The 72,089-nt window shown below is 31.1% G+C and overlaps 2 protein-coding genes across 2 annotated transcripts; both read left to right on the forward strand.

Annotated features, from left to right (window-relative positions):
- Positions 1-1,264: 1,264 nt before the first annotated feature.
- On the forward strand, positions 1,265-58,218 carry LOC111695354 (uncharacterized). Its single transcript, XM_023464658.1, has 13 exons — positions 1,265-1,336; positions 15,711-15,769; positions 16,926-17,001; positions 23,191-23,294; positions 30,158-30,300; positions 43,402-43,456; positions 44,455-44,513; positions 46,329-46,380; positions 50,563-50,660; positions 51,237-51,287; positions 54,674-54,802; positions 56,688-56,789; positions 57,751-58,218. Exons 3-13 carry the CDS (start codon positions 16,950-16,952, stop codon positions 57,944-57,946), a joined length of 1,041 nt encoding a protein of 346 aa, XP_023320426.1. The 5' UTR covers positions 1,265-1,336; positions 15,711-15,769; positions 16,926-16,949; the 3' UTR covers positions 57,947-58,218.
- Positions 58,219-62,379: 4,161 nt separating this feature from the next.
- On the forward strand, positions 62,380-70,894 carry LOC111695348 (uncharacterized). The gene is made up of 7 exons (XM_023464653.1): positions 62,380-63,489; positions 66,369-66,429; positions 67,081-67,180; positions 67,722-67,770; positions 68,115-68,173; positions 69,319-69,403; positions 70,605-70,894. Exons 1-7 carry the CDS (start codon positions 63,454-63,456, stop codon positions 70,671-70,673), a joined length of 459 nt encoding a protein of 152 aa, XP_023320421.1. The 5' UTR covers positions 62,380-63,453; the 3' UTR covers positions 70,674-70,894.
- Positions 70,895-72,089: the final 1,195 nt, after the last annotated feature.

A 72,089-nucleotide genomic window follows, 5' to 3' on the forward strand; every position in this document is an offset into this window, starting at 1 on the left:
AGAATGTATGTTAATCGTTTTTATATTCCTAAACACATATTTCACATATTTATTCCGCACTTAGCTCGCTTTGAACAATGATAATGCTTTAACTGCAAACTAATTTCCAGACTTTTAACCAAAATTGTATTCAAAAAAGATTGGTGAAATCTTTAGTTGACGAAATTACAGTTAAAAATAAGCGAAAACTTATTACAATAGAAAATTTCCAAATGAAAAATGTATCTCTATCAAGTTTACAATACATATTATTTGTTTCTTTTTAATTTTGATTAATCTGTTGATTTAATATTTGATTAAACCGATTCAAAATATTATTAAACTCACCAAATATTGTTCATAATTCTAGCTTTAAATGGTACTAGGTTAGGTTAGATAGATAGATAGAATATTATAATTACAAAGACTTGAACATCCTATAGAGGATAAGAGGGGGCATTGAAAATACTTATTTGGAAAACATCCTTTAAAATGAAAAAAATTGGACTTGGCATCTTGAACTGTGTATTTTGTCAAGTTAAAGGAATTGAGTCTTTGCCAAAAACTCAGGTTTTCTAATCCCTTTCAAATCATTTCAACCCAATGTCGAATACATTTGATATTTCAAACGTAGATTCTTTGATCTAACATAATTCATAGTTTAAAATATCAAAGGTTTACAACATTAGGTTGCAAAGATACAGTCAATAGCAAATTTGAGGTTGTGGCAAAGCCTCAATTCCTTTGGGTTTCTTTAGTCTTCAAGTATTCTAGACACGTATTAAGAATACTGGGGGTTGTTAGTTCAGTACAGAACACTGAGTTAGAATACTGTAATTTAAAATAACCCTTCTACTTTGAGAGGAGCACACCCGATGCACTACGGTGTTTTACTGTTTTATCCTTGTTTCCGTAGCAGAAATCTGCAAGTCACTTTTATAGAAAAACAAGGAGACCCTCCTCATTACTGAATTTTGGAAGGGGAGGGTTATCCCTGAAATGACTGATGATATAAAAAAAAGTTTGTTGAAACTCTGTTTGCAAAAATGAAAGTTTGTCAATTTAAGTGAATTTGCGAAGGTTTTTTTTAAAGAAACAATAAATAATGAAACTATGGTGGCAAGATCAAGAACAAATATCTTTTTCGTAAATTGTTTTGGTCCAACTCTCGTTTCGTTAATGTGTGTTGTCTTAACATTGTGGTTTTGGAAAAAGAGCAGAAAATGAGGTTTTGTATTATCATCATTTTCTCCTTTCCAGGGTTGCAAGTTCATACCAGGAACAAGGAATACAAGCTGACCAAATGCATAAAGGAATATCCACAAATACATAGAGGGATATCCACAAATACATACAGGTATATCCGCAAATTTATACAGGGATATCCATAAATAAATATAGGGACATCCACAAATACATTCAAGGATATCCACAAATATATACAGGGATATCCACAAATATATACAGGGATATCCACAAATGCATACACAAATATCCACAAATATATACAGGGATATCCACAAATACATACAGGGATATTCACGAATAAATACAGGGATATCCGCAAATACATACAGGATATCCACAAATACATACAAGGATATTCACAAAGAATTATACTTAAAGGGACTGTAAGTGTAAATTCAAGCGACCGTACACTCAGTATGAACATTTTTAAACATTTGCGGTTTCTCTGGGAAAGTGACGAGAGCATTGCATATATGTGAAGCCAGGGGCGTACGAGGGCTTTTGCTTAGGGGGGGGGCACAATGTGACCCAATTTTTTTGGGTCCCCCCTTGGCAACATTGTGCCCCCCCTTAAAAACACCTTCTTTGAAAAAATATTGATACCTTTTTTAAATTTTTTTTGCCCCCCCTCCCACCTGGACTTGTTCTGTTCACCATAAAAATACACCAAAAAGAATACATTTTTGGGTGGTTACTAACCATATAGAGTCTAAAAATTATTCCTTTGCTTGAAAAACTAACTTTTTAAAATTATAAATTTATCACTTAACTCCATCACAGCTAACTAAATCAATAATCACAGCATCATTAAAAATTATATTTTTACTAATTAACGAAATTTTTTTCTGAAATTTTTACATATTCCCCAACTCTTTTAAGCTACAATTTTCTGGGATTTGCTTGCACAAACATTTCAATAATTTTTTCAGTAAAGAGCTCAGACAGCCTTATAGGGTGTAAAGCTATAAGTGCAAGATCGTTAAGTCTGCTCTCCGTCTTAGTACATCTTGTGTAATGAAGAATTCTTTTTAGAAGGCTAAAACTTTTCTCTCCTTGTATTAACAGTGAATTTAGACAAATCCTTAGTCTTTGTCATTGTCAGGTGTTACTTTTTAAACGTAGTTTCCTTTTAATTTTGTATTTTTCAGGGGGGCAGTGCCCCGCCTGGAACTCCCAGGGGGGAAAGAGGACTACTGCCCCCCCTAGGTACGCCACTGTGCCTATCCTGAGGAAGGGAAATGCTAGCAGATGTAATATTAAAAGAGCCTCCCCCATGGGTGCCCCCCTTCAGCCTCTCAGGGGGGCACGCGAAGGGGGGGGGGCGGGGGGCGCGCCTCCCCCTCGTACGCCCCTGTGTGAAGCACTGGAGAAAATATCAGTATTAAACACTTTTTGAGTCAAAAACGACGGTATCTTCTACTTTTTTGTTAAGATTAGGGTTTTAAAGGTATCGTTGAAAATCAGGCAGAGCCATCTATGCATGCAGGGTCACTTGAAATTACACTTACAGTCCAGCTTTTTAAGATATTTTCCTATAGAATACACTATAGAATAAAAACCCTGTGTTTTGGTTTATAACAATTTGTATAGAATTCCTTCGAGGATTTAAACTTTCATTTGTTTCATTTGTTCCAATTTTTCTGAGAGTAAATGTCATTCCTTTTTTAAAGAACTGGTTTACCATGAATAAGTTTTTAGATTACCATGGCTTAATAAAAATGGTTTCATAATACAAAGTCAGGATTTCATAAAGTAATATTTTCTGCCATTCGCTTTTATTTGAAACTATGTCCATAGTTTCGTCTTTTTCCTCTGGACACTTTGCTTTGATCTCACTTTTCCATGTACATGTAGAGTGGTTCGTTTGCTTGAAGGGGTATGATGGTTTAATTTGCTTGAAGGGGAATGATGGTTTAATTTGCTTGAAGGGGAAGGATGCTTTAATTTGCTTAAAGGGGTAGGATGGTTTAATTTGCTTGAAGGGGAAGGATGCTTTAATTGCTTAAAGGGGTAGGATGGTTTAATTTGCTTGAAGGTGTAGGATGGTTTAATTTGCTTGAAGGGGAAGGATGGTTTAATTTGTTTGAAGGGGAAGGATGCTTTAATTTGCTTGAAGGGGAAGGATGGTTTATCCGGAGTGAATACAAAACGCCCAAATACAAAATGTTCAATAACAAAACACCCAAAACATAATACCCAAGAAAAGACACCCAAGATTTCAAAATGTCCATTGTTACAAAATGTCCAAAGCTACAAAATGTCCAAACTTACAAAATATCCAAAGTTACAAAATGTCCAAAGACGTTTTGTGATTTTGGACATTTCGTAATTTCCGACATTTGTAGCTTTAGACATTTTGTAACTTTGGACATTTTGTAAATTTGGGCTTTTTGTTATCATGGACGTTTTGTTCTTGGGTGATGCAAAATTTTGGGTGTTTTGTAATTGGACTTTTTTTATTGGACATTTGGTTTTTGGGCGTTTTATATCCACTCTGTTTATTTTGCTTGAAGGGGAAGGATTGTTTATTTTGTTGGAAGGGGAAGGATGGTTTATTTTGCTGGAAGGGAAAGGATGGTTTATTTTTCTGGAAGGAGAAGGATGGTTTATTTTGCTGGAAGGGGAAGGATTGTTTATTTTGCTGGAAGGGGATGGATGGTTTATTTTGCTTGAAGGGGAAGGATGGTTTATTTTGCTGGAAGGGGAATGATGGTTTATTTTGCTGGAAGGGGAAGGATGGTTTATTTAGCTTGAAGTGGAAGGAAAGTTTATTTTGCTGGAAGGAAAAGGTTGGGTTTTTTTACTGAAAGTAGAAGGATGGTTAATTTAGCAGGAAGGGGAATGAGGGCTTATTTTGCTGAAAGGAAAAGGATGGTTATTTTGTTGTTAGAGGAAAAGGGTTATTTAGCTGGAAGGAAAAGGATAGCTTACTTTGCTGGAAGGGAAAGGGTGGTTTATTTTGCTAGAAGGAGAAGGATAGTTTATTTTGCTGCCAGGGAAAGAATTTTTTTTAGATAGGGTGAGCTAGCTGGGGGAGAGATTTGGTTATTTACAGAACCCGTATTTTGGTTTATCATACGCTGCTGAAACTTGTATAGATTATGACACTAAGCTAAATCTACAGTCTACACAGTTATCAAAACCAGTCACAAACTTCGGAGAACTTGGCAAACTTTGACAGGTTGTCTAGACCAGGGTCAATTGGTCAAGTAAAAAGACTTTTGTTCATGCATTGTCATCAGCATTTTTTATTGTCTCCAGAATTTATAAATTAGAAATCCCCTAATCGATATAAACTCTTAGAGGGGATATTAATATTGATAATCAGCTAATTTAAGAATTACTGAGTTATCAATGGTCAAAGTTAAGGATTTTCTATCTTTCATTGGTAGAATTTTCTTTCTTTATCTCTAAAAAAAATCTGTACCCTAAAAAATCAATTTACAAAAAATCCTAAAAATTACTATTCCTTGAAAGTGTCAGAAATGCCAGGGCAAAAAAAAGTAAGGGGGGCTTATACGCCCTCCTCCCTTCCCAGCCTGTTTAGGGTAAAGAAAATCTTGTAAAAGAAAGTAAACTAAATGAACCAAAGATGTTTAAACGACAATTTTTTTATTTTAGGAGCTATAGAGGTCGAAAAGCCGTACAACGTATTCTGTATTTAAAATTGACATTTTTAATTTACTTTAAATTAATAATTATTTTTTACAATTAATTTTATCCTAAAAATAGTAGTATTCTATCGACCTAGGGCCGCTTCATAAATTATTTAAGATTCAAAATGTCAAATATCAAATTTATGTCAGAAAACCATGATGTAAAAATAATGTCATTAATAAACTAGCTTGGGAATCCAGCGCTGCCAAGGTTACTAAAAGTTACTCGTGCAGTTTAACCACACTTAACGATTTTACCGGGAAACTGAATTTTTGCAATCAAAGTCGACCAACTAGGTTATAGTATATAGAGTGAGGATGTACGCTAATCCTTTACTAATTGTACAGACCGTTTACTCAATTTTCAAGGTCAATCCGCATTTATGCATTTAAAGCAAGGGAGGAAACGGTCAGAATAAAACACCTTTTGATCTACACAAAAGACTTTATCTTCCACATTATTGATCATTACTGGTTTATAGAGTATCGTTGTTAATTCGTAAAGCACCTTTTTAAATCTGTAGGCATAGTATTGTTTTATATCTATTTCCCATGGGGATTTCTGTAGCACTTTTTTTTTCAAAATGCCGATTGTATATGAGGTTTGGAGAATTTTTTTTTCACTTCACTAGGGTTGACCACTGCTCTTTTACAAAATGCAATATAACATATTCACAAAGAAACATGCTAAAACAATCTTTAACAGAGCAATACTCAGGGGCGGAAACGTCATGGGTGTGTGTCTGTACCAAAAGAGTGTGCGTGTGTGATAAGGAACCGAATAAGTGTACTGTCGGTGTATACAGTGTATAGAACCCAAAACTTCAGACAGGGTTTCGTTATCAAAACACGTTTTAAAACCCGGGTTTTACGAATTGGGTTAGGCAGTTTTGTGGATATCATATTATTGTTATGAAATATTTTTTATTTAGTTTCTTCATATTCTCCATTTTTTGTCGAATCTCTTAAATCAAAATCTCAATTGTTAATTGTTTACTTAAAAATAAATTTTACATGTAATTTACTATTTATATATTTAAGTCAACACTATAAGCGACATTTGCATGCAAAGAATATAATTTGATTAAAGTTTTTTGTAAACTTCTCGTTATTCAAGTTTAATTATAATTGACGACATTGTTCTGCACTTTCCTTGACTGTAGTCATGTGCGTGTGTCTGTACCAAGCGTGTGTGATAAGGAACCCGTCTGCAAAGCAGAGCGACTGGCTTTCTTATGCCTGACCAGCGCCGTAAAGTCCTTGTATCCTTTATTAGTAAACCTGAAGCTAAATAGTGGCTCAGGTAATCAAATATTATCCCCCCCTGTCGACCCACTCCACTTAGAATCTTAAAACCAAGAAAGAAAATTCGGCCTCCCTAGTTCCCCAATCAAAATTTGAGGCAAATCAGTGCAGGGGTTCCTGAGTTGTGATCGGACAAACAAACAGACAGTCTGACAAACAGAGATTATAAATGTATGATAAATGACAAAAATGTTCTTATTTAAAATTAAAGGGGATCATGGAAAACGTCAAAATTTCTTTTTTGACAAATCTTTGTTTATGATCTGCTGAAAAATATTGCAGAAATAAAATTTTGAAATGGATTATCACACAATTGCCTCATTCTTTAATATTATTATTCTGATATAAAAGCTATCTATGTTGATGTTTTAGACTCCTGATATGTCAAATTTTGAATTCGGATAAAAAAGTTTGAAACGTTTGAAATATCAAAGGTTTGCACAATCAGGTTGCAAATATCAGAAAAGTGATCAAAGTGAGTGTTCAGTTCCTTTATTGAGAAATCCCAACTACTCAAAAACTATTGTACAACTTTATGCTAGATTGGTTTTCTCCTAATCCTGGATGAAATATGTACACACAAAAATACAAATAACGGAAACCAAATAGATTTTAGTACATTAAATGGCAACCTAGAATTCGTACACTCTCAGTACAGCTGTATTCTGAGTTCTGACGTCACAAGTGTCAACTCAATTTTTCTTTCTGTCAAAACTTTTAATAATAGTGATAATTTTAGATTTTCCTTGTTATATTTGACACTTGTGACGTCATGTTTAATTGGTCCAGTTCTCTGGTGCCCCCTATTGTACTTGTTAATTTATTTGAAGGAAACATGATAATTTATGGGATTCTACATTTAATATCTTCTATGATATATGAATTGGTTTAACTCTATAAGTTATATAAATAAATACAAGGTTTTAAAATTGGAGTTTAGATAAAATATGAATGAAAAACAAAGATCAGCTGCTGGATATATAACCACATCAAATTAATGTAAACCCGCTGATTTAAATTTTACATGCTTTTAATCTTAACTCCTCTTCTTGAAAACCTATCTTTTTCTTGCAGCATAAGTCATACTTGTAGAGAACCCACAGTTTGAAATAAACAGTTTTCTAAATTATAAACAAAGATATCTAATTTATAATCTAATTTGGCGAATGTCCCTCTTTAACAGGAGGGTCACTTGAAATTAAAACCATTGTCCTTTAGATTTATCTGATAAAGGGTTTAAATGAACTGTTGTGAATCGGGCAAGGGGGATCACTTGAAATTATGCGAACAGTCCCTTAACCCCAGAGGGGAGGTGGCGTCAAATTCCCCCCTCTTGTTTATTTTGTCCTAGCACTCTCATTTTTTAAATTTTGTAACTTTTAAAGAATAGAAGTTTAAGGATTTTTTTGCAATAAATTTTTTTTTAATGCATAGTGTAGAATACAGGGCTGTTTTTGGCATTTTTTTCAACCTCCCAAGCACCCAAACTATTAAAGTGATCGGTCTTATGTGCATAGATTCAGACCATCCAGCCTTTATAGGGTTAAAGAATAAAAAAGACGTTTTCACACTTTTAGTCATGATTTGAAAATAGTTCGATGAACATGAAACATAGCACACATGTGCACAAAATTCCTAAAATTTCATTATTCATTGATCTCACTGTATGCTACATATACATTATAATTTCTTAAGTTGTTCCGCATGTTTGGGAGATTATTCAGTATTGGGTATTGGAGTCTAGTGAATATGTATATTAATATTTATGACTTGAAGAAAATGAATTAGGACTGAAAGTGGGAATAGTATAGCAGCAGCTCTACATTTTTCTTATTTCGTGCCATATTATTATTTATTACATCTTACATTACTTTTATTTGTGCGAAAGTTCAATTTAACCTTTCTACATTGTTTTTCTATCAAAGTTTAGCTTAAACTATAAATTAATGCAAGGCGTCAAACCTTATAGAAATCCAACGTATGGACCCGCTACATGTAGCAACATGGCGTATTTTCCGGGAGAACATTTTTTATATTTTTGAAAAATTAAATTATCAGTGTAAAGTAAATATAATTTTCATAAAATCCTTTTATTTAAATGGTAAAACGGAATTTTATGAAATCATATTAGCATTACTGGAGAACTTTTTTTATACTTTTAAGAATTTTTTCCAAACCTCAAATGTACGTATTAAACTATTTTGCTCCTTTAATGTCTAGGGTATGTTAAAAAAATAGAAATTATGATAATGATAATGATAAGCTACAATGTTTTACAAAAACGTTTAATTTCTCAAAAATATAAAAAAATGTTCTCCCGGAAAATATGCCATGTTGCTATACGTAGCGGGTCCATACGTTGGATTTCTATAAGGTTTGACGCCTTAATGCAAGACACAGAATAATCATGTTCCAATATAGGAAACAAAAAATATTTTCCCCCTCAATGTTTATAAGTTAAAATCTTAAAGAATAACATTGTGACTCGTGCATGTAATTGTAACTCCTTAAATTTTCAAATGATGGATTTTTTGCAATTTGGATGAATCAAAGCTTTGAAGAATACCATTATGCACTACTGTTACAGTCACTTTAATATTTTATTTAATACTTTTAAAGTTTTGAATCAAACCCTCCCTTGCAGCTTCTAGTTTAATATGAACATTATCTTAATTAATGAATGTTGGGAACCTTAGTCTTAGAGAATATTAATTAATCTAAAATAATAGAAAGCAATTCTTTGCTTAGGACAATTATATTATACAAGGCTTTTAGGACACTTCATGCACGCCCATATTCTATTTCAACTTTTAATTGTGGCTATATATGTGAGCATCTTCTCTTTGTACAGTATAAAACAAAAAACAAAAAAGTTTGCAGATTTCATAATATTTATTCGCGTATTTTTAAATTTTACAAAAATAAAAAACTCTTAAACACAAATTTTTGAAATTTTGATCATTCACAAACCTTCCCTGGGGTCATGTGAGGTTAAATGGAGAGGGAGGGGGGACGTCTCCAAGTACTACATGCTGGTAGAGTTAAAAAACGGTATAATAGTGCATGGTTACCAACCTCTTAGGATTATTCTTTCTATGTTTCTATTTTTCTTGTATTAAGCGAGCTGTACTGTTTATTTTTAAGGTGTGGTACCGCCATGTTTTAATTTTGCACTCCCCGGCTGAATAGATGCTCTGGCTACATAGAGTGGAGCATTGAATTTCTATGTCCTAACCATGCCAATTCCAGCTGGCAACTGTGTATTTAATAATATTTTTTTATTATTATTCAAAATTCAAATAAATTTTAATAAAATTTAGACAACCTATTGAAATTGGTAGAAAAAAAGAAAATAAATGTCACAGGCAAGTGCTGCTCAATTCCTTTCATAGATGGATATTCCAAAGATTGTTTGAGATTTTATTGAGGCTATTTCTTAGACAAAGATTAGTTTTTTTTACCTATCTAATCATCCAATTCAGAAAGGTCTAAAACAATTTTTTAAACTTTCGAAAGGTCAGGGGCATAGGAAGTTTTTGGTGCTCTATAATAATGGGAGAGCTTAGTCTGGTTTTTAATTTGTCTTTTTCATGTAATTGTTAGCTGAAAGATTTCAATCTAAATAAGTTTTTTCAGTAAAAAACTCAAAGACCTTAGGCTGTGCATTTATAGAGGATTTTATTACTTTACTTTATTAAAAAAGTTTTTTATTTATTTATGGTTATTTTAACTATCAAAATATGTTGATTTCTTCAACTCATTATAATTTCTAGTTTTTTAAACTATCAATGTAGTTTCTACTAACTTTGACTATAAATATAGTTTCTTAGTATACATACAGCAAACTATCACTTTAGTTTCCAGTTTCTCTAACCCTTAACAGGCTGTGGAGGGGAGTGTTTGGCATCCCCCCTGTAGTTTTTTTTTGTCCTAGCACTTTCATTTTTTGACACTATTACCGTGAAATTTTTCAACTTTTAATGAATAGTAATTTAAATGATTCTTTGTTAAAATTTTTAATTTTTAATTTTATAGGGTAGGGTACAGGGCGGAAAATAATCCAGTCTGTGAAAAAATATCTTAAATAGCCCATAGTTATTTTTGTGAATAAAGCTACAGATCTAAAGACTATATTTTTGAAAAGTCCTTAAAAAATGCATGTGGAAACATGTGTCACACTTTGAGAAAAATTTTCCTATTTTTAGCCCTTTTTTAAGCATTTTTTTCAACCCTCCCTAGCGCCCAAACTATTAAAGTTATCAGTCTAATACCAGGCTATACATAGATTCAGATCGCCCAGCCTTTATAGGGTTAAACTATCATTAGGTTTTGTTATTTTCCAATATCTATTTGTATTAACCCTCCTCTTCCATATAAAGTATACAGTAGTAGTAATGTATAGCTAGAAGAGGTCTGCAGATAAAATGCTAGAAATTGAATTAAAATACAATATTTCAAGCTAATTGGAAGACAACTGTAAGACTTAATTTGAAGTATATGACTCTAAAATAAATAAAGATAAAAATTTAACACTTGTCTTCAAGGAATTATTTTTCAATTAATTCGGTTTCTTATGTACCAAATGTTAAAATATTTGTAAAATTTGAAAGTTAAATCATGAAATATTGAAAGCAGAACCAATGTTTTTGGGTTTGCAAAAATACAGATCTAAATTTGATTTTAGTATTTTCTTTATATTTTTTTCTTGTTTTTCATATATTTTTTCCCCTTTGAATACTTAAAGCCTGAAGGTTATGTTATGCTCTTGTTGATTTGGTCTATTTTTATAGTATCCATATCAAAAATCAACTCAATAATTTCATGATCATATTCATGATTCAGCTGCATGATCCGGACCTTGAACTGTCAGTCTTTTTACAAAAGCTTCTCATATAGGTAACATAAAAAGGAAGTTTTATTTAGAGTTGAGTACCTTGGTCAAAGAAATTTTTTGTTTTTCACAAAATTTGTTTGGGATTATTCCTGAGTTTTGAATTTAACCTGGGGTCATAACCCATATTCCAATTAGGCAATTTTTGTAGTATATAGATTTGTTTGTTTTCTTCCTCACTTTTAGAGTTGAGATAGGGAAGAGTGATAAATGTCCTGTAGTCTGTAGTCCAACTTTCCACGCTCATTAAAAAAAGTTATACCTCTAACTTTGAAGGAAATAGGATGCTAGGAAGGGTGTTAAAAAAATTTTAATTTTGAGTAGTAAAAATATATAATTCACTTTGAAAAAATGTTTACATGTAATGCATGTTATTGCATCTAATTTGTAAGAACTTTTAAAAAAGAATTAAAACTATGGCCTATTTTTGATTTGAAGCGTTTTAGTGTGAGCCATTCCTAAGTTGTGGAGAAAAAACCCTTAAATTCTGGGGGAGCCCCCCCCCCCATCATGATAGGGTCTTAAGGGCTCAAAGCCTTGTATCAAATAAACTTTATTTTGTGTTCGGTATGCTAAAATATAGCTTGGTAAGCTCAGAGTTACATAGCTCTCACTAAATTACAGTTTAAGTCCCATGCCAGGGTTTACTGAAATATACAGAATTCAGAATATGGGATAAAGGATACAGAACACAGAATATAGAATACATGAAAAGAATGCTGAACATTGAATAAAACTTGTTGGATTCTAGTTTGAAATATACTAAAACTTTTAAATTTCTTTTAAATCTTTTTCCTAAATTCAATTTAAATTTAATAACTTAAGACTACACATAAGTAAATTAAGTATTAAATGGAGTGAAAAAAAAAGAATATTAAAATAAGATGAATACATGATTAAACTATAAAGATCGATTAAAATAGAGAACTTGATGCAAAATCTGTAGAGAATGGAGATAAATTTTTATTAAGTATACCTTTTTATCAAATAGAAAACATAATCATACCAATCAATTAACAACAATTTTTTTTTATTTTGGAAACTCTCAAAAAAAAAGTAATAATTTTGCTTTACTAGAAAATTTTGAAAACTGGGTTTGATCTGAAAAACAAAATAATTTTCTGTCCAAACAATTTCTTTTTGATCTTGCACTCTGTATTAATTTATAACTGAAACAAAGGTTTTCTAAATAGTAAAGATTCGGCATCAGTAATTTGCAGAAATATTGCAGTGTGTACGATCATTGGAGACAAATTAATTTTGGTTTATATATACATATATTCAATCCATAATTCCTTTAATAGAAGCATTGACATTTCTTCATAAAATTAAAACTAGAAAACTTATGAGGTTATAGAGTCTTACCAGAGATGTACCACAAATTATACATTCTTCTCCTATTGTCTATTTTTCAGTCAATCTTTTTCTGATTTTGTTACACATTTAATCTGATACAATATTTATAAAATATTTGTTCTAAAAATTTAGTTGAAAGTTTAATCCGGAAAGGTTCCCATGTTTCAGAGAAATCCGATGCAAGAATTTAAGAATATAAAAATGCAAAACTAACGTTTTAATTTTAGAGTAACGTTTAGGTTATGAATCTATCCAAACAATATATTTCTCAATTAAAAAAAGGGTATGCGCCAAATACTTTAAAAATCCAAAAGTTAGATTTTGTTTTCAGTCTCTGGTACATTTTCCAATTTATTTTACGACATTTTGCAAAATCTTATTATTGCAATGTTTGCCACTTTCCCTGTCACTACAGCCTTACAGGTCAATCAGATATTTTTTCATTTTACTGACAATCTGTCTTTTTAAAGGGATTAGCTTCACCTTTATGCTGAATTATGATATTTTAATTTTATATGTTCTCAATTATTATACCTCTTATTGAATAGCTATTGCAATTGTCAAGAACTAAAACGTTTTTGAAATTCTAATATGTAACCATTTAAATTTGTTTTTCTTATATATTCAAAACCAGAAGAGCTTCAAGGTCACAAAGTGGTACAAAATACACACATTATTATAAATTATGTTTTTAGGCACATTTTTGAGTGATAAGTTGAAACAAGATAAAATCATTATCAATTCTGAACTAAAAGTTAGAAGTGAAATTCTTATAAACTTTCCCTTTTTTAGGGTTGATTTACTCTTTCTTTACATTATATCATTGTATTTTTTTCTTGCTTGATCATTTCCGGATTGTTTTCTTGTTTCTATTAACTAATGAGGATAAATGAGATTTCTCTGTTTAGCTTCAACAATCATTTGTCACGATCAGTTGGTACAGTTTATAGCTTGTACATACACTCAATAAAACTTGTACATACACTCTTTACAGCTTGTACATACACTCTTTACAGCTTGCACATACAATTTTTAAAGCGTGTGCATACATTCTTTACAGCATGTACAATGTACATACACTCTTTACAGCATGTACAATGTACATACACTCTTTTCAGCAAGTACATACAATCTTTACAGCTAGTGTATGGACTCTTTACAGCAGTGTTCATATACTCTTTACAGCTTGTACATACACTATATACAGCTTGTACATACACTCTTTACTGCCTGTACATACATTCTTTAGAGCAAGTACATACACTCTATACAGCTTGTACATACACTCCTTACAGCTTGCAGTACACTGCATGCACTCTTCACAAATTGTCCAATCTCTCACAAAGTGTACTTGTTTTACAGTTTATACATTTTGAACAACCTGTACATCTTGTACAAGTGTACAACTTTGTAACTTCATAATTTTATAACATCAAACAGTGCAGAAGAATCAATTAATCTTATTAAACTAATTCATCAACAATGTTCAAGGGATCAACAAGGACTTATCTGGCTAAACAAACACATTGAATTACATAACTAAAGGCTTTGTTTTATGATGTTTATGAGGTTTAAAGCAGAAAAACTGTGTTAAATATGCCACAAGGATTTGCGTCAAAATTATAAATATTTCACTGAGAGGTGAGCTTATTTTGAACCTCCTGAAAAAAAGTAATTAAAAAAAATTTCTGCAATTTTTGTGTTTAAATTTGTATGTTTACAGTTTCAGTATACATGTTATCTTTTATCTTAATAACCAACTCTTGGAAAATATGAATTTCTAAGAATATGTATGTTTTGTATAATGATATAATAAATTAAGTATCACAAGGCTTGAAGGACGATTTTTCCAATTTAATTGGCGTTTCACATAAAAAGCCAGGTTGTTAAAAATAATAAGTTATAACTTGGAAGAAAATAAACCAAAAATGTAATAATTCTTCTTAAATACGGGGATACCAAGTTTTCCAAGTTCAAAAACTAAGTAAAAAATTTAAAGAAATACATATCAAAGTGCGCGAAGCACTCTAAATTTATTTTTGACCTGGAAATGTACAAAAGTGCTTAATAAATAGGATTTGTCCTGCAGACCATCTAAATACTTTCATACATGCAACCACAAAGTTTGGTAAAAAAAAGAATAATTATACAGAGGACAAAACTTTTATTTTTGTTGCCAACAATCAAACCCCTTGGAACTGCAAACAAACGAGAAGGTCAAATTTATGCAACATCACTGGAACATCTTTGTGACTTTGTAGCCCCTCTAGTTTTGATTTTTCATAGAAGTAAGAGAAAAGCTAATTGTTTTGGTTACAAAAAAGAAAGTTAGGAGTGTTGGCAACATTTTTCATAAATACATAAAATATGTAAAATAGAAGAGTATTTCTGTTCTTAAAAGGACCAATGACGTAATTTTAAGTAACCCATAATTTATAGGTTGGCATGTCCGATTCACAATGCTACCCTTTAAACATTGAGAAAAATATTTTAATTAATCTTAAAACGTGTTGAATCTAAAAAAATTCTAAAGTTGTCATCACTCAAAAACACACCAATTGCCAATAATCAATTTTCCAAAAGAAACATATGATTATTTAAAAAAAAACTGTATTAACTATTTCTGGTAATAAGATTAAAATTATAAAAATCTATAACTCAAACTAAGAAGTTTAATAAAATATTTATCAGCATTTCTATCGTCAACAACAAATATAAAACTTTATGCCTTTCGTTTTTTTAATATTACTGTTGAAGAGTATTTGTACATTAAAAATGATAAAATATTTATAACAAGTTGTTGTAAGCTCTTAAACCTTCCTGGAAACATTGGAGAGTGGAAAAGTGTGTTTAAACATTAAAAAGAAAATATCCAATCGTATTAAAGAAAACACATCAATCGTTATATAAAGTTTTACCCATAATCATTGTATTTCATGCTGGATGCAATCTTCTGTCTGAACGATACAAGGATTTATCACAGATGTTTGGTAGATTTATATAAAAGATTTACAATTTTGAATCTCATGTTCAGTAAAAGTGAGTTAGATATTAGTAAAAGCTAACACGGTTTATCTTTAAAAAAATTCATACTTTCACAGAGATCCTGGCAGCAACGGAAATTGTGCATCAGTTTTTAATACTGGGTCAAATTTACAACCTTGCATGCTTGCATTTTAGTGAATTATTTTATTTGCTTTAACATAATTCATAACACTGAAGTACACTTGAAATAAAAAGAAATTTGCATCTCAAGTTTTAATTATGTTTTGAAGATTAAAGATGGAGAAAGAGATCACATAGAGAAGAACATAACGGAAAATCATAACGCCAGGTACTCGTCAGTTAAAAAGATAAAAACTATGTCAACAAACATGTTAACATTGAAAAAATAAATTGAGTCCAAGGTAGCTTTTTACACAGTAAATCAGAAATAAGAACTGTCTAAGTTTGGAATTAAATCTATAATAAAACAACTTTTCTTAAATACCACATTCCAATGTTTTGTCATTTTTTAAGATGTTGAAAAGATAAATCCCAGAGAGCTGAAAGGGATTGTAAGCGTAATTTCAAGAGACACTCCATGCAAAGATTGAATTTTCTGATTCACAACGGTACCCTTTGAAACCTTAATCTGATTATAAAGTTGAAGATACCATTGTTTTTTACTTTAAAAGTGTTCATATTCTGACAAATAATCCACTGTTTCTTGAAATGTGCAAGTCGCTTTCGCAGAGGAACCGCAAATAAGCATCAAGGATACTTAATCCGACCAAGCTTTTAAAGGTACCATTGTAAATCGGGACTTGCCAAGTTTTTATAGAGGGTCACTTGAAATTAGGCGTACAGTCCCTTTAAAAGTAGTCTAACATTTTTGGATAAGCATTTTTTCCTCAAATAAAAAGCCGTTAAAGATCATAAAGCCATCTCTCATTCAACATATTAGGTGGGACGCACTGTTCATAAACTTGGAAATATTAGAAACACTGAACGAGAGATTTGTTCAGAGAAATAAAGAAATATGTATCCAATACTGATATTATTGATATTTGTTTATTATTTTTCTTATATATATTTCATCCGATATTCAAGGTCCCGTCAGGACAAATGGAGGAAAATGTACGCTAGATTCTGACGTGTGTGACGTTAGAGGTGTAAACCCTTCGCTTAACTTCCTTTAAAAAAATTTATATGAAGAACTTTTTTTTCTCATAAAATGTAAAAATAGTTTCCAATAGTTGTCTGAGACCTGCACTAAACAGTTTTAAAAAATACCTTTAGAGAAATTACTGATCATCATCATATTAGAGTGAGGTCCAATGTAATTTTACAAACGAAATACGGCAAAAAGTTATAAATCTTATTAAATCAATTATAAAGTTAAATGGGTCTGTTTACACTGCACAATAGCTGTGTATTTTGACTATTTATACTTTTTAAAATTAGATACCCTACCCTTTAATTTAATTTAAGTATTTTGAATTTTTTAGGTTGAATAACTACACTTTCTAAAGATGATTATTAGAGTATTTACACTTCTATTCTTTTCTTCAATTCTAAAAATAGGTAAATTTTAACTTTTTATTTTGCTTTACAAAATCACCCTCCCCCCTACCATAAAAAAACGGCCTTGTAGTACGAATACAGAGAGGGTTTCTATGCACAGAGTAGAGAATGCATATGGGAAAATTTACTATTTGTATGAGTATTTTCACTCCCTTTAAGCCTGAAAAAGAGTTTAAATTGTTACATTTCTTGTAAATGTTAATAAATATTTATACTCAGTACATCACAACAAAATACACTATGTTTCGTTACAAATTGTTCTTTTTTTATTTGTAAAATAAAGTTTCAAAGGGAAAATAAAACTATTACTTGGTTATAGTTCACACGTTAAAATTCTAAATCTTTTTCTATTAGGACCCCAAATGGGTAAAAAGTAAAACTGCGGTACGGTATCATATTATTATTATATTATATATATATATATATTATATATATTATCATATTTGGAGTTAACACTATAGCACTTCATTGATTGATATGTGAGTGTGACATGCGTTATGGATCATTTGCCCAAAAAGCTATGTTTTTAAATCTTGAGACCATTAACTGCAATGGTTAAGGTCAAGAAAAGGTTTTTAAATTTTGCCCAACTACTTTTCCTTCTTTAAAATCAGGATATGATATTTTTTTATGGAATTTTGGAAGAACTATAGTCAAGCATGTAAATCTTAAATTACTAAAAAGGTGAAAGGGTGTGTTCATCCTTTTATCGTTAAAATAGGGTTTATTTTATTCGATCAATATTGCACTCTCGATTTGTATTTTACATTTAGATATTTATTAGATATATATGTTCGAAAAAAAGTTTTCAGCTAAAACGGAAAAAATATGTTTCTAGTTTTCTCATTAACTTAATAAAATTATTACGGGTTCTATCATGCAATATTAACCATCATTATAATACAAGCTTTTAAACTCTTAATTATTAAAGAGACTGTGCACGCAATTTCACGTGCAATGTCCGATTTACAGCGATACTCCTTAAACAGCTTTACAGAGTAACAATATGGTCGTTGTTTTAAACAATGTTGAATTATTTAAACTTACTTCATTGTTCCTGGGATAGGTGCCTTTGAAAAATTGAATTTAAAATAATTAACCTTTTGTCTAGAATGATAAGGATAACTCCATTATCGTTATAAAGAAAGGGTCACTTGAAATTATAACTATATAATAAAAGATCTGCCTTAATTTTTTTTATGAATTTTGATCACGATGCAATAATCCAATTAGCAGTCTCCTGTAATGTTCTGTAATTCGAATTTGAAATATCTACTTACATTGTAAGGTTACTGTCTATAAATAATGTATTTTTATTAAATTCTTAAAATAACAAATGGTAAATTTTTCATGAATATTAATTGAAAATGCTTTAAAAACCGAACAAGATGTATCTTTTACTCTTTAGCTAATTGTCTGTAATTTGAATTTGAAATATCTAGTTACATTGCAAGATTAGTGTCTACTTATCAAAGGATTATCGGAATTATCGGTATACCCCTTCAGTCTTCATGCTATTAAATTCAAGTTTAGACATAATTTAATTATACATTATATCAGCAGGAAATTCATAAAACGTTAAAGGAATAGCTAATCAAATGAGTAATTTCAAGTGACCCTCTGTGCAAAATTCATAAAACTTTAAGCTAGTTTGAAAGAATAGATAATCAAATGCGTAATTTCAAGTGCAATGCCCGATTTTCAATGGTACCCTTAACACATTTTTGTGTTCTTCGAGTACAGAGATATGTGTGTTTAAACTTATCGAAACCCGCTTGCTAGTCAGCTGCAAATTCAAGTGTGCGCTGTGTTGACTTATATATACAGTCTGAACTTTGCATGGAGGGTCACATGAAATTACGCTTATGGTTGACCTTGTTTGAAATCTAAGGCTGCCTGACAACAAACAAATTAAAAAATTAGTATTTTTCTTTTTCACAGGCTAGGGTTTTCATTTCTATGTCATTGCAAACTGACAAAATCGTTTGCTAAGATATTGAGATACATAAATTAGATTTTGTGGCGAGGAATCAGTTTCTTGATAAATTTCATATCCATAGCTCAAAAATGCAGTGTTGTGGACAAATTCTTTAGGATTCATTTGAAACATATACAACGTTTCCACGATGTATAATTACTAAGTTTGAGAGCAAAATCAACGTTAAAAATCATTAATTTTGGTGGGTACGTTTTTAAAATAGTTTTTTTTCAATTTTTAAATAACGACGAAGAGAAATATAGTAAGTATTCTATATTAAACTAATTAGATGTTTAGAAACATATTTCTCAAAAGAAAGGAATTGAGTCTTTGCCACAAATCCCAATTTTCTAATACCTTTATTTCTACAACCAAATTATGTAAACCTTTGATATTTCAAACTTATATTGTTTGATATAACAGAAGTCATAGTTTAAAATATCTAAGTTTGTGGCAAAAACTCAATTCCTTTGTCAATAAATCGAAGTTATAATTAATTATTTCCTTTTTCATCATTATATTGAATTTCTTATTTTCTATTAATTTGTTCACAGATTTCTTTAAATTCTTCAAATGTCGTCTTTTCAATAAAAAATCCAGAAAAATCTGCAGAAAGTCTTTGTGATTAAAGAGAGATTATGGAAACTAATAATTGAATAAGACTACTTATTTTGGATAACTAGAGTTAATTTTTATTTTCTCAACCTGTCATTTGTTTACTGTAGAATTTTGTTTTCATTTTTTGTCTTCGTTATTTAATAATTTTAAATTTAAAAATCTGAAAACGTATCCACCCAAAGGTGCTATTTTGAACGTCGACTTTGCGCTCAAACTCAAGATTTACAGATATTAAAAAAGTTTTATATGTTTTAAATGAATCCGAAAGAATTTGTCCACAACACTGCATACTCAACTTAACTACCTTACATAGCCGGTCTGTCCCTTTAAAAGGAAAAAAGTTTCAAGGTGATATTACTCGTCAAAAATGTAAAGAAATAAAATAGAAGGGGTGTATTGGGGAGAGGGCAACAACCCTCCAACCCCTTCCAGTCCCAGCCTTTTTACTGCTTAAAGAAAGAACTAATGCTCCACCTTAATCTAACCCTAAACAACCATAAGCATAATAATACTGTAAGGATATATAGGATACATTATACACGTTAACTTAATTAAAACTAATTTCTCTTAATAAAGGGACTGATCTAGTTTTTCAAAATACATATTCAAGTAAAAAATAAAAATATCTAATTATTTGGGAAAAATAGGACTTAAAAGTGTTTAACAAGGCTTAATACAGACTTAGTTTTCCTCCAGATTCTCCAAGAATAATCAATTGTATTTGCAAACAAGTAAACATCCCCTTTAAAGGGCCTTTTAACGGGACTCCAAGTCACTTTCCATTGAAAGACTGGCATTTCCAATTCACGACGGTACCCTTAGAGGTGAGTTTTTATCAAGTGTGAACTAGATATCAAAGAAACTAAAAAGTAACTAATGTATTTCTCGATTCTGAAACAACGAAGAAATTCTCAGAATTAAACACTTTTCAATGTTATTGTGTAGATGAAGGATTCAGGGGTAATTTTGTAAATTGGGTGTGCACTCTCTTTAAATGAAGGGTGGCTTGAAATTTAGAAAGCATTCCCTTTAAGCTTATAGTCAGGAAAGAAGATAAATGAGGGGAAAAAAAACTAATTTTGTAATTATGAATTAACTCTTTGTGGAAAAATGTGCACGCACACAACCAACCAATCTTACATTTATAGATGATGATGTTTATCAAATTTATCATACCCATACGGTTGCAATTTATTAATAATATTAGCAAACGATATTCATCAATTTGTGAGATACTAAAATATAAAACTTAAAATGACGTTAGGTTTTTGCAAATTTGCTAAATATCTTCCAGATTCTAAAAATAAGTTTAAACTGCATAATCAGGGTTTGAAGTACCCTGCAGCACAGATAAGATTGACTAAAGTTTCCAAAAACTTTTGAAAATTTAATTCCTAAGATGATTCTTTATAATTTGTAATTCAAAGGAATAAAATGTAAATTAACAAGTATCATATATTATATATATATATATATATATATATATATATATATCAAATAGAACAAAATATCAAAATTAGTGAGGGTGTGTGAACTTTTTAGAGGTACATCACGCTTAAATATTGAACGTATTAAATTTTGACAAATTCCTTCATTGTCTCCGCAGGTCACTTCTGTGGTGAACTCAATATTGAAAATAGAGTCAATTTTCAATGAAACTATCTCATTCATCCATTTAGACAGAAAAAAATGTTTTAACACTATCACGGCTGGGAGTGGGGGGGGGGTGTTTTCCACACACAGCCCCCTGTGGTTTTTCTAAATAACTTAAAAACGGCTTGCATTAGAAACTTCTTCACTTTTTTGACATTATAATTGTGAACAAATTTCGCTAAAAATTTATATATTTGAAAAGTCCTTAAAAAATGGATGTAATAGCGTGTGTCACATCTTAATATTTGTCAAAAAAAATATAATTTTTGAACATTTTTCCGGTATACTTTTTTAACTATTTTTAATCTTCATTTGTACCTTAACCATAAAAGTTGGACATAAGGACATGTATCATATTCCTCTAACTCAACAAACTTTAAGGCCAAAATCATAGTGGGGGGGGGGGGGGGGAAAACACCCCCAATCCGCCTATTTGAGACAAAAAAGCCCTGCCGTGATAGGGTTCAGGGGTGCCTTTGTTAATCAGACATGCCATTCTAAGACTGGACAATTACTAGAAATTAGGTCTACAGAATATATGATTTTTAATCAGTGTATAAATTATGTGTTTTTTCCAGTAATAATCTTTGATACACTGTAATACAGAACAATTTACACCCCACTGTATATTAAGTATGCTTCATTTCTCTCTTAACGCTTATAGCTATGCTAACATTTGTTTGCAACAATAATATGGGGATTTTCATCACAATTCTGTATCGAATAAGATAAAATTTTCTATATTAAAAAGTAGTAATCAGCTGTTTGTTTAGATATTTGTATTTCAGATCATAACTAATTAACGCTTTGACCGACTATCTCAAATTTTTATTGAGGAACAGAAATGTTCTGACAAAAATGGGAACAGAAATGTTCTCACAAAAATGGGAACAGAAATGTTCTGACAAAAATGGGAACAGAAATGGTCTGAGATTGGTTAAGAATTTCTTATTTGAATGGATTGACTTTTTTAGTTTAGTTTCCAGTCAAAGTTGGGTTCCCAAGCCAAGCTGTTTATAAAATAAAGAGAAAGTTTTTCAAAACTATAACAAAAATTGTAAACCAAGATGGTTTTTTTCTGAAGAGTATTAACAAAACTCAATAGTTCTGAGTTTGTTTACATTTCTCACAGAATTTGCGGAAACATCTCACTCGGTCAGATATTAGTGCAGTACGCTCCAAAACCTTAGTTTAAGGTGCACTCCATTTAATTCAGATATTAGTGCAGTACGCACCAAAACCTTAGTTTAAGGTGCACTCCATTTAATTCACAAAAAAAGTATTTTTTTAAATCTAATTTTCGCTACCAAACTGTTTTAAGTAAATAAGTCATATAATTGTGTACTGCAAAAGTTTGAAGGGAATAAAGTCATGACTTTTTTTCCCTGGAGGCCATGATTTCTGAATTTCATACATAATAGTTGCAGGGGAAAAAGTCATAGATAGATGTACATTGTACACCGTACACGTACTGACCACCGAAAGGAGTGAAAAATTTTCCGACATGAATTTAAAGATAGTATTTAAGGACTTCTTTTTACTACTATGTTTTTTTTTCTGATAATTTTTCATTTTGCTTTTGGTGGTTCAGTACGATATCCTGACAAAAAAATTGTAAATAACATTATTTCCTTTCACTTATTTTCAAAATAATTAAATTGGTTTTGGACTTTTTTCTATGGGGTTTTATATTTCACAGACGTACTTTTATATAAAGACTATCTATCCCGTTACTTTATTATACATGAATTAAAATTAAAAGTGTTATTGAAGAGCTTTAAGGAAAACCAGAATTGTTTTGAATTTTTTATATGTAACCGGATACATTTTGTTTTCTCATACTCGTGCGTAAAATCCAAAAATAGAGGAGATAAGAGGTCACATAGTTGTACCATTACTCTTCTCCTAGAGTATAATCTCAATGTTTCCTATTATTTCAGTGAGATGTGATGATGATATAAAGGTGAAAGAAACGGAAGCAGAACAAAGATTAAGGCATAAAAAGAATCTTCTGATGGGGAACAAAGGAAAATATACAACCAAGGTTAATAACATTAATGTTATATTTAATATTTATACTAGAAATAGGGTGTCACTCATATTATACATTGCTGGGAAAACCCGCGGATTTGTTAATAATCGGCTTGCAGATTTTCCTAAAATCTGGAGCAATTGTAATATTTTAGTTTAATTTTAGTAATATTTATACATTTTTTTGGTCAGTTATATTTTTCGTAGCTTTATTTTGAACAAAACAAGGTTATATTGTGTAAGTTATTTTTCTAGATGTTTAATTTTTGAAGGTGTTATTTTTTATAGACGTTATATTTGCACTGCAAAGATGGAACATATTTATTGCATAAAGGTCAAACAGGCAAATTTTCGAACAGGAACTGAATCTTTGCCACAAACTTCAATTTTCTAATCCCTTTTTCTTTTCAACCTGATGTACCTTTGACATTTCAAAGTTAAATTATATGATCTAACAAAATTTATAGTTTTAAATATTTATGTTTTTAGGGATTGCAGAGATATAGGGATTGACTTTGTTTTTGAAGACTCAATTCCTTTTATTAGATATTTCCATAAATAAACACAACAGTTATATTCTACATAATATTAAATACAAACAATAAGTTTAATAGAAGCATGAAAGGTTTAAGAAGTAGTTAAAACGCAATGTTAATTAAATTAGATATTTCAAATTGAAATATATATTTTTAAATTTCAATTACAAAAAAGTTATGCCTTTTTTAAACAATGCCCGATTTTCAATGGTACCCTTTAAAGCCGTTTCTCAATCAAGTATGAAATGCATGGATATGAAAGTTTATAATTATCTTAAACTATGGTTTCTTCACAAAGGAATTGAATCTAAGCCACAAAATCAAAATTACTAATCTTTATAGCTTTGCAACTAAATGGTGTAAACATTTGATATTTGAAACTTAGATTATTTTATCTGGTAGGATGCATAGTTTGAAATATCTAAAGTCTTCCAATTTGGGTTGCAAAGATATACGGATAAGAAAATCTGAATTTGTTTGCACATTTTACTGCAGGAAAACATATAAAAATTATCAGAATAAAATTCTTTTCAACCAAGAAAAATGACAATATCTTCCACATTATTGTGATTAGACAAAGGTTTCAAGGGTACCGTTGTGAATCGGGCATTGCATTATATTCCTGGAGAGTGACTTAAAATTACGCGTACAGTCCCTTTAAAACCTAATTAGCTTGTGTATTACTATGAACTCCTGTTCAGTAAAAGCGATAAATTCCAAATATTGTGAAGCAGTGATAAAGAGTTATTATATTCTAATATTCATGATTCAGATACAACCAAATGTAGTATACTGCATATTCTCTTTTTGTCTGGTCTTAAAAGGGTTTGTAGACATAATTTCAATTGAACTTCCATTCATTAATCCGATTATCCAATTCACAACAGCACCAGTAAAAGCGTTGACTGATAAAGTATCAAATATCCATATTTTGAAAACTGATTATTTTATTGAGCTTTCTCTCCAAAGTGACATGCGCATTTCTGCTTCAGTAACAAAGGAGAGGTTATCAGAATTAACACTTTACAAGCTAGAAAAACGATGTTATTTTCCACATGTTTAATACTCAAATCAGTTTCTAAGGTACCGTTGTGAATATCCTTCTTTATAAACAAAATAAATAAAATCTATTTAAATGAAGAATTTCTTAAACCATTACGTTTTCTCAGTAGCCCTGTAGGATGAAAATCTATTCTCCCTTGAATCATTAAAAAGATTGTTCAGATATTTGTCTAATGTAGGGGATAAGAATTATCGATTAAAGGATTTTGAAAACATCCATCTCAGGTTTCATATATTGGTAATTTTCTAAAACAGAAAAACAATTTCGTGGTTTTACTTTGACTTTTTTTAAAGTTTCCTGGATTTTCTTTTTCATGTTGAATAGTGTTAAATCTTATTCAAAAAATTTATTTATATTAATTGATAGTATAGAGGACGTGAGTCAGACTCTAATAAAAACGCATAAAGTACTTCCAGTATCTATATATTTCTTATAACTTATTACTAGAGGGTTCAGAACATGAGTCTATATCAATATCACACGTGTTAGACTGTCCGTCAGTACAATGCCCCGTATTCGTTCTATCTCATTCCGTTGAATCTTGTGGAACTTGTTTAAGGCGGCCAGGCATTGTCTTCCACAATAGATCATTATCAACTTTTCATTAAAGTTTATATAGCTTCACATTTTTGGGCATTTTTAACCAGCAAAATAAAAGTCAATACTTCACGAAAGGCGACAAAATCTAGACAAAAAACTGCAATTATTATGGTCGGAATTTTTTGTTTGCCCATTATTTTGTGTTCAGAAGCAGGACATTGTGAACATTTTCTCTTTTATACATTGTATAAAAAAAATTGTGGTTCGTAGATTTTCAAAATCTATTGACAATCGAAATTTGTAGGAGGTTAATTTTAGAAATTTTGAGGTCCCACGACTAATTTGCGTCGGATCGGTTCAGCCGTTTTGACGTTTATTGGATACAATAAGCAAAGTCTATATATAAATTAATTAATCCAATGATAAGTTACATGAGCGTCATTTCTAATCTTATTAGAATAAGAGCTAGTTTGTGAACTGAACGAATTTGAAATTAGTTCAATTATCAAGAGTCCTCTTAACTTTGTGCAAAATGTTTAAGCAAATTATTCAAAATTAAAATTCTTCCGGATAAGTTTTCCCAAATGGGCGAAAAAGTTTGAAGAAAAAGAAAGATTATAAAGTTGATATTTGCAATTGCAGCCCTAAATTACAGATCGTATCTCCTTTTTTTATTGATAAAACTTCCAACTATTTCATAAAGTAATTTATCTCCCCCCTTGAATACACAATGTACGATTTACACTATTACAAGTGAAAGTCTAATCAATTAAAGGAAGAGTTTACATACAAATCTCAAATATTATTATACATTAGAAACAAAAATTGAACAATTTTTGGGCGTTATAGACAATCTTTAGAATGAACATTTCCCAAATATTGCATTAGAAATTATGTAACCCTTTCCGTTAACAAACTGAAGTTTTTAAAAACTAACATAAAATCGAGGACAGAGAACTCAGCGTATATATCGTACCGTACTTGCTGTAAAAAAAAAACTGCAAATTTGGAGTGTACGCTACCGTACAGTGTGAAGGAATGTCGTCACATGTATTCTAGAAAATTCTATTTATATTCTAGAGAAAGTGAGAATTAATATTCCTTTAATATAAACCAGAATGCAAACAAAGTGTTTATGCAATTACAACCGTTTTTGAAGATAAATAAGGAAAAGTTTGTCATCCTTGATCAGTAAAAGGTTTCAAGCTTTCAAGCTTGCATTTGTAAATTGGGGGATGTCTCTCTTTACATGAAAGGTCATGAAAGGAAATTACCCTTACAGTCCCTTTAAAAACAACCGTTTACATAAATGGGTCTATTCAATATTCATTGCGTCAGAACTTTTGGTTTTAGTCCTGTCCTCTCTGTTTATATATTTTGTATGAAATAGTAATTACATTAACAATGCAGCAGCAGGCCTAACAATGCAACTAGATAGATATTCAATGTATAGATAAGTTGGTACACTAACAAGTTCATTATAAATATAATTATAATAATGTATTTATTTTGTAATGCAATTCTTCACGCTGTTATACTGTTATTGTTAACTCTAATTCAAGCCTTTTATAGGAAAAGTCGCTTAACTGCTTACCGGCGGTTCAAATCCTGAATCACCGTTTCAAATCCTCAAGAATTTTTAACTTTGAATCAGTTATACAGGAGTTGAACCGGCTAGAGGTAGTTTAGTTTAGGTAGCTTATCTCAAAGGACTTGAATCTTTGCCACAAACTCACTTTTTTTAATATCAATATTTTTACAACCTGATTAGTGTGAACCTTTGATATTTCAAACTTAGATTATTTGATTTGACAGAATTCATAGTTTGAAATATCTATAGGTCTAACACATTGGGTTTTAAAGACATAGGGATTAGAAAATCAGAGTTTGTGGCAAAGAATCAATTCCTTTATAAGATTCAATCCCAAGAACCAGATTTAGTAAATAACGGGAGATAGTTGAACTGCTTAAACATATCTGCACAACTGTTCAAGATCGAACCTTAATGTGGAAACTGTTAATTTTGAACACTTGAACTCGATATTCAACGTGGGTATTTTTTTTAAAATTTGAGAATCAATCTTTAATATCTCAATTAAAAGTAACTCTGAGTCTGAAGGATATGAGTGAAAAGCCCGGGATATCATTCAACGAGGAATTAAATTAATCCTTAAGTTTAAATAAGATGGAGTGAATATTAGGAGCCAAGGGGTTTAGCTCAGTATGTTAGAAATTTAAATATTAAGTTATTTCTAAAAAAATGCTAGAAAAGAATTCTCTCTATTGCAATATTTCTTCTATTTTCACGATAACAAATAATAAAATATTGTTTAGAAATATTCCTCATATATTCCCGTCAACAAATAAGAAAATATTGTTTAGCAATATTCCTCATATATTCCAGTCAACAAATAAGAAAATATTGTTTAGTAATATTCCTCTTATATTCCAGTCAACTAATAAGAAAATATTGTTTAGCAATATTCCTCATATATTCCAGTCAACTAATAAGAAAATATTGTTTAGCAACATTCCTCATATATTCCCGTCAACAAATAAGAAAATATTGTTTAGCAATATTGCTCCTATTTTCACGATAACAAAGAAGAAAATATTGTTTAGCAATATTCCTCATATATTCCCGTCAACAAATAAGAAAATATTGTTTAGCAATATTGCTCCTATTTTCACGATAACAAAGAAGAAAATATTGTTTAGCAATATTCCTCATATATTCCCGTCAACAAATAAGAAAATATTGTTTAGTAATATTCCTCATATATTCCCGTCAACAAATAAGAAAATATTGTTTTGCAATGTTCCTCATATATTCCCTTCAAAAAATAAGAAAATATTGTTTAGTAATATTCCTTGTATATTCCCGTCAACAAATAAGAAAATATTGTTTAGCAATGTTCCTCATATATTACCGTCAACAAATAAGAAAATATTGTTTAGCAATATTCCTCATATATTCCCGTCAACAAATAAGAAAATATTGTTTAGCAATATTCCTCATATATTCCCTTCAACAAATAAGAAAATATTGTTTAGTAATATTCCTCATATATTCCCGCCAACAAATAAGAAAATATTGTTTATTTAGCAATATTCCTCATATATTCCCGCCAACAAATAAGAAAATATTGTTTATTTAGCAATATTCCTCATATATTCCCGTCAACAAATAAGAAAATATTGTTTATTTAGCAATATTCCTTACATATTCACTTCAACAAATAAGAAAATATTGTTTAGAAATATTCCTCATATATTTAAGAAAATATTGTTGCCAATTACTTTTAAAACAATTTATCTATAAAAAAAAGATCGTACAAGACATAATTAAACGTTGAATACTATACAAGGCTCGTTCTATTAACTTTATTTTAATAATATTTTTATCTTTGCAACCTAATATTTGATATTTCAAAGCACAACTAATTGATATATAGCAGAAATCAAAGATCCATGACATCAGGTTACAAAGATATGAAAATTAGAAAATGAGAATTTGTGACAACTGTTCAGTTCCTTGAAAACATCTAACCTGGAAATAAAATATTTTTTTTTCTTTTTCAAGAAAAATCCTGCAGACAGAAAGTTATTTCATTCTGATTGACAGTTTTATTTTTAACAGTTTTTTCGAATAAAAATTGACTGAAGGGAATGTAAAGGAAAAATTAAAGGGGGTTTAGGCTAAAACCTGATATTTCATTTATTATTGTTAGTTTTTTGCTTTTTAAAGAAAACTCGCCATATTCTGGAAAATCTTTGTCAATTGTTGCATTCCGTTTAATGAATGAGAAATCGTTATTTGACCTACGGAAAATATTTTTATATATATATATATATATATATATATATTATATATTTTTATATTTTTAATATATTTGCATTAGACAAGCAGGAAATGAACAGAATTCAACAATTTTTAGATTGAAACCCAAGGAAAACTACTCTAACATTAAGGCAGTAAATTGTTTACTGTAATTGAATTGATTCTATTTTTTCCCGTTTGTTTTACATCTAAATTCAAGAAACGTATAAAAGGGAATAAAAATAAATCCTAAGAAAATATATTGTTCATAAAAAAAAGACTTTTAAAGCAGTTGTATAAATACAAGAGTCCTAAAACATTTTTAACCAAAGATGAAACAATTTTTAATTTCTTTTTTCTTGCCTAGTAGCCTTATTACTTTTGCCACAAACTCTGATTTTCTAACCTCTATATTTTTGCAACCCGATAGTGTAGACCTTTGATACTTTAAACTTAGAATTATATTTGATCATACATGGTCTAAGTTTGAAATATCAAAGGTTTACACCGTCTGGTTGCAAAGAAAATTTGAGTTTGTGGCAAAAACTCAGTTCCATTAGCGAACAACTTACATGTTGTCAATGACATCCAATTCTATAAAAAAGTTAAAAATCGATCAACCCTTGAAGGGACTACATGGGAATAATTTCAAACAACCCTCTAGCTCTGTTTATAGAGTGGGGTGTCTAGTTCAAAACGGTATTCATTAAGACTTTTGAATGCTCAAGAATTATTTATTTTTATTAATCTACACTCCGTATTTACAGGAATTCGAGCAATATTTGAGAGATATAAAATGAGAGATCTCTGTTTAAAGGTTTCAAGGGTACTGTTGTAAATCTGGCATTGCCATCTTTGCATGGAGGGTCACTTGAAATTGCGCTAGCAGTCCCTTTAATAATATTCAATTGTTGCAGGAGGAAATACAGAAACCTCCATCTGAGGATCATCCATGTCGTCTTACTCGGACCTCAGTAGAGATCACTTTCCCGGATATGAAGAGTGAAACCTTCGTCAGTTTCCTGGGGTACAAGGAACCAAACCTAATTCATCTCATGAGGTACGTACAGCTTAAAGAGTTTTCAACCTATTTTAATATACCCCACACGGTGGGCTAAGCCAGTGGGGTCGGCCAAATAGGCCTATGGATTAGGCCGGGTACTGTAAAAAGTCTGAACGCGCCATGGGAGTTGTCATAGTTAGCCCTCCGACGGGACTATGCCAAGAAAATTGACCCCTGTCGCATGTCAGTCTGGTTAGGGCGACGTACTGTACCATAGGATCGGGTCATGCAGTACACGCTGTTATCTGGCAGGCCGGTACAAACTGGGCATGTCCTGTTCGAATTCAAATTTACTACGGCCCAGAGTGACCAGCTGACCAGTGACCCTTTGTTTCCCGAGGAATATTAAAAAATTCTAGTTTTGACAGAAAAAAATTTCGAATTTTGTTTAGCTTATTTAAACCTAAGGGTACCCATGGGTTTCAAAAAAAATCAGCCAATTTTGTCCAGCCGTTTGGCAAGAAATAAGATAACATAATGAGCGAAGAGCTTTATTATGAATAGATTTTCTTTCATTCATTCCCTCTCACTTTCCACTTGATTCTTTCCTTGCCAAATCATTAAGTTCACCATTTGCATGCCATATTCAAAACATAAGAATACATTTGTTCTTCAGTAGGTTTCGTTTTAAGGGTTTGCGGGTCGTTATCAAAATCCCAATCTTGGTGGGTACCCTAGTACAAACATTGATTAACTAAAACTATAAAATATATCTAGCTTGTTTTTATCTAGCCTTATTCAAGATCATACAAGTATGGAGTCTGATTTCAATCGTTTTTTTTTTGTTTCTTGCAATTTGTAATATCTAGGGTGTCTCAAAAAATATTGCAATTAAGTGACACATTTTTTATTGACTTTGATCCACGTGGGAATTATCTAAAACATTCTTTGGCATTTATTAATAATTTGTACATTGTCCAGGGTTAAAGAATACAGCTATGAAGTTACATGCTAATAAATCAAAATTACGAACACCTAAATGCATCGGATGTTATTTTTGCAACAAAATAACATAATTGTTTTACAATATCAAATATTAAAATACTAAATACCTAACAAGACAATTCACAAATTCGAGAAATAGAACTGAAAACTTTGAAACCTGCCAATGAAATCAAAACAATCAGCGACATTTTAAGTTTTTAAAAGGTCGCGAACAACTTTATAGTGTAGTGAAATAAAAATATTAGTTAAATTCCATAAAGTTGACACTCTAAAGTCTCTTAATGGAATTAATTTAATATTTGTTTGAAGTCAGTCTTTTCTTACGTACTAAATATCATATTCCATCATATTTTTATTCAATTTTAATTTAATTTTGCATGAAATATTTGTAAACTAACGAGTTTCTAACTTAAGAAAGTTTTAAGTTCTAAAATCATTTTACAAGCTTTTTTTAATCTTATATAAACAGAACACTAGTTTAAAGGGAGTGACCGGCTATGTAAGGTAGTTGAACTGAGGACGCAGTGTTGTGGAAAACTTCTTTAGGATTCATTTGAGACATATTTTTAAAATCTGTAAATCCTGAGTTTGAGCGCAAATTCGACGTTCAAAACTCCTGATTTGGGGGTGGATACGCTTTCAGAATGAGTTTTTTTCAAATTATTAATCTAAAAGTCAGGTAGCTAGATTCTTTACCGTCCTCACCAGTTTAATCTAAAAGTCAGGTAGCTAGATTCTTTACCGTCCTCACTAGTTTAATCTAAAAGACAAGTAGCTAGATTCTTTACCGTGCTCAATAGTTTAAACTAAAAGTAAGGTAGCGAGGTTTTTCAACGTCCTCACTAATTGAAACAAAAAGTTAGATAGCTATAGGTTCTTTAACGTGCACAGTAGTAAACAAAATGTAAGGTAGTTAGATTCTTTAACGTGCTCCCTAGTTTAATCTAAAAGTCAGGTAGCTAGATTTTTAACATGCTCGCTAGTTTAAGCTAGAAGTCAGGTAGCTAGATTCTTTACCATGCTCGCTAGTTAAAACTAAAAGTAAGGTAGCTATAGGTTCTTAAACATCCTCACTATATTAAACTTAAAGTAAAGTAGCTAGGTTCTTTGCCGTGCTCACTAGTTTAAACTAAAAGTAAAGTAGCTAGATCCTATAACATCCAAACTAGATTAATTTTAAAGTAAAATAGCTTGGTTCTTTGCCGTGCTCGCTAGTTTAAACTAAAAGTAAAGTAGCTAGGTTCTTTAACGTGCTCACTAGTTTAATCTAGAAGTCAGGTATTTCGATTATTTAACGTCCTCACTAGTTTAAACTAAAATTCAGGTAGCTAGATTCTTTAACGTGCTCACTAGTTTAAACTAAAAGTAAGGTAGCTAGGTTCTAACATGCTCACTAGTATTAGTAGTAGTATTTTGAATAACTAGTTCTCTTCTTCCACAGAATCGATGTTTTTATATGAAATATGACTTAAATAAAATATCCGATCTTTTTCTGAATACTATGCATCAGATCAGATCAAAGGAACTGATCATATCCATGAAATTGAATTTCAACTTTCAGATTGAATCAAGAACAAAAAAGAGCGAGAAGCGAAAGGTTATAAAGAAGCATTTCTACAAATTTTTTAAATTTAGATTAAAACCTTTTGTAATTAAAAATCTGAAAATCTAAAAAATAGATAAATTCAAAGCTTAAAGTTTTAAGTAGAGTTGAAATTTTCAATTTAAAGTATTTTCTGAATTAATTAATTAGCACTCAGCTGTTAAAATGTTTAATTATTAAGTTAAATTAATTTTGAAGTAAAGTTGAATTTACACTTAGTAAAATAACTATAGTTGCCAACGGGAAACTGTTTAAAAGGAAGTCGAAATTTATCAATCGTATGTGTATTTGATCTATACATTAAGTTAAAACGCAAACAGTTTTAAAAATCATTTTAGGGCCCTACAAATCAACTTATTAAGTAAACTGGGGTTTTGTACGGTGGCAGGCGATTTTATCAATATAATGAAGACAACTTTTAATTTTAATTTTGATTTTTATCAAGCTTTTAAACAGCAAGGATACACAAAAAATGGAAAGAGAAAGAAGCTGTCAATTAAAAAAGCTTTTCATCAATTGCTTGTAAACTTCGATTCGAAAAAAACTTGTCAACAATTCAAACTTATATAAAAGTCGTCTTCATTATATTGCTATAATCGCCTACTACCGTACACTGCTCAGTTGCTTTGTTTTATGTTCAATGAACAATTTTAAAATTATAACTTGAGTCTAACAATCGTCTTTTTTGTCTCCAGTGTAATGAGTCCCAAACCCCAATGTATATTTATTGGTCCCAAATCCCAATGTATATTTATGGGTCCCAAATCCAATGTATATTGATGGGTCCCTAATCCCAAAGTATATTGATGGGTCTCAAATCCCAATGTATATTGATGGGTCTCAAATCCCAATGTATATTAATGGGTCCCAAATCCCAGTGTATATTGATGGGTCCAATCCCAATGTATATTTTGCGGAATGCTTTATTATTATATGGAAACAGTTGCTTGGAAACCAAGTTTTGCCTTGAATTTTTTTTTTACAAAAGTCAACCTATTCAAAAAAACACTACCGTGGTTCTGCAGAGTTCTACGATCAAAATTTGAGGCAAATCGGGGTTGGGGTTTCTGATTTATGGTCGGACATACGAACAAAGAAACAGAGATTACTACTTTATATATACTAGCTTAAGTCCCCACCGTTTGCCCACGCTTTGTCGTAAATTATGATTTTAGCTATTTTTCCCGATAAAAGTGGACCCATTAAACTTAGAATCTTAAAATCAAGCTATATTCCCGTGGTTCTACTGAGTTCCCCAATAAAACTTGAAGCAAATCAGTTCCTGAGTTATGATCGGAAATACAAACAACCAAAAAAAAGATTACTACTTTATATATATATAAATTTAGATAATGAAAAAGGTCAAGGTGTGTGAGCAGGAACATTATTAATTGAATAAGGCTATAAATCACCCAAATGTATTGTTAACCAAGAATATATCAAGCTATTTCTATATATTTTCATATTATCTAATATTATGCTTTTGTAAGTAGAATATGAGAAATATTGACAACATCACAATACATGTGATTTTAGTCTCTTTGCAATCAGAGCCCAAAATTTTAGACAGAGAATCGTACTGAAACCCAGTATCGGGATCCCGATCAGGCACTTTGGAAAATATCAATGTAAAGAAAATAACCAGATGATTTTAGAGATAACATTTTTTTTGCAAATTTTAGACCTTATAATTTCAAGTTTCCGCTGTTGATCACGAGTTAAAGGGACTGTAAAGGAAAAATGAAAGGGGGTATAGGCTGAAAGCTAATCACTTTAGCTCTTGATCGCGACCCATGAAAGTTTTATCTGATGTTCCTGTCTCGAGAAATTGATATAAAACTGTGTTAAGATTATACGTGTCTCCGCCTGTATCACGTGACCACTTTACTGCACTGCCATTGGTGGAGTTTCTGGTCAAGCAATATGGACGTATAAATAATATTATGAATTAAATCTATAAAAAATAGAAATAACAAATATAAAATTAGAATTGGAGTAAACCTAAGTTACAATTAGCTATCTCTGGGATATCATCGTTTCAGATTGGTTGCATATTTTCTGAATTTGATCTTTTTAAACCCACTACTTTTATACAAAATTGTATATATATTAATTTTCGTATAAATTTGACAAAGTTGTAAATCAGTTTCTCGAGACAGGAACATCAGATATGACTTTCATGGGTCGCGATCAAGAGCTAAAGTGATTATCTTTCAGCCTATACCCCCTTCTTCACCAACAGTTTCTACCTCAACTCTTTTAAAAGAACAACTGTTAAGAATTTGCATTCTTGAGGTTTTACTAATTTTCTTCTCAACAATCTAATTTTATTTTCAAAACATGAAAGCCAGGAAGGGGAAACTATATTTCAGACAATATTTAAATCTAAAATTGTGTTATTTCTCAAGGGGCTGTAATTGAGTGTAACCCTCCATTTTTAAAGAAGCAAGTCCGATTCACAACGGTACTTTTTTAATCTATGTCAATTGTTTGGCTGTTAAATTGACTTGTATATTTATGCTGCAAAGACAATAAATGAAATTACCCCAAACTTACATTTTTCGAGACAAAAAACAAAGATATCTTCCTCATTTTTACTCAGCTAAGGATAAAAGGTACTGTTGTGAATCGTACATGCCACTCTTTTTTTTTTAACGGAGGGTCTCTGAAAGGTACGTCAACAGCCCCTTTAATACATGAAGCCGAGTTCAAATAATTTGATCCACGGCTTAAATTTGAGACGCGGCTCAAATATGGTTGGTTCCACTTAAAATTGTATTCAATGTTTCAATATTTAAGCCGCGCTCAACTGAAACCGGTTTTTGGCGGATTTGAGACGCAGCTCAAATTCGTTCCCCCCCCCCCTAATGCCAGCTGTCTTGACCATTAGTTTTTTATTGAAAACATTTTTTTCTTACACCAAATCCACGGAAGGGAATGTAAACATATCTTTTATATATATATATATATTCCAGTTAATTCTTTTTGTGTATACATAATATAATATATATATTATATATACACAAAAAGAATTAACTGGAATAGAGTTAAATAAGTAATATGTGTAATATGAACAATATATTATAAATTGTATGCAGTCAAACAATTAGTCAAAAAAGTCAAATATATCAAGATAAAGTTGGGGGGGGGGGGGCATTTACTTACTTTTTTATTCTAGCTTGGGAACCCAGTGTGGCGGCCACCGTGTACCCGCCCTATGGCATAAAATACGATTTTAGCTATTTTTCCCGTTAAAATTGAGTCCACTTAGGTTATTATAATCTCAAAAACAAGCTAAGAACATTCCCGTGGGTCTCCCAAGTTTTCCAATCAAAATTTGAGGCAAATTGGTCCAGGGGATCCTGAGTTATGATCGGACAAACAAACAAACAAACAGTTTGTTTATTTCCAATTCTTTAAAAGGTTTAAAAACCCCTCCTTAAACAAGCCGCCCCCCCCCTCCCCCCCCAATTTTCGCAAAAGTTTGTTAATTAGTTCGACCCCCACCATACACATACATCTTCTTTCAGTTTGTTTTTAACCTTTGTGACAGAAACAATAATAATTTTCAAATTTTAAAAGTGATTATTTGCAAATTATCTTTTTTCCATCTCATAATCTGAGTTCGTTTCCCTTATGTCCATTTGACAGTCCAAATTTTTATTTTGAATAATCTTTTTTGTTTGTTTATTTTCTTGTGATTTTTAACAAATTTTTTTTATTTTTATTTTATCGATTTTGATGGTTATTTTATCGTTAGAACTGGCGAGGGTCAACCCAGACCGAAATATATTTTCAATAAATGTGGAACTAACATTTACTTTTTTACTCCATCACCATCACCGAATTTTAAACAAACAGAGATTACAACTTTATATATAATAGATTAGCAATTCTAGCATGCTAGCAAACCTATCCAGTTTTTCTGGAAGCAATTTTATCCCAGTCTGTGGGGATGAAAAGCGATCTTTGTTTTATTCGAATAAAGTAACTGATTCACGGTAAACTATTGGTCCGGGATAAAATTATGGTGAGTCTTACCTTGAGAACTCATTTTCACCCTTTAAATGGAGATTTTTTTGTGTTTTCTATTTTATACTTTTTTGTTAGGCTATTTAATTTAAGTATATAACACCTCTTACGCCATTTTTAACATGTTTTAAATGAGAGATAAATTATGATTAAAATTTTCCCATACAGAAGTCTTAGCCAGATATCCAACATAAAAGTTTTGCCTTTTGGTTGAAAAAAAGAAAATTGTAGAAAATTACATTTTAAGGCGGGTAATTAGTTCTTTTTAAAAAGCAAAATTATAAAAAGGTTTAGAAAAGACTGGTTTGGAAAGAATATATTTTACATGCAGTAGCTTTAGTAGATATAAGATGTACTTCCAAATAGTTACAACTTACAAATAATTCCAAATACTTAAGATGGAGATCAATGTTTCATACCGATATTCACAATAAAGAAGGTCTGACTCCAAGCAATGATCCTCAAATTTAAAAGTGCCCACGTTGAATATCGAGATCAGACGTTCAAGATTAACAATAACACAAAAGTTCCGATAAACCTTTTTAACCATCCAATATAAAATAAATGCGGTATTTTTAGTGTTTATTTTGTGTTTGTTTATTTATTTCCATGTCTGCCAATTGTCAACTGTGTCAGAGTTTCTGTTGATAAATCTTTTCCTAGGTATTCTTTCTGGTAAATAAAAAGGTTCATTCTCTGGTTTATTGCTGGTTTTTATTTAATCTATTTTACAAATGGCATGGAACTCAGTAAATTTGATAATTAATCTTTAAAATCCCTCCACTAATTTAATGTAATATTTTTGTTTGAAATAAGTAGGTTTTAATTGTATAAAGTACGGAATTCGCAGAATGTTTTTGTTCATAAACATTTTCGATATTTAAATTCATATTAAAAAATTAACGTGTTTTTAAAATATTAACATGCGGTATTCTCTCTCATAAATTCTCATGTATCTAAATATGTTTCTTGAACCTGCAATTCGTCTTTTTTAGTATTTCGAAAAAATGTCGCCCTAAACATAATTTGTAAAATTTCGGAACGTGATATGTTTTCTAAATAAGCACTTTCGATACATGTCACCCTGAATATACCCCGTGATGTGCTTTATTCTTTTCAACCTGAATTTCCTAGTAATTAGTTCTTTCTTAACAAATATGTGAACCCCATTTCCGTAACTTACCAATGTGATATATGTAATATCTATTGTGTTTCACAATTGTAAACCTATAAAAGAAACGGAAAATATAAATAATTAGTTTTAAAAAATATTGTGTTTAAAATAACATGTTGATTTTAAGAATTTTTCGAGCACTTTATTTTAATTTGCGTCCTCAAAGTCCACCCAGTCGACTTAGAATTTTTAAACCAGTAAAACACATTCCCGTGCTTCTGAAAAAGTATTAAAACTAAATTACAAAAAAACAGTTTACTATTTTCATGGCAATCCCAAAATTTCTCAAGATCTGTTAAAAAACCAGAAACAGAATAACCAAGCACTCAAACAAGGGATGTAATCGGTCGTCTTTGCAATAAGGAAAGAGATCAGGGTTCAAAGGGAATGGGGTTTAGCAAAGTCTTTGGGTTTAGTTATGGTGACATACAGTATATCGAACAAGTGTTTACTGCGGCATCTGTGTGTCTCTAGTGTACATAAATCTGAGCCCCAAACTTGTGTCAAACTCAATAATTTTTTAATTGATTCAGATATAGACCAGTATTCTAGACATACAATTCAGGACTGTCGCTGGGAAGAAGGGCGCGTCCCCCCCCCCCCCCCCCTCCCCGTGTTATATATGTAATAAATCTAGGTCCCGAGATTACTTGACTCTTAGTCTAATTTCAGTCTCACTGACTCTAACTCTAGCCAAAACTCAAGGCTCTATATATCTCTAGCCAAAACGCAAGGCTCTATACACGTCCGTTTAAATCAACGATTCATACATTACTAATTTATTAATACAGGTAAATAGAACTGACCGGAATGGTTGGTCAGGGTGTAAACATGAACATAGATAAAATAGATAACGAAACATAGATAATAAAGATCGTACTAATCATGGTAGCATATATCATTACATATATAATGTGAGGTGAAATAAGTTTTTTTGCTGTATATGAAGTATTTTTCCCCCTCCCCTCTGTTTACCCTGTGAGCCCCCTTCACTGTTCCTGCAAATTTTCGTTTAAACAAACCGCCCCCTCCCCCTCCCCCCCCCGTTCAGAAGAATTAGGGGCGGGTGCTGGATGCCCCACCCCGAGGTTTGACAATTTTTTCCTCCCCCCTTCAGGATGAATCGCTCACTTAGTTGCGCCTATAATTCTCAGCATTCTCAAACCCATTTTAAATTTTCATATAAAAAAAAGCCATTTTGAATGTTTTTCGTCATGTTTTTCATATTGCCAAATAATCTAAATATTTTTTGAATATTTGAACTTTGCACAAGGAACTTTTCAAAGTTAGAATATCGATTTTACAAATGTACATTGATTGGTTTCTGCATTTTTATTTATATGTAGAATGACGTCTACAAAAATCCCCCTCTTCTTTTATAAATGCACATGTTTACCTTGATGTTCAATGATAAAGAGTCTGTACAATTCCCCTGTACAAACTGTCCATCAGCATTCTATACTCTAACCTTTCTCCGGTAACAAAGGAGATCAAAGAAATTGAGTCATTGATTTGCTAATCCCTTTATCTGTACATATGCATCAGGTCAAGGATGTAATGCAAGGAAAGTTATTTCAGAAGTGTACACATCTTTTGTACTGCAGTGTACTGTCTCTGGGCGGTACTGTAAACACAAGACGGATGTCAAAGCCTGACATGAGATCCATCTTTCACATTAAAAAATCAATGAAATATTCTGGTCATAGGAAATTTTTATGTGAATTATCAAAATTATCAAAATTTAATGCTTTTAACCTCCTCGGATACTAAACGAACACTGATGCATCTATTATTGTTTACAAATTCCGCCCAAAGAGAACTGGTTTCAATGTGTACTCAGATCGAGTATACACGACCGCAATTAACTTTCTTTGCATTACACCCTTGCATCAGGTTGAAAAAAATATGAATATTAGAATGCTTGAGTTTGTGGCACGGACTCAATTCCTTTCTCAGCATATTTTAATTTCATTCATTAAACCATAATTTGTACTTTTCATGCATGGAATGTTGTTCTAACTTTTATAAATTGAATCGTTGAGTTCTCTCATCCTACCGCAGAGTTGGTCAAACTTTATTCTCAAACTCTGAGTTCAGAGATAAATCAAAGCCATGACATCAAAGCAAATATGAATATTGTATGATTTGCACTTTACTCTGAGTCTCCTTGGGATTATTCCAAGGGCTTTATATGTATCATCATATATGCATTTCTTTGTAAAAACCTGGTCTTTTCGCATGCTAAGAAATTCAGCTAATCCATGTTAAAACCATCTCTAACCAAAGGAATAGTTTTATTCTAACAAAATTAGAATCAATCAAAATTTAAATTGAATCGATCAATTATTGAGACACTTTTCACTGTATTATACATATACGTTGATTATACAATACATACTTCATAGCAAATGCTTTACATCTAAAGCCAGAAAAAATACACATCCATCTAGATTTTTAAATGTTTTATTATTTGACAGATTACTTAATTAACTTTTGAAACTTTTTTCCTATTTTTCGTATTTTATATTTTTTCTATTTTCCATTTCAGACTCTTTTTTGCCAGGTTTTGATTACAATGAATAATTAAAAATAAGAAATTATGGTATTTTTTTAATTTTGAGACTTCAAATGGTTTATTCTATATAGTTTTCTGTAATATTTTACAGAAGTAACAAACAATTTTAAAATACTCCTTTAGCACTGCAAGCTATTGACACAGGGTTGAGGTCTAATTTATTCTACAATACTGGTCCGTCTTTGTTACTCCTTAGCTCCTGTAGTTATAATTTTACTGACAATTGTAGGAGAAAAGCTAATATATCCGGTTTTATATATATTATAGATTCAAAACATTTTTCTTTAAAAGCTCTATAATTATGAAAACATTTAAGATTTCAATATTATGTAGAATTTATGACATACATGTCAGAAGAACACATTTTATTGTTTCAATAATTCTGAGGGTTCTTTGTTCAAAACTGTTTAGTAAAAATATGACTGTATGTAGAAGTATAATCCAATTTAGTAATATTTGGTTTATATAATATCTATTATGCTACTATAAGTGACAATGACATAATAAACAAATATGAACAAAAAGTCGGACAACATAAATGTATTTAGATAATTTGGAAAACATAATAAAGAAAAATATGTTAAAGGGACTGTAAGCGAAATTCAAGTAACTCTTCAGTCAAAGATTGCAATGCCTGATTAACAACAGGACATTAACAACAGGACATTTACAACAGTACATTAACAACAGTACATTAACAACCGTACATTAAAAACAGTACATTAACAACATTACATTAACAACAGTACATTAACAACAGTGCATTAACAACAGTACATTAACAATAGTATATTAACAACAGTATATTAACAACAGTACAGTAACGACAGTATATTAACAACAGTACATTAACAACAGTACATATACAACAGTACATTAACAACAGTGCATTAACAATAGTACATTAACAGTACATTAACAAGAGTACATTATCAACAGTACATTAACAACAGTACATTAACAACAGTAAATTAACAACAGTACATTAACAACAGTACATTAACAAAAGTACATTAACAACAGCACATTTCAAAGCTTTGTCTACCAAGTATGCTTTAGATATCCATTTTTTTATTATTGAAGACTGATTTTTTATCGTGGTCTGCAAAAGTGACTGTTTAAACTGCAGGAAAAATATAATTTAGTTATCAAAATTAAACACCATTAAGTTTAGAAAATCGCAATATTATAAAGATCTATGACCATCAACTAAGCTTATTTTATGGTCACATGGAATTTGAAATTCTAAAATTTCCTTTTGAGTAATTTTTGTGTAGAACATCTTATGAAAAAGTTATAAATGAAGTAATATAAATAAATCAGAAAAAAAAATTGAACTATTAATTAATTTGTATTGGACAAATAAAAGTCGTCTTCATATTCCACAATGTGTTGGGTCTAACTTTTAAGAAAAGATTAACATACATATTAATGAAATAATTTGATTTATAAGATAAACCTAGTATAGTCAGAACCCTCAAATTACTATTGGTTTAGGTAGACAATTTAAAATCCGGTGATGGTGATGGACCAAACCTCTGTAGAGTAAAAAAAGTAGATGTTAGTTCCACACAGTTCCACATTTATTGAAAATATATTGCGGTTTGGGTTGACCCTAGTCAGTTCTAACGATATAATAACTATCAAAATCGAAAAAAAAAATTAAAAATATTGTCAAAAACCACAAGAAAATAAACAAATAAAAAAGATTATTTAAAAAAATTTGGGGCTGTCAAATTGAAATAAGAAAAAGATAGACAGTTTGGACCCCTTTATCTGATTATCATTCGTGTCAATATTTTTTCTTTTAAGGATTCAAAATTGAAATATATTTTTAAATGTGTCTCCAATCGGCTGGTCGGTGTTTAGAAAATGTAAAAAATAGAACTTTTGCATTATTTAAGCTATACAGATCTAAAATTTAATTATTTTTTTTATAAAAATGTATTTATTTGAAAAGCCCTTAAAATGGGTGTAACTCATAGCATGCGTCACGTTTCATGTTTGTCAATTATCAGACGAAAACAAAAAATAGGGTTAATAACTTAATAGCCAAAAACCGGTAAAGATGTAGAAAGTACAGAAATACCACTTTTGTATAACACATGATCATTTAACTTTTTTTATTAATTAGTGTTTTCGATGTAAAAGATTGTTTAAGAGGTATAAAAAGTACAGCTTTGCCCAAATTCAACATTTTTCATCCCGTCGCGTGATCTAGATTAAAAGTTAAAACTATTTTTATTAATTAATGTTTTAGCTGTGAAATATTTTTTAAAGAGGTATAGTAAGTGCAAAAGGTATCAAAAAAGTACAGTTACTTAAAACATTTATCGCGACTATTTTTATTAATTAGTATTTTAGATGTAAATGAATGTTTGAAAGGTATAAAAAATACAATTAACTCACTCTTGAACATTCCTCGCAATAAGACTTTTAAAATATTTCGTTAAAGGGACTGTACGCGCAACTTTAGGTGACCCTTTATGCAAAGATGACAATGCCCTATTTGCAATGTTACCCTTGAAACCTTAATCTGATCAAAAAAATTATTTTTCTGACTTTAAAAGTATATAAGTTCTGATTATTTCTTTATGATTTCATCGATCTTATTTGCAAGAATTGCGCATTTTAATAGAGAAACCGCAAAAGAAAATAATATCTATTTCATACTTGACCAGATTAAAGTTTCAAGGGTAACGTTATAAATCGGGCATTGACCTCTTTGCACAAGGCCCACAGTCCTAGTCCATTTAATTAATATTTTAGGTGTAAAGGAATGTGTGAGAGTGATGCTGACAGGATTGAGTGTGCTCCTGTCAAGGTATTTAATAAATTTATTCTTTAAAAGATTGAAACCATTGTATAGCATGTCAGCTACTCTCTCAAACTTATTTTAACAGGCTAAGATTTTCATTTTCAATAATTCTTTTTTGCAAATGTTTTCCAAATTTCCAAATTCTTGTCTCTCAAATTTTTATTTTCCCAACCTCTTGTGTTCCAAATTTTTGTTTTCCCAAATTCTTGTGTTCAAAATTTTTATTTATTGAACTCTTGTGTTTCAAATTTTTATTTTCCCAAATTCTTGTTTTCAAAATCTTTATTTTCCCAAATTTTGTTTCTCAAATTTCATTTTTTTTAAATTCTTGTGTTTTAAATTTCTATCGATTGAACAAAACTAAGAACTTTTGAACTCAAATTTTTCCTGTTAAACAGACTTAATCAAACGTTCTTTAGAAAAGTTATCTTTAGAAAATATTCATTATAGAATATACATGTCGGGAAAATTGCCAAATGAGATGTGAGTTTTTTGGAAATTCCTAATTTTGGAAATTCCTAATATAATGTTGGCAAAAATGAAACAGATCATATGAGAAACATTATCAAATTTGGTTAAATCAATTAATCGGTTTATGTCTTGATGTTGAATTACAGTTTTTTTTATTTTTTTCTCAATTACGACTTTTCTGAGATTTTTAAAAAGAAATATTTCTTAAATATTTTGACTTTTTAATTTGAATCATGAATTATTCTAAGTTACGCGGAATGTTGTTTTGTTTACTGACTTGACTTTTAACATCTGTTTTACCAAAAAATTAATATCAGAATTGTACTACAATGACTATCTCAAATTTACCATAAATAAATGGTAGATAAAACGAATTTGTAAAAGTTGAATTTGCAACAAAAAGTTATATTTTTGTCACAAATACGTTTTAATCTAGACCTTAATCTAAAAAGCTAGTAAATCATCTTTATTTAAAATATTTGAAAGATAGTTTTTTCATATTTTGTAGATTTGCCAAATTGTTTATTGTTAAGGTTCACCAAAAACTGGTAAAGATGACTGTAAAAACACAGTTTGCTGGCAGAGAACCAAGGAAAACAGAGTTTTAATTCTCGAAATATTTAAAATATGCTAAAATATTCAACATTTTCAAAGTAAACAATGATTTACTTATTCGAAAGTTAGTTAGTCGAAGTCAGTGGGGTTGGTAATTGTCTAGTTGTCTACCTGCGGGTGGTTGGTAGTTGTTTACCTGTGGGTGGTTGGTAGTTGTCTACCTGCGGGAGGTTGGTAGTTGTCTACCTGCGGGTGGTTGGTAGTTGTCTACCTGCGGGTGGTTGGTAGTTGTCTACCTGGGGGTGGTTGGTAGTTGTTTACCTGTGGGTGGTTGGTAGTTGTCTACCTGCGGGTGGTTGGTTGTTGTCTTTATACTGCCAGCCTATAATAGCTATCCTGTACACTTGCACCTTGCAAAAAGTTATAAAACAACAAATATCTAGAAATTTTTCCTACGGGTTTTCTTCCAAGGACCTGGAACTCTATTCCATTGGAAATAAAATCATTAGGCACCCTAGCAAATTTTAAAACAAGTATTAAAAAAAGTTTTCTTGAAGAATATAATACTTTTCGTTGTATAAATCGAAATTGCTTTTCTTGCTAAATCTTGATTCTATCCCCTTTCCCCTGTTATTATAACAAAACAAAATAAAACATAAACATTATAAACTTTGTGTGCTGGGTTGTCCCCCTCCCCCTACGATCCATTCTTCTTATTTTCCTCTCTATTCTTAAATACCTTCCCATTATCTACTACTTTTCATTTTCCTCCTTTTCCTTTTGTTCTAGATTGTTTTTGTTTTATTTGGTTTTATTTAAATTGGACATGGATTAATCGCTGCAGAAGAGCCTCTCATTCAAAACAACCAACAATGGTTAGAGAGGCCCTGGCTAAATTAAGATGTAAAAATTGTGAAACTTAAATAGTTTTTAATTAATTATTTAGTCAAATATATATCTATCTATCTATCTATCACCTGTTTACAAATAAGCAGCAGAAGTAGATTTTGGCCTGAACCACAGTATAATAATCATATATGCAGTAAGCTCTCGATGAAGTTCCCAGCCTATGCATTGGTAAAGGATTAGCACTCTATACACTAGAACCCCGTTGGTCGAATTTAATAATATCCCCTAATGTTAAGCCATTGGGTGCATCAAGATTTATGGAAGAAATCGGGAAAATGAACAATTTGGTTTATTAAATGTGATTGGTGTATGAAACATCTTTCTAAAGAGGCAGTTGAACCAGCCGTAGCTATCAAAACCACTTATCATAAATTATCTAGACTGGGAGTGGGATTTTTAATTAAATATACCATTATACCCGATTTTTTAATTTTTAATAATTTTAGTAATCTTTAATGTACCTTTTTTAATGAGTTTCATCAACGGTTCACAACGGTGCACTATCAAACCGCAGTTTCAATGGAAAATTAAAGCTGTTTAAAATGATAGATAACTAGAAATTAAATAGTATCTTACAATTTTTGAATTTCCAGAATGTGTCTATAGTTTCCAAAATTTACTTTACGTAACTTCAATTATTTTTCGGCAAAAAAAATAAAACTTTCCTGGATAGAGATTTTATATTTTTCTTCTGTAAAAATGAAAATTGTCAAGTTGGTCTGGAAAGTTTAATTTGAATCGACTTCAGACAAATATCCTTCTCATCCTCCAATATGTATTCTTTAATTTTATTTAGTTAAGAAAAATTGTAGGTTTTAAATCTGTGTTTTTATCGTTTGAAATATACTAAAAAACAGCCATAAAATGTAAAGACTATTGCATAGCTGTTCCTAAAACAGTAAACTTTCTATTTTCTACAAATTAAAACTGTGCTCTGGTTCAGAGAGAAAATGAAGGATATGGTGCTTGAAGAGCATGTGGAATGCGGCTGCCAGGAAAACAAATATTGAAAAAAGTCCCCAGCTCGTAACCTTTGTATTGCTAGTCCCTTTAAAACGTGCAATCAATGATCTCTATCATTTGTTAATATACAGATTAATTTCACAGCCAATCAGAAGTCAGGGAACTTTGCGCTCCACCAATAAGAAAACAGAGAAAGAAGGTTTATCCAAAATCAAGGATTAAAGCAGATTCTCAGTAAAATTTAGAAGTCCCCAGTGTGGAAATCGAGATCAAACAATCGGGATTATGGGTATTCAGCATAAAAGTTCTCGGCTCTGACCTCGTGAGAATATGAGTCAGCTGTCTTTGATGATTTTAAACTTAATCGCATCAAATTAGAGTTGTCAATGTTAATTTCAAGAAAAGTGTTGTAAATAGCCAATTAGAATAACAAAACTAAATCAAATAATACCCAAATTACGTTTATACTTTATTAAATAGTGTAAAAAAAACATAATCTGTTTTATGGTTTTTTTACACTTCTGTTTTCCATATTTCCTTCCAATCCTAAAACCTATTTTCAAGGATTTATTGCTCTCATTTAACAAACACGAGAGATGACTCTCACAACACTCAACACAAGTTAAAAATCGGACACATCCATTTATATTACAAGAGTAGAAGATCGAGGATAAAGCTAGATAAAAGATGTACTTGAATCCAAGGTTCAGAAGATTTGATATACAGACACAAAGATTTATATTGTTCACTCATTTAGCAAGAAACTCCATTTCTTTGCTTCGTTTCCGACCTATCAAAAACTCAGATAGAACTATAGGATCTAAGCCAGGGGGCGGAAACGCTATGTGTGTGTGTCTGTACCAAAAGAGTGTGTGTAAAGTTTACCGTACCGAAAGTGTGTACTATAGGTATATACAGTACTTACGAATCTCCGTATTTCTACAGTCTAGGAGAGTACATTAATTATACATATTTGATTAAAGTTTACAATAAACTAGTCGTTATTCAAGCTTAATCATAATTGAAAACATTGTTCTGCAATTTCCTTGACTGTAGTCATGGTGTGTGTTTGTACAAAAAGAGTGTGAGTAAAGTTTACCGTACTTGTCTGCAAAGCAGTGCGACTGGCTTTCTCATGCCGCCAGACCAGCGCCATTTCCTTTCCCTTTATTCCTATTCCCTGATCTAAGTACAACCTGCTCTGAACTAGTCAGAAAAAGAGACCCGTGACAGTTCGCCTTGAACCTATTGCACGATTGGTTACAACTTACATTTCTCTCTATCGACAATTACATGCTGGAATCGTGTCGTTAGTGCCATTGCCGACATAGTATGTCGGAAACTGTCGATGAGGTTGAGTCGTGTATGCGACATCGGCCTAAATTTTTCTTTCTAAATTTTCTAAATTTTTCGACACTTCTATTTGTACGACTTTGTGACCTGGTCTGGCTGCTCTAGTTTTAATTTTATAAAAAGAACAAAAGGTTTAGAGGCCCAAAAGAGTGTTGAAAAGGAACTGAGTTTGTGGCAAGAACTCAGTTCTTTTCCCATCCATATTCTAACATATCTTTTCAGTTTTATATAGGTCATTGAATCTAGGCGGGGGGGGGGGGGGGGGGGGGGATTGCCCCAACATACGACAATATTTTGATAGAATTAAGTGCCTTTGTTTGAACACACAGATAAAAAAATATTAGATAAAAGAAGAAAAATGTTGGAGCCAAAAAATGAAATAACATTACATTGTTATCTAAAAATATGTAGGTAAATAGTGGATTGAGATGAAAGTAATATATCACGATTAATTAAAACATATCCAACGAAAATCCCGGTTTGTATATATATATATATTTCTCATTTAGGGTTAATTGTATTTTGGTTTAAAACAAATATCAACATATTATTCATAATCTTTCTTCTATTTACATATATAATATGTTTAGCTTGTCTGTTTGGGTGTTACTTTGCTTGTTTGTTTGTAAAACCGGTTAACCCGATCGTATTCAAAGAAACTAAGTCTTTGCCGCAAACTTACTTTTTTCCAATCCTTATAGCTTTGTAACCTGATGATGAAATCCTTTGATATTTCAAACTTAGATTATTTAATCTAACAGAATTCATAGTTTGAAATATGTAAGGTCCGCAACATTTGGTTCCAAAGATATAGTGATTAGAAAATCAGAGTTTGTGGCAAAGACTTAATTCCTTTATGGGGTATTTCACATGACCCAATAGAAGGTTTATGGACGATCAGAAAAAGGAAAAAATGCTCCAAAAATGTCACTTTTTATGTTGGAAACCCACTAACAAAAAGGAAAGGTTCGTTAAATATCTTGATTATCAACTTATTTAATAAAAATGTATGAAGAAAAGTAATTTTTAAAGTTAAGATTATTACAAGAAATATTGCACAAGTTCTAAAGAAAGCCTAACATTTAAAAAAAAATCAATTTTAATAAAAAGAAAAATTTATTTGACGCGGAAAATCTTTCATATAAAAAAGAGGTTGGGGTTGTATGCGAATTGGCAGCAGAATTCTTCGTTTAAGTCCCCATCCCCATAAACACGCGGATTTAATAACAGTTCGGTCATATTCCCAGCCAGCTGTGACCTTGGTTCTCAATCTTATTTTTTAAACATAAATTTTGTTTTATTCTTTTTTTTCGGCGAATGCAGAAAGTAAAAAAGACAACACCGTTTAGAAATGTATGAGTTAAAGACCAGAACGGGATTGAATTTAAATTTAAGAAACAGGGTGCACCCCCCCCCCCCCTGTCTATATCTCTACAATCTTCATATAACAACTTTTAATCAGATTATAATTTGAAGATAGAATCGGTTAGATAAGTATAGATTATAGATTATAAGTATAATGAACTAATATTAAGATTAATTTATATTAGGCGAAACTTTGAAAATGGCAATAAGATGAATTCCAAATTTAAGAAAGAAAAAGAAAAAATATTTAAGCTTTCTAACAGGGAAGCAAACAGGATGTAACAAACATAAAAGGGAATACTAATTTGCTAAAAATTTCCAAGACCTTGGGAACTGGGGAACATGTCGTAAAAGGCATTTTAAGACTTCAAAAAATGTCGTTTAAAATGGGTAAAAGAATGGCATTAAATATGCATCAAAAATTCACAAACTTTCTTAAAAGTTAAAATATTCCAGTCATCAATCAACATTTACCATGTTTCAAAAACTCCAAAAAATTGATCAAGAAATATTTGATTCAATTCTTTTAGAGGGGCTGAAATTCACTCTTAACTGTCATTGGGAAAATAAAGATGAAAATAAGGTCCAGCAAGGGACTACAGGCGTATTTTTAAGTGAACCAGATTTATAATTATAATTCATAAATAGCTTCATTAAGGTACCCTTTAAACCTTATTCTAATGATGGAGAAAGAAAAGAAAGAAAATTGTCAAAATTCAACACTTTTTCAGATTGATAAACGATATTTTGATAAAAACAGCTGCTATAAATGGTCGTTCTTCCAAGTTCCACAATTAAAATGTAAGGTCAGTCGGTTTAGAATTCCTGAGTTATGATCGGAAATCCAAGCAGACAACCAAAATTACTACTAAGATAGATATTTAGATAGATAGATAGATGGATAGAAGGATAGAAAGATAGATAGTTAGATTGATAGATAGATAGAACTAATCAAAATTACAACTACATTTTATTCTCATGAGTGACAAAAAAAAATAGGTTTTCAGCTGTAATATTCATGATTTTGGTATGGGGGGGGGGGGGCTTATGACTCAAGTTCTCCAAATAACAAGAAAATAACACAACTTTATTAGAAATAGAAAATATTTACAATTGTCTAATGTTTGTAACAGAAGAAAAAGAATACATTGACGAATTGAAGAATAGAATTACAGTTTGATAATATCATCCGGGGGCACTTATGAAATTTCCATGGGGGGGGGGATAAATAAATATCTTTAATTCTCCTCCCCTTGATCCCCCCCCGCCCCCTTTTACTACCTTATGTTTTCCAGCCTGTGAGGGGGCCGTCACCCGAGTTTAACAGAAAGTCTCCAATGATATCAGCATATCAACTGTTTCGGTGCAGAAGGTCGTTTTCTTTCGACTGTTAGACGATTTTTGATTTTCCACGGTAAACACCGGGCACTTAACCCAATGTACAGCAAAAATCAGCTTCCCCACATTTCGGAAAGTTTTCAATATTTGAATATTAGTGTAAACATATATCTTCACTATCCTGCCTGGGACAGTTCAACAACAGAACCTGCGAGTGCGAGTGCGATGATCGTCTTTACTCGAATGATCGGCTAAGGTGAGTGGAATGATCGTCTTTACTCGAATAATCGGCTAAGGGGGGTGTGATGATCGTCTTTAATCGAATGATCGGCTAAGGTGAGTGCGATGATCGTCTGTACTCGAATGATCAGCTAAGGTTAGTGCGATGATCGTCTCTACTCGAATGATCGACTAAGGTTAGAAAATCGTCTAAAAATGGAGTGTTCGCAAAAGATTTAAAATTTAATTGCATCACAATTAAATCGGTAACGCTTTGATTTCTCTTTTTATGTTTTGTAAAGAAAGTGTTAAAACATACCCAACATTTTGTAATCCCTATATCTTTGCAACTAGATACACTATTCAATCTATAAACAGCATTCATAATTTGAAAAATCGAATTTATCGCAAAAACTCTAATCTTTAAAAATTAAAATTACAAATGCACCATTATTTCTGAAATAATTGCAACTAATTGTAAAACTTTTTATTTCTTTAAACTTTAACAATACATCGCTTTTGATGAAAAAAGTTTGTTTCTCTTCAAAAAGAGTTTATTCTCCTAAAAAAATCTTAAATTTTATTTTTTTTAATTGTTAATTTATTCATTTAGATGTGAAATGAGGAAGAATACATACTGGGACACTACAGCATGCCAATGCAGGTTTAGTATTATATTATAGAACAAACAATTCAAACAACCGCGCGGTTCCCGACAGTATCCGTTATAAGACAAAAATGTGGAAGATACATGACCGGTTCCCGACAGTATCCGTTATAGGACCAAAATGTGGAAGATACAGGACCGGTTCCCGGCAGTATCCGTTATAGGACAAAAATGTGGAAGATACATGACCGGTTCCCGACAGTATCCGTTACAGGACAAAAATGTGGAAGACACATGACCGGTTCCCGACAGTATCTGTTATAGGACAAAACTGTGGAAGATACATGACCGGTTCCCGACAGTATCCGTTATAGGACAAAAATGGGGAAGACACATGACCGGTTCCCGACAGTATCTGTTATAGGACAAAACTGTGGAAGATACATGGTCGGTTCACGACAGTATCCGTTATAGGACAAAAATGTGGAGGCTACTTAGTCAATTCACGACAGTATCCGGTATATGGACAAACATGTGGAAGATAATGGTTACCCAAAAAAATGAGACTTCATAGTTTGATATTTCCTCCATTGTTTCTTCAGCACAAAACCTTTTTTTGAAGAACCATAAAAATAACAATCATTCTTGAACAAACTATAGTTTTTAAGAAATCTAAATGCCTCTCAAAAAATGTAAGATAACTTGAAATTACGTTTGCCCCCAGGCCATTTTATTAACATTTAATATCTACCAAAATAGTTTTAAAGTTTTTATAAACTTGTATTTTCTAATCTCTATATCTTTGCACTCCAATATCATAAACCTTTAATATTTCAAACTAAGATTTATGTTAGATCAAATAATCTAAGTTTGTAATATCAAAAGCTTGCCCTGTCTTTTATATTGATGAAAAGACTAAGGTTCTGCATGGGTTGGGACTAGATTCAAGAAGAATTTATAAAAAGGCCTGGAGACAGAAATCTATAATTAATCTTTATCCTATATCAAAATCCTATATGCTGGGTCCTGGACCGGGGCCAAGGGTTCTATATCAAACTTTAGAAAATATAAAAAGATTAAATTAAGTTTTTGTCGGATAACTTCCAGGAATATATTAATAAATTGATAACAGACAACTGCTTTCATTTCTACCCACAAACAGGGTGTTTAATGTCATATTTTCACAAACTGTAAAGCTAATCTATGTATAAATATAAATTTGCCTTGTGTGGGTCGGTGTTTGTCTGTTTGTTTGTATCCAATAAAAGTAAAAACGGCTGAACCGCGCGATAAGGCCCACATTTTGTGTGGGACCTCATGGGGCCCCAGGAAAGGTTTATGAATGATCAAAATTTCAAATATTTGTCTCCATCAAAATTCGATTTTCATTAAGTTTTTAAAATTTTTTAAAAAATCCACGAAATTTTTTGTTAAAATCTGCGATCTTTGTTTTGTTTTGTTTTACGATGTACACATAAGAGAACATGTTCACAATTGAAATAGAAGCTGGGCGCGAAGCACCCTAAAAGGCTACTAGTAATAATTAGATATTAATGATAATTAAACCAGAACCCTTATTTTTTTTGATAAAACATCGGAGATAATAAAGTAGAGTTATTAAAAAATGAACACAAAGGTTGTCAAAAATCAGTGTGCCTTCAAGAAGTAAATATTTGATTCACTCTTTTTAGAATTTGGAGAAAATATTCCTAACCAACCACAATAATATTTACTCCTTAAACACCATATTTGTATTTTTATTCAATACCTTTTAGCCAAATTGCTTACTTAAACTCACTTACCTTATTTATTTTTTTAAACGGTAAATTGCGTTTTATTATAACTATTTCAAGTTGCTAAATGAAGATATTTAGCTGAAGACTTGAGTTTAAAATTCTAGAAGTGAAGCCTGCACTTCAACTATTTATTAGAGCATTGCAAATTCTAACTAACTTCATTTAGTTAATGTTTCCAATAGATTAAAGGGATTATTTCCATAATTCAGATGTGGCCCCCTTAATTAAAGTACGTCATGAACCGTTACAGCAATTTTCTTTTAAATGGAATTGACTCTTTGCCACAAACTCTTATTTTCTAATCCCAATATCTTTGCAACCGGATGACGTAAACTTTTCAAACGTAGACTTCTTGATCTAGCAGAATTAACAGTTTGTAATAAAAGGTCTATTCAAGTAAAGGATCAAATAATAAAAAATATCTTCATTACAACTTTTTTCAATCCTGAAAAGAGTTTATCCGTAGACTAGTATCCTGGAATATAAAAGTATCTATTATCTAGGAGTAAGAGTGTATGGTATATAAAAGTATCTATATTCTATATCTAGGAGTAAGAGTGTATCTGTGTATCCTGGAATATAAAAGTATCTATATTCTATATCTAGGAGTAAGAGTGTATCTGTGTATCCTGGAATATAAAAGTATCTATTATCTAGGAGTAAGAGTGTATCTGTGTATCCTGGTGTATAAAAGTATCTATTATCTAGGAGTAAGAGTGTATTTGTGTATCCTGGTGTATAAAAGTATCTATATTCTATATCTAGGAGTAAGAGTGAATCTGTGTATCCTGGAATATAAAAGTATTTATTATCTAGGAGTAAGAGTGTATCTGTGTATCCTGGTGTATAAAAGTATCTATTATCTAGAAGTAAGAGTGTATTTGTGTATCCTGGTGTAAAAAAGTATCTATATTCTATATCTAGGAGTAAGAGTGTATCTGTGTATCTTGGTGTTTAAAAGTATATCTTTATCTAGGATAAGAGTGTATCTGTGTATCTTGGTGTATAAAAGTATCTATATCTAGGAGTAAGAGTGAGTCTGTGTATCTTGGTGTACAAAAGTATCTATATTCTATATCTAGGAGTAAGAGTGTATCGGTGTATCCTGGTGTATAAAAGTATCTATATCTAGGAGTAAGAGTTTATCTGTGTATCCTGGTGTATAAAAGTATCTATATCTAGGAGTAAGAGTATATCTGTGTATCCTGGTGTATAAAAGTATCTATATCTAGGAGTAAGAGTGTATTTGTGTATCCTGGAATATAAAAGTATCTATTATCTAGGAGTAAGAGTGTATCTGTGTATCCTGGTGTATAAAAGTATCTATTATCTAGGAGTAAGAGTGTATCCTGGTATATAAAAGTATCTATATTCTATATCTAGGGTGTATCTGTGTATCCTGGAATATAAAAGTATCTATATTCTATATCTAGGAGTAAGAGTGTATCTGTGTATCCTGGAATATAAAAGTATCTATATCTAGGAGTAAGAGTGTATCTGAGTATCCTGTTGTATAAAAGTATCTATATCTAGGAGTAAGAGTGTATCTGAGTATCCTGGTGTATAAAAGTATCTTTATTCTATATCTAGGAGTAAGAGTGTATCTATGTATCCTGGTGTATAAAAGTATCTATATTCTATATCTAGGAGTAAGAGTGTAGCTCCACGAGGTGTGGATCAGTATCCTGGAGTAGAGTGTAGGGACGGATATGTCGACCATCCTCTCATAAATTCAGATTTAGTAAACAGCTCTCCAACCAGAGTAGAGATTGTCAGGTTATATTCAAAATATTTCGGAATTCTGAATGAAAGCAGGGCTGTATATTTTTCTTATTTTTGATGATTTGGAAGAGCATGTTTTTCGTTCATTTTGATACATTTCCAAAAATTCATTTAATTCCCCCAAAATCATTTTATTTCCCCAATTCAGCAAAAAAAAGTAATCTTCTCTTAAAATTAGATCATTCGCACGATAACAATATTTTTTAATCTTCTTTGTTTTTGGTTCAAAAGTTTTTATTTTAGTTACAAAACAAAATACCGCAAAGGGGCATATAACAAATAGTTTCAAATACATTTTTATAAATAATCTATCGTTAAAACTTTTGCGCTTAATCCTTTTGGTTGCATTAGTTATCTTTGCTTGGTTCTAATAACGGGATATCCAAGAGGATTTGGTTCCGATAACGGGATATCCAAGAAGATTTGGATCCGATCATGGGATAACCAATAAGATTTGGTTCCGATCACGGGATATTCAAGAAGATTTGGTTCCGATAACGGGATATCCAAGAAGATTTGGTTCCGATCACTAGATATCCAAGAAGATTTGGTTCCGATCACGGGATATACAAGAAGATTTGGTTCCGATAACGGGATATCCAAGAAGATTTGGTTCCGATCTCGGGATATCCAAGAATATTTGGTTCCAATCACGGGATATCCAAGAAGATTTAGTTCCGATCACGGGATATCCAAGAAGATTTGGTTCCGATCACGGGATATCCAAGAAGATTTGGTTCCGATCACGGGATATACAAGAAGATTTGGTTCCGATCACGGGATAACCAAGAAGATTTGGTTCCGATCACGGGATATACAAGAAGATTTGGTTCCGATCACGGGGTATTCAAGACGATTTGGTTCCGATCAAGGGATATTCAAGAAGATTTGGTTCCGATCACAGGATATTAAAGAAGATTTGGTTCCGATCACAGGATATTCAAGAAGATTAATTTCATCCTTCGGACTAGAAGATATGAATAACTACTTAATCTAAGGATGAACAGCACAAAAGTTTTGTCCTCTGAATGATTTTTTTCTTATTTTTCTTCTTGGATCAAAACTTGACAAGGTTACATTTAATATTCACGTCATTTTGGACACACTGTATAACAAATTTTGAATTAGGGCTTCAAATTAGATTTAAAATCCAATCTCATGCTAGGCTAGCTATAGCAACAGAAAAATTTAAACTTTACACAATATTTTGAAAATACATATTTCAGAGTTTAGACTTTAAGTCAAGAAAAACTTCCTTCGTGTAAAATATATAAATAAATCTAGGAAAGGAATGATAAAACGATTTGAATTTTTGATTATTTGAATATTTGATTATTTGAATATTTGATTATTTGAATATTCAATATTTGAATATTCAAATATTTAAAAATTTGCATATATTTGAATATTTGAATATTTGAATATTTGAATATTTGAATATTTGAATTTTTGAATATTTGAGTATTTGAATATTTGAATATTTGAATATTTAAATATTTGAATATTTTAACATTTGAATATTTAAATATTTAAATATTTGAATATTTAAATATTTGAATATTTGAATATTTGAACATTTGAATGTTTAAATATTTGAATATTTAAATATTTGAATACTTGAATATCAAAAGATTTGAAAATCTAAATATTTGATTATTTGATTATTTGAATATTTGATTAGTTGATTGAATATTTGAATATTTAAACACTTGAATATTTAAATATTTGAATATTTGAATATTTGAATATTTGAATATTTGAATATTTGAATATTTGAATATTTGAATATTTGAATATTTGAATATTTGAATATTTGAATATTTAAATATTTGTATAAATTTGAATATTTGAATATTTGAATATATGAATATTTGTTCAGTTTAATTCTTCTTGGATGTTTCTTCACAGTTTCGTTATTCTTCGCCGCCTCTACCTTGTACTACAGGAAGAAGGTTAACAGGCTCGTCACTTCACACTCAAGGAAATTCCAATCTCAGTATTTACAAATTTATAAAAACTCATTTCTCGCCTCGAACTCGACTATTTTAATCCCTATTTCTTTAAAACCTTGCGGTGGAAACCGTTGAAATTTCAAACTATGAAATATATCTGTCACATCAAAAAGTCAAAGTTTGAAGTATTAAAGCTAGACCATCAGGTTTAATAATATAGGGATTTAACAATAAGAGTATAAGGATAGTAATTAGTTCTTGCACGATTGTTAAAGTGGTCAGCAATATAAAGGAAAATATGAAGACGACCTAAATTATTATTGTTTCAAAGTCGTAAAATCAACTATCTTTTAAATATTTCCTTCATTTTAGTTTTAGAGGTTTTAACCGAAATATGGGTTCTTAAAGGGGGTAAATAGAATCTTAGAAACGTAATGTGGTAATATGAAGGGTGGGGGGGGGAGGACCTTTCATCGACTAATTTAACTTTCTCTTATGATTTTATTTCACGTTGGGGACATCTTAAAATAACTTTTCAAAAATAAGTTTACTGTAAGCATTTTAAACTCATTTAAGTTTTGGTCTAAGTTTAAGCCTACTTAAAGGATATTCTTGCACCAAGTAGATATACCATTTTCTAACTTCTAAATATAGGGTACCTACAAAGAATGAGGCTTTAATGACGACCTTTGTCTCTTTTAAACTAACTGTCTAAAGATTGAATTAGGTTTCCTGACTTGCATATGCAGTATTTTGATGATACGTTAGATAATTTAACAAAAAAAATAAAACAAGATTAGTTGCAGGGAAGTATGAATGTTTAAAAGGAGGCCAAATAAATTCTGTTCAGTCGTCTCTGAATACTCGTCCTGTGTGGGTAAACCGGTATTTTCAGGATTGAACAAATTAAATGAACTTTAATTGTTTATTTTGCAGTAAATTGAAAATGAAACAAACAAACAGTATTTACCGAGTGGAATGAATTGATAGGAAAGAAAATGATTTTTCCAAATCAAAACCTAGAAAATCCACTTCCCAATCAAAACCTGCCAAGCCCTCAAAACCAGTTCTTATTCCGATCATGAGCCACGAGCCATTCCTCGAGGAGATGATTTCTCCTAATGACACCTTTGAGCGATACAATGAACATGGTGTTAGAATTGACAAAGATTATTTTGAAGAATAAAAATGTAGGCATACTTCGTAAGGATAAAAATGTCATGTGCTTTTGTAGAAAAGACGTTTGAGAGATATCTTTTTCCCCCTCCATTGCTATTTTTGAAACAAAAATTATGAAAATATTGTTTTTCCGAAGCTACAAGCATTTGGGACCATTACAATTAATTGCTACATAAATTTTGGACCGTTAACAAGTACATTAAATGATTTGGGACCGGTAACAAGTACATTAAATGATTTGGGACCGGTAACAAGTACATTAAATGATTTGGGACCTTTCGTGACAACATTGAATTAGAAAGTTGAATTGATTTGAGACCGTTTTGTGTTTGTTTTATTACATTATCAAAGCTGTTATTTTATGCATTTATTGATTTAATCGTTATTTATTAATTAAAACCTTTTTTGCAACTACCGATTATAGATAATTATGTAAATAGACCGCTCTAATGTATAAGTTGTAAAAATGTTCAACAATTTGAAACTAGGATATATATATAATGTACATAAAAATATTCTATTCTAAATAGATTTAAAGATTATTACAAATGATTTTTTGGCTGGGCTTAAACGTTTAAAAAACCCTTCGCTGATAGTTATATAAACATTTTTTACTAAACCATGCAAATTATATGTATATAAAAGATAGAATTTCATCAAATTTATTTAAAAGTTTTAAATTAAAACTGCTTTTTGATGTATATAAAACTTTCTTCTGTGAAATTGTTCACATTTAGCACAAAATAAATTATAATATCAAAGATGACTTTATTGTAACTTAATTCCCAGGTTTATTAGATTAGTCTTACAATATCATTGGAAGAGACTGCGTAATTCAAGGTTACCTCCCTCCCCCTCATCTATAGCATTCCTTGCCAGATTGACAATGCAAGATATCTTCGTTTTTTCTGAAAAAGAAACTACAATATTAAAATAAAAGAATAAATCATTCATTCTTTAAAAGACAGCTGTTTAATGGATACCATTTGAATCGGACATGTATCCCTTTAATGCATGTAAAAATTAACATTCCCCCGAGGGTATCTGTTGAATCATCTAAATTCAAGAATAAGCAAATAATGTTACTCATATAAAAAATGAAAAATTTTTATAAACTTAATTCTAACCCTGGGATGAAATTTTTTGTGGACACTCAGGGGTGGCGGGGGGTGGGTGTTACAGGCTAAAAAATCGACATTTATTTTAATATTTTTTTTCCAAAGGCAACGCCGGGCCCTTCAGCTAGTATATAATAAAAATGAGAAAATTTGAGTTTGTGGCAAAGTCTCAAATTTTCTAATCCTTAAATCTTTGCCAGCAGATGGTGTGAACCTTCGATACTCGAACCTTAGATTTTTACAGAATGTATTATTGGAAATATTAAAAGTATTCTTTATCGGGTTACATTACACAGATAAAGGATTAGAAAATAAGAGGTTGTGACAATAGCTCAGTTTCTTTTGAAAATTATTACAAATGGCGACTTTACGAAGAATAAGAATCGAAACTTGAAATAGGGAATGGGGCGCCAGGCTAAAGCACCCTTCGTTAAACTTTTTTTACTAGACCCGAGATCTGCTTTATATCCAGGTTGAATTTGCATGTTTAAAATTTTCCTTTTTCCTCTCAGATATCTGCTTCATAAATATTTACCATTTCGTGTTTGAGAAAGTTATGGCCAAGTCCTAATGTAAGCTCATCTAAAATTCTCGGCAAGAATGTTAAAGAAAAAATTTTCAGAGGCATATTTCCTTTTCCCGTCTATTTTCTGTTTTAAACAAAACTAGGGATGTGCAAATTCATTTAACGGACTTTAACCGTTAGCTAAAAATGACGAATATTTGATTTCGCTAATTTTATCCTTTACCTAACCTTAACTTTTATTCTTATTTTTGACAAGATTCGGGGTTATTTATTTAATTCTTGGCACATGGAAATAAATTTTAAATAAAAAACTAGTTATCATTATTGATCATCTGATCAACAAGAAGAAAGTTTATTGTAAATTCGATATTAGAAGAAATCCACGTGGATTTAACGGTTCTGTCAATATTCCAGAAAGCTGTGACTTTCGATCGCAATTTGACCCAATAGACATAATTTGCGAGCCTTTTCTATTAAATACTTTTTTGTTGGCATATGCATTTTGAATGAAAATGTATATATAACATAAACAAATCCGTAAAGTAAATGCTTATTGAGTTAAAGAACAAAACACGTTTGATTTCAAATAGAAGAAACCGAATGCTGCTCACTCTGGTTAGTCCGGTGTGTGTTTCACCTGAGACCGAACACAGTTTAACATATTGGTTGCCCGCCAAGTCCGTTTTCTTGCAAGTAGAGTTCCTTGTATTGAAGGCCAAAACTGGCTTATTTCTGTGCAATTAATCACTTTGTAAACCATCAAAAAATACTCAATTGAATGCAGGAGCCAAAACTCAAATAATCATATTTTAAGAGTTTTGGGTCGTTTTTGCAGGCTCATTCTTTGAATGTTACCCTACATAACATCAATACGTGATTTAACCTGATTCGCTGGATCTATTTTTGTTCTCTTTTATATTGGTTAAAGAAATAACTGATAATCAAGAAGAAATCAACACATTAATATTTTACAAAGACGAGTCAAAACACCTTTTTTACTTATTACATACAGTGGTAGGCGATTATATCAATACAATAAAAACGGCTTTCGATTTCAATTTTGATTTATATCAAGCTGTTTAACAGCATAAATATACAGAAGCATGGAAAAAAAAGAGAAGCCGTCGATTACAAAAGCTTCTCTTTGATTACTTGTAAACTTGCAATTCGAAAAAAGCTTTTGAATAATCATTACCTAGAGAAAAAGTCGTCTACCACTGTAGTAAACACAATTTATCATGAAATATAAAAAAAAAACATACTTTTAGCACATAGATCCAGACTGCTATGAAAAGATGCATCACATTTTTATACTGGGTTGACTTTTAAGTGTCACAACACCTTGACTTTTGATCGTAACCTTACGTTTACTTTTGTATAATTCATTTTAAAACACTTGTATTTAACACTTGTATTTAAAGCACTTGTATTTAGCTATAGTTGTTAAGAAGTAGTTAGCAAGCACTTGTATTAAGCTATAGTTGTTAAGAAGTAGTTAGCAAGCACTTGTATTTAGCTATAGTTGTTAAGAAGTAGTTAGCAAGCACTTGTATTTAGCTATAGTTGTTAAAAAGTAGTTAGCAAGCACTTGTATTTAGCCCTAGATAAATTTATCTAGGTATTTAGCTAACGTTGTTAAGAAGTAGTTAGCAAAATGCTCGTAAATTTTTTGCGAAGTACAATATCTTAAACATAATTCCACCTGTTAAAACTGGACTTTCTCATAGGTATCATTTATTTAATTAAAAAGGCAGTTTATTTCTCAATTTTTTATCTATAAGGAAATTCAGCGTATGTTTACATACAGTACACGAACATACTGACAAATGACTCTACTTACCTTAGAACAATACTAATTCTTTTTTAAGAATTCTGACCACCGTAATTCATGCAGTAATTCGTGTACCGTATGCAAACATTCGCATAACTTCCAATCAGAAATAAACTGCCTTTTGAAATCAGATATACTTTTGAGGAAGTCCGGTTTTGACTGGTGGAAAACAGCAAGATCGTGAGTTAAAGCATAGTCTCGAGTCTAAATCCCTAAGTTTCCACTTTTTTAGTTTTGTAAGAGTGGTTTACTGGTTTACAAATTAGACTCAAATCTATGAAAAAATGAGTTTCAAGGAAAAAGCCATATTTCGTCTCAATGGTAACTATTTTCCCAAACTACAGGGTGTCCCACGAAACATGACAGTATGCAGGACGACTTGAATGTCGTCTTGATTTTTGATATAATTTGCTGCGTTTATTTGACAACCTAATTTTAGAAGTAAATTTCTAGAGATAATATGTGTTAGGTCTATGAAGGGTGTCAACAGTCACTAACTTTGGATTCTTATACAATCCCTCCCCTTTTTTCGGTATTTTCCCTCTCCAAAAGGCACGAAATCTTTTGACTACTCTATTACTCGAAATTTACTTCTGTTTTTTGCATGCAGCCCTGAATTGGGATTTAAAAAAACGTTTCTCTATGTAGTATATACTAATTTAGGGTTTATTAGTTTCACAAAATATTCTGTTAAAAACTGAATTGTTTAAACTAAGAAGTCTTTGTCACAAACTCTGATTTTCTAATACCTTTATTTTTCAACCAACTGTTATATACAAATAAACACTAAATAAGCCATACATCGAAAGAATTTATCAAATGTCGTAATCTTCACTTTTTGATAATGGAATGTTGCAGATATTTAGTTTTTTTAATTAAATGATTAATTATATGGAACTCTTCAAAACTGTTCCCGCATATTCATGGCTATAATTATTTATTTTCGCATATACTGAGATTTACGTAAATAGTATAAAACCAAATGAAAAATTGTCAAGACGACATTTGATGAATTTCCAACAGTAACCTTTAAATCTAGCACTGATTAAGAATGGCGAACTAATCCTTTCACCTATTTACAGAATAGCTTGTAATTGTTTTATATTTAAAAAAATTTGTATTGTTACTTTCTAGAACTCGCAGATATGAATATTCCAATATATTTTATGTATATATGGTCACACACATAGATTAATAACAATATAGCTATAACACTAGATGTCGTCTTTTTAAGATTTAGGGGTTTTTCGTTCACAATAACCTTATGACATGCTTTCTGTCTGTCTTGCAATGAGGACTATGTATGTAGGAAATCCCCTTCTCCATAACAAATTTTCGAAACATCTATCCAGGTACATTTACAACCCGTCCCCTAACAAAGTCAACCAGTACACAATCCACACGGGTACGATCTCGCGATCTCGTAGCTATCAAACAAGCTATATATCGATTGCAAATCTGTCTCGAAGTTTTCATGAATAAATGTTTTTTACTTTCCTCTTTAGTGTTCCCGTTTTGTTTCTTTGGTTCCACGGGTTGTCTGATGCCTGATTATCAATTGAAACGCAGTTTCAATTAACATGTATAAGTCAACAGCGTACATTGTTAATTATGTATAACGTACTGCAGGTTTACAGAATATCATGTTTACACGATGTTTGCTACATGTCTACGCCACTTTGAACATCATTTTGAGCTTAACAGTCGGTGTAAAGATTACAGTTGAAAATCAGGCATTCCCATATAGAGTTGAGGGTCACTTCAAATAACGCTGACAGTCCCTTTAATAATAAGTTCGAAGGGTAACATACAGAGAATCGTTAATGTCCCTAAATTTACAGAATAACTTCACAAGGGAGGAATAATGTAGTTCATAGTTAATAATAGTCCTACGCGACGGTTGTATTGAAGAGTGTGTTTCTAAATGCCGCCTCTGGTTCCTCTGGTTTCTCTGGTTCCTCTGATTCCTCTGATTACTCCGGTGATCTTGAAAGTTCTCTATATAAAGTCGGATACAGAGTAAACCACGCATCTCCGATATGAAGTTCATACTCTTCACATTCCCTCTCCTGGCTGTAAGTAAACTTTTAGAAGAGCTAAAAACTTTTAAATCAACGTAAAGACCTAAACTTATTAACTTCTCATAAGATTTAATGACATATTGGATCTACAGGGTGTCCCACATCATTTCAGATCGTTTATGGCTCTTAATTGCGATTTTCGGAAATAATCAGTAACTTTAAAAAGAACAAAATCTTTTTTAAAAATTGTATAAGTCTAATTTAACCATTTGCATGCAGAAAACTTAAGGTTTTTCGAATATTAAGTGCGTATTTCGGCTTTAAATCTAGGAAATAATCTAATTTGATATGGGACGCTCTGTAGTTGTTGAATAAATTAAAAGGTACGGCTAGTAGAACTACAATTGGAAAGGTGTTTAAACTACAGGGTGTCCCACGAAACATGACAGTTGGTGAAGAGTTTTGAAATGTCTTCTTCCACATACTGTATTAGATATTAAAGACTTTTTGCAGTTTATTTCTTTTAAAAAAATGTTTAAATCATGTATATTTTACTGTGAAATCAATTTTACTAAAATATACTTATATAAAAATGTTATTAGTCTCTTTAGTATTAAACAACTTATCAAATTATGGAAAAAGACATTTTAAACTATTCACCAACTGTCATGTTTCGTGGGACACCCTGTAGCTGCACTAAGCTCAACTAAATTCAAGCTCTGTACACATGTTGTGTGTCAATTTCTCGAGACAGGGATATCAAGACCTAAAATTTTTAGGCTTTAGCCTATACTCACTTTCATTTTACCTCTGCAGATAAAACACCGATTTTGGTGTCACATTTTGGAAAATATTTCATGAGGATTATTCCAATGTAGTTAATCCGGAATATTTGGCTCGTAATGTTTGTTTAAATGGTCATATGCACACATAGATTAATAACAATACAGATAGAACACTAGATGTCGTATTTTCAAGATTTTTCGTTCTCAATAACCCTAAGCCATGCTCTCTCTCTGTCTATTCAACGCGGCATGTGTGTAACTCCTTTTGGGCTTCTGCGTCAGGATTATTGTAAACGAAAAACCTCTAAATCTTGAAAAGACATCTATAGTGTTCTATCTGTATTGCTGTTAATCTATGGTCACACAAAGCTCAATGAAGCAGCTAGTAGACGATAGATTAATTCTTAATTTGGTAAAGAAAGGTTCCGTCGATGATTACCAAAAGTTTTTAATCATGGTTTATAACTTTTATCAGTTTTAGGAAAGGTTCATTCATCCTTTTCGTGTACAAAAGTTGATCCAGAAAAAATAGATCCCAATCAAAGATTATTCCGATCAATCGTTTTTAAATTTAAGGGTTTTACAATTATGAGATTGCAGCTTTCCCATTTACAAGTAGGGTTGGTAACGTTTTGATTTTTGAAAAAAACGATCGTTTCGTTAAGAAAACGTCGAGGAAAATCGAAAAACGAAACGATCGTTTTTAAAAACGATCGTTTTTTTAAAAAGTTCGTTTTTTAAAAACTGTCGTTTTTTAAACGATCGTTATAAAAAACGGTCGTTTAAAAAAACGATCGTTTTTCATAACGATCGTTTTTATAAAGTTCGTCGTTTTGTTAACGATCGTTAACGACTACCCTTCGTTAACGATCGTTAACGACTACCCTTCGTTAACGACTACCCTTTGTTAACGATCGTTAACGACTACCCTTCGTTAACGATCGTTAACGACTACCCTTCTTGATAATAACCGTAAATTTGGAGACTACAGTCCTTCTTTCAATCTGTAGAATTAATTATCTTTATGTGAAGTAATTATCAATCATTACCTTATCCAATCACTAATCAAATCAGTCTTCTAGGGATGACCTTTCATTAACTAAACAATTATGATCAAAACTTAATATTTTTAATATCTTGTACTTTAATTTCTTGTGTGCCAAATTTCAAGCATATATAAAACAAATAAAGAATTAGGTTTTAAAGTTCATATTGACCATTTTGCGGGGCTCATGGCGGCTCTGCACTCTCAAAAGTAGAACAAATTTCTTCAATTCAATTCAATTCCGCTGAACATTTTATAACTGCTACGGCATGTAAGACGACATTTGATAAATCTAATTAAAGACGACATTTATGACTATCTTCAGGACGTCGTAAAAATGATATTTTTTTTCAAAAACGATCGTTATTTTTTAACGATCGTTTATTTAAAAACAATCGTATAAAATACGGTCGCTTATCGTTTTTCTGAAAATGATCGTTTTCAAAAACGATTGTTCTTCGTTTTCTAACAGTTCAAAACGAGTGGGTTGTTTTAAAAACGATCGTTTTTTAAAACGAAACGATCGTTTTTAAAAATGATCGTTTAACGAAGCAAAAAACGATCGTTAAACGATCGTTTTCAAAAACGATTACCAACCCTATTTACAAGAAGCATATCCAATATCCAATATTCTATATCCATGTAAAAGAAATTTTTTTAATCATGCTGATAAAAAAATCGTGCTTATGACATAAATGTTTTGTAGTTTTGAAGAAATATTTCCTATAGCAAGAAGCAAGCGATCGACTTGTGTAAAGTTTATCTTAGGTTTTGGAGACAAAAATGAAACGAAACCGTCTCATGTTAAAGATTTCTACTCGCAGCTTTTAAAAGAATATGTGTAAAGCACTAAATCAAAAGCAAACGTCAAAAGTTAAAATGCTATTCGAAATGGGAGTGCGACTTGCGAAGTTGCGAGGCACGCGCCTGAAAAGGAGTTGTCAATGTTGGACTATTTGATTTACTTTAATTTGTTAAAGGTCTACGACATCAGTTTACGAAGATATAAAGCTTAAAGTTTGAGAAGAATTGCTGTGTAAAATGACAACACAAATTTGAATTCCTGAAAATAGAATTGATAAAAAAAACTATTATTTTTTCAGCTGAATAATCCGGTGTTTCACATTGACAAAAAACAGGATGGGACTCTAATCTTCACTACAGGTAGTCAAATATAAAATATGTCTAGAAGATTTTAAAATTGTCTTTACACCAACTTATTCAACCAAATGGTTTCATTCTAATTAAATAATTTATTTTTGTTTTCTTGGTTTTCTAATGGAAGCGAACCAATGGTGGGAGTATTCAGACAAAATAAGAACTTATTATTTTCCTTTTACTTCATTAATATTTTCCAGAAGAATAAATATTCAATGTCGTCCATTAAAGATGTTCACAACTTTTTGACGTAAAAAAACAAAAGTGCACTCCATTTTAGATATCTCATGTTTATTTTAATTTGTAGTCTGGAAAATTGTTTATTTTAATTTGTTGTGATTTTCTCGCTTTTTGAAACAATGAAGAAATTATCCAAATTTGATTCTCTTCAAGTTAGAAAAATGATATATTGATCAGATCAGGGGTTTAAGGGTACCGTTGTATAAATGGCATCGGATACATTTGATCACTAATCAGATAAAGGGTACTCTTGTGAATCGGGTATTATCATCTTTGCATGAGGTGTCACAAAATTAAGCTTACAGTCCCTTTAAAGGGAGTGTTCGCTAAAATTAAATGAGGTATATGCTTAACAGTCCCTTAAAGGAGGGCTTTAAGTCGTATTCGTTTTCCACCAAATTAAAAGTGTAAATATAGATGATCCGGCTCTGCTTGAGTTTGTCTGGTTTTCTGAAAGATCTGGACGTAATAGAAATCAACCATTTCTCTCATCACAACCCTGGAAGAGTAATAACAGGTCTAATAGGGGGGCTGATAGTTATCTACCTCTCACCCTAGAGAGCTGAACTGTACACTTACAATTGTAATTACTAAAAAATGACATAAGAAGATGATATGATATGACCCAACAGATAGATATAATAATCAATTATATAGTACTATCTCGGTATAGCTTTTGGCCTATACAGCAACTATACTGAGTGATCAAAGATTCATGCTACTTAACTTAAATATATCGTAACATTTTTTTTAAAAGACCGCAAAACTCGTCACAAACTCTAACTTTCCAACCTCAAACTTAGAATTGTACTCTTTGTTCTTAAAGAATTAATAATAGTTTGAAATATCAAAGGTCTATGAAACTTGGGGTTTTCTCGTAAATAGTGATTAGAAAATTAAAACAAGGTGTGAGTGTTAAGCTCTTTTGTTTATTATAAAGAGAAAATGAAAAAGTCCGATATTTAAAATTTGAATTATTTTACTCAAAATACCGGTTTTGTAATGAAAATATTTTTGACCAAAAAAGAATATTGCATAAAAATAAAATATTTATTAAGGTTTGAAACAGCTGAGAGAATTTTTGAAGGACGTCAGGACGAAAATCAGGTTTTTTAAAATTTTTTGTTAAAATTGTATAATGCTGATTACAGAGAGGTCAGAGTGTGGTGTCGTTTCAGAACCAAAAAAATAACAATGGTGGAAAATTTAAACATGCAAAGGAATTGAAGCTTTGCCACAAACTCAACTGTTCAAGTTCATATATCTCAACAATCTGATGATGTACACCTTTAATATTTCAAGCTTAGATTATTTGATCTATTATTTGGACTCGACAAAATCAGAGTTAGATAGAAATTTCTTCATAAAAATCATAAAATGATGTGTTTAAAAATGGGGAAATAGTTATTTTTGAAGCTGGAAAAATATATTTAAAAAATACTTTTAAAAAGGTTGGAGAAGCAGGAGAAAACTTCGTAAACATCCATCCTCTCCTTCTACCTAAAATCAGGTAGAAGACTATATATATATATTTACTTGCTTGTCTGTCTGTTTGTTTGGATGTATTCAATAAACGTCAAAACGGTTGAACCGATCGGGCCCTCTTATGAACCGAGTTAAGATTTATAGGTGATAAAAAAATTTTAAATTAGCCTTTAACAAAATTCGATTTTCATTCAATTTTGAAAATCCATGAATTTTTTTGAAAAAATCCGCGAACTTTTTTGGTTTTTGTTTTACAATGTATTAAAAGAAAAAATGAAATTAAAGATGAGCGGAAAGCGCCCTGAAAGCCTGGTTTAAAATATAAATATCCAAAATATTCTTTTCGCACAAAAACCAAAAAAAAATTTTTTTTTTAGTTTTACACCGTCTGTCCATAAAACTATTTTATTTTAATGAATTTGATAAATCTAAATTTAAAGTCTGCATCCATTTTTTATAGATGCGTTTCTCAGATTTGGAAAATTTGTTTAAATTTATTGCTCTTTAATTAATAGAAAGCTAAATGAAACATTCGTCGTATTTTTAAATAATCTTTGCATACATATTACATGATCACCAACGGTCGCATAATACATTTGCCTCAGCAGAAATAAAGTCATTTCTCTATTTGAAAATTCATATTATTGTGAACCTTCGTTGAAAGTTTCAATTAGAGAATTTTTTCGAACAGAAAAAAAAGAAAAGGGGCAGAATTTATTTATTTAACAGAAACCGACGATATCTTCGTTTTTATCACTCAAAAGTTAATGTTGTAATTCTTGAATGAAGGATCACTTAAATTTTGTTCATATCACTTCATGGGTTCGATCGTAAACGTAGTTTTAAGTAACACTTCATTTAAAGAACGTGGAATATATGATTCACAACGGTACTCTATATGAGTGACAATGTGTGATATATCGACGTTATTATTTTTTAAATAATCCCTTTCATTCTATCATGAATATAAACCTGTTAGTCACTTTTATAGAGCAATTACTATTAAAAATAAAAGTTTTCACTTTTGATCAATCAAGAGTTTAAAGGGTACCGTTGTGAATCGAACATTCAACATTTGTATAGAGAGGGTTGTAAATATGTCTCTAGTCCCTTTTACATTAAGTTGAATGCTGCTATGGTCTTATTTCTAAATATTTTCTGTTGCTTTAGCTCTGTTGGACTAACCCCGAGCCAGCGAGTTATTGACGTGGCAGCGAGCACCAGGAATACGTACACTCAACAGCTGATAGATCAGGTAGAACACTCAATAGCTGATAGATCAGGTAGAACACTCAACAGCTTATAGATCAGGGCTAACACTCAACAGCTGATAGATCAGGTAGAACAATCAACAGCTGATAGATCAGGTAGAACAATCAACAGCTGATAGATCAGTTAGAACAATCAACAGCTAATAGATCAGGTAGAACACTCAACAGCTGATAGATCAGGTAGAACAATCAACAGCTGATAGATCAGGTAAAACACTCAACAGCTGATAGATCAGGTAGAATACTCGACAGCTGATAGATCGGGTAGAATACTTATCAACTAATATTTCAAATAGAACCCTCAACAGCTGATAGATCAGATAGATCTCTTAACAGCTGATAGATCAGGTAGATCTCTTAACAGCTGATAGATCAGGTAGATATCTTAACAGCTGATAGATCAGGTAGATCTCTTAACAGCTGATAGATCAGGTAGATCTCTTAAAAGCTGATAGATATCAGGTAGATCTCTTAACAACTGATAGATCAGACAGAACATTGATTACTAGCTACAGAGTTTTATTTTCTAAACTTTATATCTTTGCAACCTTGGACCGAATTTAATCAATAAAGCTGAATTACCAACTGCCGGTTCAAATTTGAACCACCGATTTAAAGTTAAAGATTTAATTCGGTCCCAGGAAGGATGTGAATCGGTGTATCTAACTTGAACTGGTGATAGCCTGTTTAGCCACCTTGCAAATTCATTAAATTCGGTCTCTGATGTCCGAGTACTTTTGATATTTAGATGGTTAAAGTTTGAAATAGCAATGGTGTACACCTTTAATAAAGATATATACGGGTTAGAATTCGAATACATTTTAGATATTTCAGACTGAGGTTTCGAATATATTTTAGATATTTCAGACTGAGGTTTCGAATATATTTTAGATATTTCAGGCTGAGGTTTCGAATATATTTTAGATATTTCAGACTGAGGTTTAGAATATATTTTAGATATTTCAGACCGAGGTTTCGAATATATTTTAGATATTTCAGACTGAGGTTTCGAATATATTTTAGATATTTCAGACCGAGGTTTCGAATATATTTTAGATATTTCAGACTGAGGTTTCGAATATATTTAAGATATTTCAGACCGAGTTTTAGATATTTCAGACCGAGGTTTCGAATACATTTTAGATATTTCAGACCGAGGTTTCGAATATATTTTAGATATTTCAGACTGAGGTTTCGAAAAGCCGGCCAAAAGTGAGGGAAGGCACAGACAAGTTCATCATAAGAATTTTGTAAATTAGAGAAAAAACTTAAAATTTAAAATATTTTTCTAGAAAACTACTAATTGAACATATCGATCTATTTAACTACTATTTGAAATGTATCATATCTATATTTAATCACACACACAAAAATAAAGAATATATATTTTCTTTGCTTTATTCTGTAATTTTGTGATGGATATAAAAATGCAGTTTTATATAATTTGATGTAAAGAAATAAATTGGATAAATATAGCGAAATTTCTCTTTATTCGAGCAATGCGATATTTGCAAATATTTAGTTTTCCTCAAAAAAGAGGAGTGCACAATATTCCAGATCACAACTATATAATAAAGTAAAATTGGAATAAATATCTCTACTTTATTACCAAAAGACCTGTTTCTGAAAATAAGAATTTTGAATGCCTGCCAAGAGGTAGATTCAAGCCAAGTCAAGCTTAAATTCATTCTGAAATGAAACAATTGTGCCGAAGTTCATCCTAACCCCCCCCCCCCCTCAAAAGACAGTTACAAGTACCTTTATTAGGTTTAAGCAAAATTCCACATTGCTAACAGTTTGTAATAAAATTTGAGTTGAGTTGAGTCTCTATTTCTCTTTGAGAAACTTTTCATTCAATCTTAAATTTGAGAGTTTTAAAGTGACTGCAGACAAAATTTCAATTCCGATTCACAACAAACCCTTCAAAGCTTTGTCTGATCAAGTATTGTATTAAATATCCATGTTTCCCATTTTGAAAACTAATTATTTTCATTTGTGGTTTCTCTACAAAAGTGGCTCATGCATTTCTTGCTTCAGAAACGATGGAGAAATGAAGGTTTCAAAGGTACCTGCCACTCTATAGATGGAGGGTCACTTGAAATTACGCATGTGTTCCATTTAAGTATAATCACATCGTATAATAAAAAATACTTTAAAATCTCACTTTTGCCCGCAGCTAAAAACTTTTCATTAAAAAAGCTTTTATCAATATTGCCTCCAGTGTAAATATATATTTTATATCATTATTTATAATACAATATGTATCAATCCTATGAAAATATTGATATTTTTTAAGAAACGCTTCCATCAATACAATATGAATCGATCCTATAAAAATATTCATATTTTTTAAGAAACGTTTCCATCTTTTTTTCATCCCTTGAAGCTTACACCACAGTATTAAGAGGGAGTGTCTGATGAGTCCACTTAATAAAATGACATAAATAATTTATTAACGCTTGTAATATGGAAGTGTGTATATGATCGAATAGTTTACATAGTTAAAAAGTATCAGTATTTTTTTCAAAAAAGGTTTTTTTACAAATGCTCTCGTACGCCCCTGAATTAATTAATATGGATATAGAGCCAGGAAAAACCTCATTGTTTAATAGTTCTTAGCAGACACGACATATTTGTAACGGGTGAAAAGAGAGACATCTACAGCATATT

This window comes from Eurytemora carolleeae, unplaced genomic scaffold, assembly GCF_000591075.1.
Source record: "Eurytemora carolleeae unplaced genomic scaffold, Eaff_2.0 scaffold8, whole genome shotgun sequence".
Classification (NCBI taxonomy): domain Eukaryota; kingdom Metazoa; phylum Arthropoda; class Copepoda; order Calanoida; family Temoridae; genus Eurytemora; species Eurytemora carolleeae.

Bases quoted from the DNA above. Each gene is read 5' to 3' on its own strand.
- LOC111695354 (XM_023464658.1), top strand. From the start codon at position 16,950: ATGATTATTAGAGTATTTACACTTCTATTCTTTTCTTCAATTCTAAAA. The intron at 23,295-30,157 runs GTTAATAACATT...CAATTGTTGCAG, and splicing joins AAGGAAAATATACAACCAAG to GAGGAAATACAGAAACCTCC. The intron at 51,288-54,673 runs GTTTAGTATTAT...TTCTATATCTAG, and splicing joins ACTACAGCATGCCAATGCAG to GAGTAAGAGTGTAGCTCCAC.
- LOC111695348 (XM_023464653.1), top strand. From the start codon at position 63,454: ATGAAGTTCATACTCTTCACATTCCCTCTCCTGGCT. The intron at 66,430-67,080 runs GTAGTCAAATAT...GTGTAAATATAG, and splicing joins GACTCTAATCTTCACTACAG to ATGATCCGGCTCTGCTTGAG. The intron at 67,181-67,721 runs GTCTAATAGGGG...ATATTTATTAAG, and splicing joins CCCTGGAAGAGTAATAACAG to GTTTGAAACAGCTGAGAGAA.